Raw genomic sequence first — 72089 nt, 5'->3', positions numbered from 1 at the left:
TTCTTATTTCTGGAGTGTCATCAGATGACTCGTGCGATGTTGGTGTAACATTGACACTAACATGGCTCTCTCTCCTTGGAGATGGAAAGGGACCAGTACCATCACCGAACCCAAATGTGAGAAAAGAGCGCTGTTTGTGTTGTAGTTGAGGAGGGGCCTTTCCAACAGCTTGCCTATACTGTTACATAAAAGAATAAAGTTATTCAATTAGAAAAATAAAACTAAGAGGTAAACAGACAATAAAGCAATATAAAAAGCAAGCATCAAGAAACTATAAATATTAATTCATGCTGTATTATTTAAAATTAGCACAACAAACAAAGCCAATACTTATTTTAAAAAAAGTGGTGATTTTATTTTAACATTTAGTGCAATTGCAATAACATATAAAAAAAAATTTTAACACTTACTTCCTGATATATCTGCAATAAAAATTAAGATACTTTTATTATACTGATTTCTTTAGAATATTTAAAGCAAAAGTCAAATTTATACATAAGTAATATTACTTTTCATTTCAGTTAAAATAAAAACTAAATATTTTCAGCAAAAGTTATGTAATGAATGTATATGTAGTTACATATGTTATAGTGAATGCTAAAAACTTGGTAATTTCTCTTTCCAATAACATAACTAATTACTATTAAAAAAGATAACCATACACAAAAATTTTAATGAGACTTAAAACTAGAATATTACATTATGTTGTTCCATTTAAAATATGTTATTTATAAATTCTAAAAACAAACAAAAAAAATTATCATAATTCCTACTTAAAAAGCATAACTCTCTCAAATAGAAACACATAAAATTTAAGCGAATATTTTATTTTTTAAAAAAAATCACATATTAATAGCACATGTATATTTTCTGATAATTTCTGAATCTATCTGAATCTGAATCTAATATATTTTCTGATAATTAACTTTAAAAATTATTAATGTTTCAGTCACCAGAATATCTTAGTTAAAATATATATTGAATGAGCCAGTTATACAAGTCACAATAGGAAAAAACGAATTTCTTAATTCTAACTAATATTTTGCAGGGGTGACATTAAAGAAATGGGGAAACAGAAGGAAAAAAAAATATTATGCTTTAAAAACAAATAAGAATATTTTAAGTGCAATAAATGTATCAAGTAACAAAACATAACTAGATGTTTCCAGGGGTCTGTTCAGACATTTTGTGAAAGGTCCGTTTTTGTAAAATTGTGAAAAAATTAATCGTAATTTGTGAATAAAAAATAAATGTTAAGTCACATTCTTTCAACCAGGGTCCTGCTTTTGTGAATTTGTGCAAATAGGGTCCTGTTATTGCAAAAATCCTTTACAATGAGTTTTTAAATTGTAAATGGATACAAGATTATGCTCAACACTGTAAAATAATAATAAAAACAAATTAAATTTTCAAAAATAAACACCTATTGCTGCCACTAAATTAGAAATGCAACACACAAATATTTGGTTAGTCTATACTTAGTTCCTTTGCATTTGTCTTTCCCCCCCCCCCCCGCTTCCTGGGAAAGGTTCATTCGATTAGCTAAACAATAGTGAATATAAACAAATCTGTGAAGGGTCCACTTTTAAGTTAAAATAGTTTGTTAAGGGTTTGTTAATGGACCCAAATTTCTTCTAAATAGACCTTAATTTTTTAAACCAATGCCATACAGTATGCTTATTCACAGCACTACCCCCTGACACTTGACATATTCGGAGTTCTCATGCAGCTAGTGATAAGCAGTGTATGGTGTACCTGCTTTTATAACAACTAATATTCCTACTCTGAACTGACAGGATTTTTGTCCACTTTACACACTAATTTACTTTTCACTCAATAGCAAAGCAAAGACAGCAAGAATTTTATTAGTTACCATATATATATTATATTAAATATTAACTCATGCATGCATTTTAAAGTTTAAAATATATACACATTTAAATATAGTAATATAGTTAACAATTATGTTTAAATTGAGATTATAGTTCAAAATTAACTCTTACTTTAATTTAAAAAATCTGTGTTAAAATATAAATTTTGGTCAGTAATTTTATAAAAAGAGTTTTCAGAAGAACTTTTGTTTATTATACTATGGTCAATACTTAAAGTTTATTTATATACACTGGTTATTTTAGATAATAGTGCATAATAATGGTGAAAATTTTGTTTTATATAATTTGAATTCTTAACTGTAACAAAAGAGGAATTTTTCAATACACTTTTTCTCATAAGTTTAGCTACTTAAAATATCAATATTAATGTTATACCAATACATAAAAGCAATTCTTAAGGTTTTTGATAGCTTTCACTGTGATGGTTTCACACACAGTTATCTTAAAAAAGCTAAAAGTGCAAAAAAAAAAAAAAAAAAACTCGTTCACAATAATTAAGTCTTACTACAATTTTAGTAACTAACAGTTATAAAAATCACAAGTAATACCTCATCTGATATTGTTGAGTCTTGAAGCCCATGCTGTGGTGAAGACTGATGATCAGATGTGTTCGAAGCATGTTGCTGCAAGAGGTTAGGTACAACACCCATAGAACGTGCTAGCGGTCATCCCTATATTACCAGGAGAGCTTCGAGTCCAGGACCTCGATCACAGCCACCGCTTGATGAACTCCGATCCGTTCGCTCCCTATCACTGCAACTAACAAAAGAGCTTTAGTTTTCAGAACTAAACACAATTAAAAAGGAGAGAAAATTTAAAATCTCTGGAATTTAAAGTATAGCAGATATGCTTCTAGTCAGCTACACATTTATGCAGATTTTATTGCTATTACAAGAGTAATACTGTTTTACTACAGTGTGTTCCATAATTCAAGCAGGAAATAATTTTGATTGAAAACACAAGTTTTAAACCAAAAATTGTGATTTAAAAAAAAAAACCAACAAAAAAACAACTTAGAATTGCATGTGTGATAGCGCGTTTGAAATTTTAATAGTCTAAACCCAGAACTTCCAGAAATCCACAACACTGGCATTTTATTTTCAATATCCACATTTTATTAATCAAATGACATAAAACTCAAAGATTGGGTGACTTTTAGAACACTCTTTATTGCAAACAAATAGCATTTTTTCAGCTAGGAATACAAGTAATATTATGTAATTTTTTTAAAATTGTTAATACATGAATTAGAGTAACAAACCATGCCACAAAAATTTGACATCCAACAACTGACAATAACAAAAATGACTACTAAAACTGTTCCCTAAGAGCTATCTGCTACTCTATTTAAGTGCTACTCTATTAAACAAGATTTGTCTTACTTATAGTTCTGAGGATAATATTATTTTTAATTTTCACAAATAAACTTGAAACTTATATATCAGTTTCAAAATGAATACTTTAAATAACTATAAATACATGAAACAATACTGCATTAAAATGATAAACAATTCATAAAATTAATGTTAAATAAAGTGATACATTATTGCATTAAAAAAGAAATGTAAAAAGGTTAGCAATGTGTAATAAAGTAGACATTATATTAAATCATTTAAGTTTGTGTATTTTGAAGAAAAAAAATTTTTTTTTTAAATGCAATGCAAAGGTAGAAAATTTTAAAAATAGAAAGGTAGTTAAAATAATAACTAACCATCAAATCAGATAATCTGTTTTGTTTTTGACTACCAGTGATACCACCATCAATTTTTTTATATTTGTAATCTCAACCTCCAAAAAGATGTTCAATATTTTTGTCATCTGGAAAGAAAAAATATTTTAAATTAAGTGCATAAATAGGCACAGTTACCAACATGAAAATAACAATCCGAGGATTTTATAAAAATGTAAATTTCATACCAATTCTCAAGTCATTTATATAACATTCTAGAAAAAGGAAATTTTAGAGATTTTATAATCATTTAGAAGAAACTGGTATTTCAAATTTGCTGCACTGCTTTTAGTTAGCAGTTGTCTTTAAATTAATTTGAATACTACTTGTATTTATTATTTTAGAAATAATGACTGGAGACAAAAGAACTGTTGCTGTCATGTGGACTCCAGACGGAAAACAAACTAGAGTAGTTTTGAGGTCTAGAACAGGGTTTCTTAACCTGTGGTTCATGGACCCCCTAGGGGTCCATGAGTCATATTTTGGGGGTACGCCGACTACTTTTAAGACGATGGGATTAATAATATTTAAATAACATTGATCTTTTTTTTTCTAAAAGATGAAAATACATACATATTTGAAACTAGGTGATTGAGATACCCCAAATTCAGTGCGGACCCTCTAATATCCTTGTCATATTTTTAACATTCTGCACCAACCGGCTTCCCGTTTGAACCATCCGGGGCAATCCCCTGTTTACATCCGATTTGCTATTTTTATAATCCTCTATCGACCCCTCATTTTTTATGAGCTGTCCCTTTGCTCTTTTCTCTTAGATATGCCAGATATCCTCCACAATATGAGGAGTCACATTCGCAAACCATATAAAAGTTTAACATTTTTAAAAACACAAAATAGCCTTCGAATTTTATTTCAATTGAAAATAAAAAACTAACTAACTCAGTGGCGCGACAGCCCATTAAGAGGGCCAAGGCCGACTGTGCCCATCTCAGTTTTCTTGACCTTGGGCTCTGGGGTGCAGGAGCATATGTTCCGGTCAGGTGGTCAGCTGAACGCGGAACCCCCAGTGTTAGTTCCCAAGCATGCTTGGTACTCATTTTATCGACCCACTGAAGGGATGAAAGGCTGAGTCGGCCTTGCCCGGCCCAAGGATCGAACCAAGGACCTGTGGCACGACAGCGCGAAGCGCTACCGCTCAGCCACCGGGCGTCTATTGAAAATAAAGTAAAGTAAAAATAATTGATGGTTTTTGCAATAATTTTTTTTACAGGGGGTGGTCTGTGACTTCTTAAAAAATTTCAAAAAGGGTCCATTATACCAAAAAGGTTAAGAAACATTGGTCTAGAATGAACATTGCAAACTTAATATCTTAGCATAAAAGTTACAAAACAAAGAATTAAAGATAAAATTTCTATTAAAAATAGCAATCGGAATTCTGAGAAATGACAATGCTCAGAACATTTCAGATTAACAAAATTTAAGTATTACACAATAAACGCAAATTTATTAAGAAAATAAATAAACAAAAGATCAAGGTCCTTGTTCAATTTTTATCTCTTATATTAATAATTTCTACCTTAGTAAATTTCTTGTTTACTTTGTTACAGAATAACAAATTACTTATTTATCATTTCAAAAGAAAGGAGAACATTTATAATAAATTTGAAACTAAAACTAGCTCAAAAATAACAAGTGCAGAATCCACCTAAAAAAAAAATAATAAATAAATAAGTTTTTCAATCTGATGATATCCATATACAATTTTTGTACACATACCTTTTACTACAGACTCCTCCTTAAAAGTAATCAAACAGTAAGTATGACATTTTAAATTAAAACGGCTACTCGAAATAATAATATATTAAATTTAATAATAAATTGAAAACGCTTAAAACTAATTTCGTTGGATTTAATTGACGTGTTTACATAATTGCATAAACAAGCAAATAAATTCATTGGGGTAATAATAATTCAACTTCAACAATTCATCTACAAGGAACATCGAGCAGAACAGGCACAAGGGCTTTCACACCAGTTACGATTCATTCAAAAGGCACATTCAACAGAACAAACAACAGAACTTCCACACAAATTAACATTAACAGGACAATTACAATTCAGTTAAATGTATTCATTCACAAGGCACATTCAACAGATCAAGCAAAAGAGGCAGCCAAATAATATGCAAATATGTAACTAAGTCAACTCATGTGAAGAATTTAGTGCCAAAAACAATATTATTTATATAAAAATTACAATAAATGTCGTCAACATGCCTAAATACTCGAGTATGCGACCTTTCATTAGTCAACCAACAATACAAGTAGCCGTGAATTTAAAAAAGATTGTGCACCCTGAAATAGGTAGATACTATTTTTAAAAAAAATGCATTTCTATTTTAATTGAATTCTTTAATTTAAAAATCCAAACTGAAAGCACATTTATATGGTAAAAATAAATTATTGGTTTAAAATCAATTTCCAAAGATTGTGCGAAAATATTTTTACACTTTTAGCTTACTTGTCTTCTATGATCGTTTTAGTTTTCTTTGGAATTCAAATTTTATAAGAGGTAAGATAAAAGCGCTCAACAAACTGTTAAGTAAACACCTTAAAAGGGAGCAGAAATAAGAATAAATAACTTTAGTGTAGAGGCTGCTGGTCGAATCCTTTTACTCTGAATTTTATTCCAAATATTCCTATTTCCTGGTATATATAAGTCCCGCAGTGGACTGATCATTAAGACACGGTTCCCAGGCAGATCACTGAAGTCAAATGTTCGAATATAACACCAGTTTTCCTAAACAACTCGTAAACAATTTTGACTGAAATAAAATTATCGCCGATTCCCAGAAAAATATTAGTTGCTAAAAAATTACCTTCGATTATCTTCCTGGATCAAGTATTGAGAGAAATTTGCTTTCGTAGAGAACTCTTTGGTGCAACTATCCCACATTTGCGTAACATGGAGAGGAAAACCACGAAAACTTATTTCGGTTAGCCTGACGGCAAGGGGACTTTAACCCATGATCCGTCTACCGCTGAGGATATTTTACATCAGCACTGTGGACGGTGAGAGCCGGGTGCGGAATTCGTATCGACCAGCCATTGTATCCTACCAGGTTTACCTGATCGGGAGGCGAGCTCTCTATCCCCTGAGCCACCACGGCTCAATACTATCATTTTTATTTTATGATCGTCGTTGAACAGCTGACCTAATTCTGGGTTTCGATTACCAATGTTCAATTCTGTATCCTTGTAATTTTGATCACAATCCAGAAAACAAGGGAGCTCCTGGATCAGTACCCCCAGAGTTTTTGATTTGTTATGGGAACATGGAGGACTTTGTGACCTGACAGATTTAACGGGCATCAGTCACTATTTACTACATGGGGAGTCATCGGCCGGTGATCTCTTCGACATGGGCCCAGTATGCTACGAACTAGGCTATCCTAGCCCTCTCTTGTAATTTTATTTTATATCCGATTTTGGGTCCTCTCTTATAGTTAAAATTGGGGATTCAAGGTCACAGTCACTTCCTTCGTCGCTATGGTAACAATGTGACTGCCAACAATGCCACTATTTTTATTCAAGTCGCAATTAATGAATATCTATAACTCATAACTGTATATTATTATAATTGCGGGGGTGGGGGAAAGTGAGATATGCGGATACTGTGGTGAAGTGTACAATCACCGCATTATGTGGTTCGGGCAGAATATCGAAAATACGATATTTCATTTATGAAAACCAATGTTATCATTTGGGATGTGAGCAAAAACTCTTATCTGGATTAACTGCATAACTGTCACTACATTAAAAAAAATGAAATAATTAAAGTTTGTACAGACGAACCTCGCTATAGTGAGCGTTCAAAGGACAGAAATTTCGGTTCACTATAACCGAGACATCTCTATAACCATTCCGCAAACGATTTTAACTATTTGTTCCAAACTCCCCCCCCCTTTTATTACGCATTATTTAAATTATTGACCCATAGAACGAAATACAAAATGACTGAAAAATAATTCGTAGTAACAAAAATATGTTCACTTTTATTTTTTATTACTCTTCGTCTAGCGTACAAAAATTTTTTTAGTTATCTTTAGTTGATGAGCAATTCTCAACATCGCGAATATTGAAACACTTCCCGACTCTCCGATAATTTTTCTAGAATTTATGTTATTCCGCTTTTTATTAAACCTGTCTAATCAGCCATTCGAGCACTTAAAAGTAATCTCACCCAATCGCTTAGCAAATTCATCGGCTTTGACTTGAATCACTTGTGGCCAGACCAGGGGAAGGTGGGCGCACGATGCGCCCACTTAAAGCCTGGGGGGGGGGATTTTTACACTAAATAAAACGAATAGTTTGGGGGGAATTTAGAATTTGCCCAAGAGCTTGGGGGGGATGGGGGCCACTGGGCCAGACATTGGAAGAGGGCGGCTTCTTTGAATGCTGAACATATTCAATAATGAAGCACACAAGAAAAAATGCTTATTGCTACATTCCATGCTATAGATGGTTTTTAAAAATCGGTATATGTATTTGTTTTGAAGTAGACATTTCAAAATTATTGCAAAAAAATGAAGAAAATAAGATGAAAAAAAGTGCATACTATCCAAATTCTCTTCTTTCTTTGGTTCACTATATCCACAAAAAATAACATTATACGGGTGCAGCAAGGCAGGGGAGCGAACATTTCGTTCACTTTATCCGGGAATTCACTATACACCGTGTTCACTATAGCGAGGTTTGACTGTATTCTCAACTTGGTGGTCCATGATATTAATGAATTCACGAACGCTGATTTAGATAATAGCAATTCTTCATTTTTTCTTTTTAAATATAATCTCCAGCTTGCATGATTGCTTCTCATTATGTTTTTATTTAAATAGTGTTTTTTGAAAAAAAATGAAATAAATTTTTTTTTTGAAAAATAAAACTTATACTTAAGAACTATCGCATTTTGTGAATTTACATTTATAATTGTTGATAAAAATTTATTAATAATTTTAGCGTAGAAAAATAAACGTGTAACACTAATTCGTGTCTCTGAAGCAATAAATTTGTGAATCAATTCTGGACACAATGAATGAGCAAATTTATGAAACAGAGAATTAATAAAGTCGTCAATCAATGATTATCAGCGATTCAATAAATTAGCAAATATTTGACTTAATGAATTGATAAATAAGAGAATGCATGTATCAACAATCGATTCATCAGAGACTTAATCATCGAATGCGTGATTTAACAGGTGAGTGATTTATTGAATCGATAAATATGTAAACGAAAATGAAAAAGAATCAACACATTACGGAATCAATAAAATAGTGCGACTAAGAGTTCAATCGACTAAAAGTTCAAAGAATCACTGATTACTGATTCGCTTCTCATTGATTCATTTTTTCTTTAATACTCTAATTCAGTAATTCGCTGTTTCATTTTCCTACTAATAATTTAATTCATCTTTTCTTGCTTTCATCCCCTGACTGATAATCAGATGCATTCAATTTTTGTTTATTTCACTTGATCCGTTTTTTAATATGGTAATTTATTTTTGATATATCGATTCACTGTTTTTTTTTCTTCAATTTAATGATTCATTATCCACTGACTCGTTCATTTATTAATTTGCTCATTTCATGGATTTGAAGATTCTTAGCCTTATTCTATACTTATTTGGACATTTTAATATACTTATTTCATTTTTTACTGTTATGTGTGCACTAAATGCGAAATTACGGATAACTATTACAATCTAATAAGTAACTACGAGTATATAAATAAATTTCAGTTGTTTATGGTAAAAATAAATAATCAAATTAAAAAAAAAAAAAAAAAAAGAAGAAACTCTGGTTTGTAAGCTTGTTTAACTGAAATTCTGTAGTTTCATATTACATTCAGAAAATATTTCTGACTCTTACTAAAATAAGTAAACCGTTTCTAAGTTTGATTTCTCTTCGTTTCTAATAAGTACAGAAGTAAATCAATGAAAGAAAAAATAACAACTAATTTAAGCCAATCCAACACTAAAATTCCACAATATAATTGTATTTTCCACCATATATGAGAGTCGTTCAAATGAAACCTGGTCAATGCGTCTAACTATGCATTAGACGTAATGGGGCGCCACGTAACTGCGTGTATGGCTGCACCATCTATTGGTAGAGAGACTGACGTATGAGCAATGTTTGAGGTTGCATAGCGACAGTGTGGTTGCACTTCGAAGAGAAGGTGGTCATGCAAGTTATCTTCCACTACGGAACATGCAGGCGAGTAAGCAGGAGCAACGAGTTTCGGTGGGAAACGCTGGAACATCCACCGTACTGTCCAGACCTTTCACCGTGCGTCTTTCATGTTTTTGGACCTCTAAAACAAGCTATTCAAGTATATATTTTCAAAATGGACGACGAGGTGTGTGACTGGGTCCAGGCCTGGATCCGACAGCAGCCTACTAGCTTCTTCAAAGATGTAATAGACCAGCTAGTGTCGCAATGGGATGAATGTGTGCTAACAGTTTTAGCGACTAATTTTGAGTATGCGTACTGTGTATAAGTGCATTTGTGAGTTAATAAAATCGTTACTTTACACTAGTGATCGGGTTTCATTTGAATGTCCCTTATATACATAACATAACCAAATGCCGGGATAGCCTGGTCGGTAGGGCGCTGGGCCCATATCCAAGAGGTCGTGGGTTCGATCCTCGCCGGACGAAGATTCCCCATGTAGTAAATGGTGGCTGATGCACGTTAAATCTGTCGAGTCTCAAAGTCCTCCATGTTCCCACAACAAATCAATACCTCTGGGGGTACTGATCCAGGAGTTTCCTTGTCTTCTGGATTGGTTCAAAATTACAAGGCTACGGAGTTGAACGTTAGTAGTCGTAAACCCATGAAATTGGGTCGGCTGTTCAACGACGGTTATAAAATAAAATAACATAACCAAGAACATAAACCAACATTGAAAGGAAAATGATTTAAAAAAATATTCAGTAAAACGTCATCACATTAAAAAAAATAATTTTAATACATTTTTACAACTCTTTTTACAAGAACTTTGACTTTATCCTCATCGTGATGCCGCAAATGGCCTCATCTTTAAATACTCTTCATATTATTTTATGTATTACACACAGAAAGAATTGTCCTTTGTTATCATCTATGAAAAATATATATTCTTATCTGAAAAATAATATACTAGCTTCTTAAATGCTTTATAAAGGTTTGTAGAAATTAAATTTCTTCCCTTCTAAATCCTCCTTCGTAGAGTTACTTTCTTTTACTGCATTCCATTTGTATGAATACATTTATTGAAGAATTTAATGAACAATAAATAAATAAATTTATAATCGAACATTTACCTGATTCCTGACAGACAGGAAGCAGCCATCTTCTTCATGAAATTCATTTCTACAAATATTATAGATAATGCATTATAATAACTATAAATACAACTTTATTATGATTAAATAAACTAAAACGGAAAGATATTTGATTAAAAAAACTTCATTCTCTTCAGAAAATATACAGACTGAAAATAACAGTCGACATGTTTCAGAAATAGGCTTCTATTTTCAAGGCTTGTTACTTAACCCTACGAAGTTTGTTACTTTACAGAATTTACTTCGCCGTTTTTTTTACAGTTTGTTATAAAATTGCTTCGATCCTCTCCAGTTTTGGTTCATTTTGAGGTCTCTAAAACATTCCATCAGTTTTGATAATAGTTGAAGGCACATTCCTTGCCGTACAAACGCTTTAAAACTTGATTGAAAGTACTCGACAGACATTATCAGGAATATGAGAAATCATCAATTGCTGCCTCATGGACCCGATGCGTCGTCGCTTTCCAATGAAGTAAAACGAGTTCGAATCCAAGCGATATCGGAATTCTTCACCCAGCTGGCACCCACCACAGTGCTAACTTAGAGTATCTTCATTGAAAGACGGTTCGTGGGTTAGAGTCCCTTTGCCATCGGGTTAACCGTGGTAGTTTAAATTTGGACTGCTCGTTAGACTGCTCGTTAAGACACGGTTCCCAGCAGATCACCGAAGTCAAGCATCACTGGCTACGGTCAGTGTGCGGGTGGGTGACCACTTGGATCAGTCTGCATAGGGACCGAGGGTGTACGGTATTGGTCCTCGTTAAACTGTGCTACCGTAAAGTGCTCGACTTCGCGCGCAGGTCTATCTTACCTTTATAAAATTTGGGGTCGTCGGGCTACCGAAGCGGGGGTGCCATTCCCTCCGCAGAGGATCAAAATTGTGATGGCATGTCTTCGGATCATCCTCCGGGATGTTTCCCAGACCGTCGCCAATAGCCCATTGTGCAGCTCTAGTGCGACGTAAATTAACAGCAACAACAATATAACTATTTAAATTGATTATTTTCTAAAATTTTCGAAACTTTAAATTATTTTTTAAAGTGAGTAAGTACATTTAACATTTTACTAGAGCTGAATTTTTTTTAATCCAATATGCATTAAATCTTAAATGAAATGCTCTGTTAGCAAATGCTTTTTCTGTTCAAATGATAACTTTATTTGATCGTTATTTTGATCTTTTTTGAAGTTTATAGTTTAAAATTTTTGTGAAAATTGTAGTTAAAATTTGTAGTTATCGTTAAGAACTAAGCAGAAATTTGAGTTCAAAAATTGATCTTTCATGTAATTTCCGGCAAGTTAATAGTTAGTTAAATTTTAACAAGTTAAATTTTAATAAAAGCCTTAAATGAGATTGCATTTAAATCGTGAATTTTCACTTTAATTGTGAAATTCCAGGATTGAAAACAGATGAAATAATAGGAAGGCTTAAAAGAGACTCCAATGAATACGTTTCTCAAAGGAGTGGAAAAATGGAATTGCGGAAAAGCAAACTTTTAAACTGACCTCGCATTTTTATCACTTCTTACAGGAAAAAAGTTTGTAGAATTTTTTTCATCGTAATGTTTGATTTCAGTGGTTTGCTTCAACGCAACCAAATTCATTCCCCTAAGTTAATTTAAAAAAGATAATGAAAATGAATAAAAAGTTTCATTTGTAATAATTTTCTTAATTCCAATATATTCACCAATGAATTCCTCTGAATATTTAGGTATATAATATGTTTAGGTAAACTCATACAAGAAGTTTAAATTTACTCTTTTTCTGCAACGGTTTTTCGTAATTTAAGTAAAATAATGTCTAAAGCACCTTGCTCGGAAATTTCGATTAAAGTATAAAAATCAAATCATGACTATAAATATAATTTCTATAAATTTGATTTTAGTTTTTATTTCTATGAAATCTTCAGATCAATGAAGTGAACAACATGAGACGAGCCTTTTTAAATCCAGTAACCCATAGTCAAGCGCACGTGATTTCAATTTGGAAAGTTTTATTTAAATTTTCATAATGGCTGTTGAAGTTTCGTTTAATGTCTCACAGGCGTTGACATTCAATGTTCTGATTTATTATTATTCTATCCGGGTTACTTAAGCATGAAAATATCTGCACGTTTTTGGCTTTTTTGACAGAATATCGCTGATGAATAACTGAGCTCTGGGGTTTTGTTTATATACTTTGATGGAATGGAAAAGAATGGGATGCTTATTGCTTTTTTGGGGTGTAGATTTGGGATTTGCTAAGTAGTATTTTGAGTTCGAATCCCAGTCGATACGAATTCCGCATCCGGATTGCACCGACCACAGTGCTTACGTAAAATATCCTCAGTGGTAGATGGATCATGGGTTAGAGTCCCCTTTCCGTCAGGCTAACCTTGGGAGGTTCTCATGGTCTTCCTCTCCATGTACCACAAATGCGGGTTAGCTCCACCAAAATCTCCTCTAGGAAGGCATATTTCTCCCAAAACTTGATCCAGGAGTTCCCTTGTCTTCTGGATTGGGTTTAAAAGGACAAGGCTACGGAGTTGCACATCAGTAGTCGTAAACCCATAAAATTGGATCGGCTATTTAACGACAGTTATAAAAGTAGTATTTTGCATGTTTTGGGTCAGTATGGCAGTTTCGTTTTCTTTCTTTTGCGAACATTTTAATACAGTAGATGATTCCAGATGAATTTTTAAATTAAATTAGATTTAACGTTTAAAAAGAAACAAAAACTACATTTGTCAAGTATATTTTTCGCGTTTAGGCAAAGTGCTTCTTCTTTCTCCGTTCGCTAAGGAAAAATAGGAAATAAAGTTTCAATTATTTCACAGAGTTCAATATTCATATCTTTTTGCTTAATTTTTCTATTCTAGAAAAAAAAATTAAAATAACATGTTTTTAATATTTTTTTTTAAAGAAACTTTATTATTTTTCAGAGAAATTTACTTTTTTATGATAATTTTTTCTCTCAAATCGATGCAAATAGTTTTGTTTTAATTTGATCAAACAAAGAGTTCTGGAATTGAGAATTTTATAAATTTCTGAAGATATTTAACCTCTATATAATAAACGTCGTAGAGTTGTACAAAACTAATGCTTTATGGATAATTCATTATAAGTCTAACTGTTTAATATTTATAATCATCACTAATAAATTCCATTGTCAAAGCTATTAGCTAAATAAACTAAATAACGAATAAGTTAATTAAGTTATATCCAGTAACTAAAAAAATACAATAAAAATGCAGTAAATCAAATTCCTATTTAAGTTAGTACTATTTGTAAACTAAAATTGTTTTTACAAAAGAAATTTTAAAAAAAATCGGGTAATTCAAGCAATAAGTAATATTAAAAAATAATGATAAATAGGAATTCATAATATTGTATACAGAAAAAATAATTATTGAATGGATAAACCAGAAAAAAAAAGAGTTATAGTGAAAATCTTCTTGAATTAAACTCAGTGTTTCGATGATAAGTAAGTAATATACCTCTAGGAAGCAGTATCATTAACGATGATTTTACTACTATTCAAATTTATGCCTTCAATTCACAAAATTGCCTTTTATTATTTTAAGGGAAAAACATTCTTAAGGTGTACTTCTAATATATAAGTAGCCTTGTACTTTTGAACCCAATCCAGAAAGAAAGGAAACTCCTGGATCCTTCGTGGGGGACGTTTTGTTGAAATTAACTCACATTTGAGTTACAGAGTGGAAAACCACGAAAACCTCTCACGATTAGCCTGACTGCTAGGGGACTCTAACCCATGATCCGTCTACCACTGAGGGTATTTCACTTCAGCGCTGTGGTTTGTGTGAGCCGGATGCGTATCGACTAGCCCTCGCTGGTATTCGAATCACCTCATTTTGAGTCGAGCACTCTATCCTCTTATGTGCGGCAATTTTGTTTTATAATCATCGTTGAACAGCCGACCCAATTTTGATTTACGACTACTTATTTTCAACTTCATAGAGTTGCAATTTTATACCTAGTCTCGAAGACACGGGAACTGCGAGATAAAGTATTGGGAGGAATTCGCTTTAATGTAGGACTCATCGATAGAACTAATCCCAATTTTACTTTACATGAGGAGAAAAACTACCACGGTTAGCCCGATGGCAAAGGGACTTTAACCCACGAACTGAAGATACTCTAAGTTAGCACTGTGGTCGGTGCCAGCTGGGTGAAAAATTCGTATCGATCCGATATCGCTTGGATTCGAACTCGTTTTACTTCATTGGAAAACGACGACGCATCGGGTCCATGAGGCAGCAATTGATGATTTCTCATATTCCTGATAATGTCTGTCGAGTACTTTCAATCAAGTCTTAAAGCGTTTGTACAGTAAGGAATGTGCCTTCAACTATTATCAAAACTGATGGAATGTTTTAGAGACCTATCAAACCTCAAAATGAACCAAAACTGGAGAGGATCGAAGCAATTTTATAACAAACTGTAAAAAAACGGCGAAGTAAATTCTGTAAAGTAACAAACTTCGTAGGGTTAAGTAACAAGCCTTGAAAATAGAAGCCTATTTTTGAAACATGTCGACGGTTATTTTCAGTCTGTATATTTTCTAAAGAGAATAAAGTTTTTTTATTCATATATATTTCTGTTTTAGTTTATTTAATCATAATAAAGTTGTATTTATAGTTATTGTAGTTTTCTATAATATTTGTAGAAGGACAATTCCATATGTGACGGAATGACATTTTGACTTGCATGATGACAATTAATTGAAGTTTCTATGCATCTAATTTCAAATAAACATGATTTTTTCTCATGCATATCATTATTATTGGTATAATGTGATTCATAAACTAAAAAAAAAGAATTTTGTATTTTTTTTATTTTTAATTTTATGAACTTTTTACTTGTGTGACGGAATGACATTTTGGCAACCAAGCTTTCGGCATGCCGCTTAGAACTGGTAGTTTTTGTGAATTTTGTAACTATTATTTTCCTGAACTATTTTTTACTTTTAGTATAATGTGTGTAGCAATGTAAAATGTGAATTTGGAAAATTAATCTCAGGTTGGCTAGCAGTTATTAACATCTATTTGCTGTGACGGAATGACCGTGACGGAATGACAAAAAGTTTAGTGGAAGAAAGTCTTCATTTATAATTTTTTTTATTAATATGTAAATGATAAACAGAATGTAACAGATAAACAGAATTAATATTTACGTAAGAATCAGTTAAAATTTCAACAATTTGAAAATTGGGTTGCTTTAGAAGAGGTTTTATATCTAACTTGCCAATGTCACATCTTATCTTCGTTCTCAGGAAATTTATGCATAAATCAATTTTTGTCCCATGTTCTTTAAATACTTTAACATCTAAATCGTCTTTGTTTATCAAAGTAATTTGCGCTGCATATAAATGTGCCTTCTTTTTTTTCGCAGTATGGGACAATGATTAAAGAGCCGACCGCATACTCCTCAATCATATTTTCCATTTCCTCTTCAAAACAGTGGCTTTTCAAATCATACACTTGGTTTTGGTTAAAATTAGAAAGCATTCCAATTTTGATGATTCGCTTCTCAACTACATGAGCATCTAGTGCAGGTCTCTTGTTCCTGGCAATACTAATGTAGCAAGTGTCTAGCTGAAGTCATTCTCTTTTGCCCTCTCTTACATAGAATAGCTGGACAAAAACAAAACTTCAACGATTTGTTGCTTCGACTTTATGAAATCATAAAATTCTTTTACATATTATGTGCCGTTTTACAGCAGCCAACATCTTGTTTGGCCTTTTAGAGCAACATCACAATTACATGTTATTTATAGGTGCATGTGCTGTGAGGTATTAATGAAATACACTTAACAAAAATGAGAATAAGAACGAAAATGAGATAAGACACACAATCATGCTTCACGATCAATATATGCTTCTTTATGAAAAGCCTCTTTTAAGGCCATAAGTATATATTGCATCTGCACTCTTCGTTACTCTGTCAGAGTTTGTATTATGAATGAATCCTTCATACTTGGGGGCTTGTAACTAACATCATCTTGACAGTAAAATTTTTTTAACCAAATTAAACAGCTCATCAACATTACTTTTCGCACTTAGTTTCTTTTGAGTTCGATGTTAAATACTTCTCACATAAAGGCTGAATTAATTTTTTTACCTCTATTGGTGATTTTGGAAGTGAGTGTACAATTTTTTTTATGGTGAGTGTACAATTTTTTTTTTTATGGCTTTACCAAGACTCTGCAGGAATTTGTATAGGGAATTTAAATTATTTGTATGTGAAGAGATTGGTAGAATTTGATTTTTTCTTTGTTTACACAATCTCTGCACAACAGCGTTTGCACTTCTGAGTATTTTAAGTCCAACTTTTGTCGTGGAAGCTTTCTTCTCTGCCTTTCTTTCTCTGTTTTTTTTTCTTCATCATATCATGGGGATCTTGGTCTTTTTCAACATTTTATCTGTCTTTCAACAGCTGTTTTAGCCATTAGGTTAATTGAAAAAAAAATAATTCCCTAGTTTTTGACTAAGCTTCTCAAGGACTTGTTTTGTCATTCCATCGCCGAAGATGTGTCATTCCGTCACGCTAATTATTGGAAGTTAATAATCAAATGCATAGAATTTTACAATTCCTCATTGATTCTTATGCCACATCTGCTTTATATTCCAAAATATACACATTTTCATTCAAAAACGCAGTTGCTATTTAAAAAAATATACTAAAACATGTGTCGGAATGACACAAAAAAAAGTTACTTTTATTTAATATATTAAACTTAAAATGACTTAAAGGCTATGTTTTAAATGTTTAAATTTTGTACTATATGCATATTTTTATCAAAATATAGCAAAAGAAAGATACATTTCTTTTATTTTATAAGTATTTTTCAAGAAAACAATTTGAGCACAAATGTGAAGAATTCACTTGTCAGCCATGTGATTACTTTAGAATGCTGCCAGATTCAAAAAACTTAAAATTATCAAAAATTAAACAGTAATATGTAGACTTTGGCTATTTTTGAACATATTTTTAAAATTAAAATTAAAATTCATAAAAAACAAATTTCACTTAAAAGTTAACACTTTCGTGGAATTGCCCAGAAATGAATTTCATGAAGAAGATAGCTGCTTCCTGTCTGACAGGATTCAGGTAAATGTTCGATTATAAATTCATTTATTTATTGTTCGTTCAATTCTTCAATAAATGTATTCATACAAATGGAATGCAGTAAAAGAAAGTAGCTCTACGAAGGAGAATTTAGAAGGGAAGAAATTTAATTTCTACAAACCTTTATAAAGTATTAAGAAGCTAGTAAATTATTTTTCAGATAAGAATATATATTTTTCATAGATGATAACAAAGGACAATTCTTTCTGCGTGTTATACATAAAATAATATGAAAGAGAGTATTTAAAGATGAGGCAATTTTCGGCATCACGATAAGGATAAAGTAAAATTTCTTGTAAAAAGAGTTGTAAAAATGTATTGAAATTAATTTTTTTAATGTGATGACGTTTTGCTGAATAATTTTTAAAATCATTTTCCTTTCAATGTCGGTTTATATTCTTGGTTATGTTATGTATATAAGGGGCATTCAAATGAAACCTGGTGACTAGTGTAAAGTAACGATTTTATTAACTTACAAGTGTAGTTATGCACAGTACACATACTCAAAAATAGTCGCCAAAACTGTTGGCACACATTTATCCCATTGCGACACTAGCTGGTCTATTCCATCTTTGAAGAAGCTAGTAGGCTGCTGTCGGATCCAGGCCTGGACCCAGTCACACACTTCGTCGTCCGTTGTGAATTGATATCCTTGAATAGCTTGTTTTAGAGGTCCGAAAACGTGAAGGGTGAAAGGTCTGGCCAGTACGGTGGATGTTCCAGCGTTTCCCACCGAAACTCGTTGTTCCTGCTTACTCGCCTGCATGTTCCGTAGCGCACGATAACTTGTTATAATATTGATTTTAGATAAATAATAAGCAGCCATTGTGTAAGCATCTAATAACTTGTTTCTAACAATTAAAGTTTTTGAGTAAAAGCTGAACACACTTAAAAACAATATTGAGTCTTCCCGATGAAATCATGAATCATATGAAAAGCTATGAAAGTAAAATTGGTTATTTAAATTCAATAAATAAAAAAAACTATAGAATATAAACTATTGATTTCATTTTATTTCTGGAGTATTTTTTTAATGGAGACAGTTGTGTAGATGTTTTAATGCTAGATATTTTGTTATCTGAGCAATTTTAAAATATTGCTTATTTTTGCTATTTCAAATTTGTATCAAAACAGTGAAAAACTCGCTGCGTATTTTTAAATTCCAGTTTTTATCCTATTATCTCATTTGATTTGTGATCTAAAAATCTTCTTTCTAAATAATAAGGAAAAGAGGAAGAAAAATTCTTTCGAAAATGTCATTTAAAGCATTTCAAAAAGTTGAAGTATTTTAAAAAGTTATATATATTAAAAAGAGGATCTGGAATTACAAACATCTCGATAAATTACGACTGCTTTTTTTACGATATTTCTTCAATGATTCATTTATTGTACAATTTCACAACTGTCTTCCCCTTTAGTAATAAATTTCTTGAAACTGGTAACTTAGTGTAATATTATATTATTCCATTGTAAAAGGTAAAGCTAGGAGAGGAAGAATATTAATACTATTCCAGTAGTTTTACAACAGAACTCTTTCATTTAATGAGCAAATTGATTGTTCAGATATAAAGCTATTTTAATTTATTTTACTAAAATCTCTGACAGATCTACGAACTACTTTTAAATGAAACTATTTCTGAGAAGCTTCGCCAACAAACCTACGCTTTTTTTTTTTCTCTCTAAAAGCGATTAGTGTTTAAACAAAAAGACTACATAATCACAAAATAGGAGATAGTCGTCTGTTACTTAGAAGACTATTTAATTTTAAGAGTTAACTTTTTCTGCTTTTTTGACTTTTTGTTGGAAAAATTTTTTTACTCAAATCTTACACTTCTATAATGTTTTAATTGCAATCAAAATTAAATCCTTTTCCAGTTTTATGCTGCCGAAATCCTTTTATAGCTTGCTCATAGCTTTACCTTACTCTTGAATTTAATTAGTTTTATACCTAAAGTTCATGACAAACTGGATCATAAATAATTGTTATTCATTTAAATTTAAGTTTTGAATCCTGGGCTATTTTTAATTTCTTTTTATTTAGAAAATAAACTTTTTTTGTTCAGCTGTTTTTGTACACGATTGTATGATAAATTCTTACTGCTGATTGCACATGCTGGTGATTGTATGAACTGGTGATTGTATACAAGTGATATACTCAGAAGTGTCAAACATTTCGAGTTTTCCATGATTATTATTGTTTTATATTGAAAATTAAGTAACAAAAATTGCAGTTTTTGACAATTTCGTAACAATCTCTTTCTGTATGACAGCACATAATGTTTTGCTAACTTACTATTATTTTTAATTAAATAATACTTTAATGATTTATAAAACCTTCAAAAGGATGATTTCATTCACTGATGTTGTAAATTGTTTCGTAATTTGGTATCTTTACATAAGTGTTACTTATTTTATTCAATAGTAAATTAATGCATAATTTAATTTATTTTATATATTTATATCGAATTAAAGAATAAATACACTTTAAATGTGAGTAAATTTAAATTTCATAAAGGCTGACATATATATATTTCTGTTACGGTTTTTCTGATAAATGATAGCGAGATTGGAAAGTTCATAAGTCTGTATACTGATGGTAACTGATTTTATAATGGAATTTAGATTATAAACTGTATTTTTGACTTGTAAATAACAAAAAAACTTTAATTTTCACTTTAGGATAGAGTAGACTCCCAATTGAAAATTATTCTTAGTTGATTTTGACTCATTTTAAATAAATATTAAATAAATATAAAATTAATGATTTAAAATAGTTTAATTAATATATCCGTAAATACACCCATAGAATTCTTTATATATAAATAATTTATTGCACAAATAAATTTCTTGATAAAACTTTAAAAAACAATGCATTTAAAAAAAAAATTGTACAAATTGAAAATTTTAATTACAGAAACATTTATTAAGATATTTTAAGAGAAATGCTGACAACCTATTATGATTTTGTTCAAATGCTTCAATTTTTATATTCAGTTCATAGTTAAAGATAATTATTTTGGATTGCCTGCTGTAACCTGAATTTGTATGTTTTTCTAATATGTTTTTATACTTTAAAATTTGAAAATATCGAATTATTTTAATTTGTGTCAAAAGTTTTGTCATTGTCCATTTAATAAAATGATAATGTTTGATTAAAAAATGATTCCTTCTTGTTTGTTATATAGTGCGGTGTCTTTATTTTCGAAGCTCAGTGGATTCATACTCAGAAACTATAGTAGACACTAGCCCGATTCAGAAATTAATGTAATGCCTAATTTAAATAACGACGTAAAATAACAATTGAGGAAACTTTAAGAAAATAACCGGAATATGCGTTACACGCAAAGGGAAACCGCTAAGACGATGTGCTCTATGACTTTCAACTTTTGCTGGATGAAATACTCAATTAGACTCAATTTTTGAAATAAGGTAAAAAAAAATACTTTTTTAATGGCTACACGAATAATTAAAAGTAGAAGAATAACAAAAAGAGTCAAATAATGGGACAACCTAGAACTTTATGAAACCAATTATGAGTTATCTACGTTAACCAAAGTCTTTTTAAACAATGGACTGTTCCGTCATATCAGTTTTAGAATGTTTGTAAAAAATGATAAGAATAAAAGATACAATCAATGTGAAAAATCTTTTGTGCCGAATCATTATCGAGAATTAAAGCAAAGGTGCCTTGAAATCAATAAAAAGCAATCGGGATGCAGCTGAAATACAATTACTCACACTGGGCATCGTTTTCCTCATTTTGTATGTAAGTTCTAATAAATATATCCGGAACGCGTGCGATTTCCCAAAAAATAAATTTTAGAAATTTCATTTTAAATCAATGTAAAAGCAAAGTATTTTCTTGATATAGCATTGTGAAAGATATTAAGGACAAACTAATATCTCATTTATAAATACATCAGCGTTACAATTGATAATAAATAAGTTGTTTTATGTAATACTAATTCTCACAGAACAGAATTACATCCCTAGTGACGATTTCCCCCCTGCTCCATGAAACCCAACTGCAGTTGGGTTAAATACTGGCTTAACTTGTGATCCTACGAAAACATGCAATATTGGTCCAAGAATGGCCTATATAGAACCTATATTGTCTGTTGTTGCCTTTAATTCAAGGGGTGTGATTGTTCTTGTTTTCCATTTGACCCATTTATGGCCAAGAATTCGACTTCTGCAACACCCATACGTCACACCCATTTATAAGGTGGAACCATTCTTCCATCCATCCAATCATTCATCGACTGATCGTAATTTTGACCTGAATCAGAGAACGATCAATCCCCAATTCAGTATCACCAGAGATATAATTTGTTATGGTAGAATGAAGGATTTTGTAAAACGAAAGATTTAATGTGCACCAGTTACCATTTATTACACAGGGAGTCTTCGGCCGGTAGGATTCGAATTCCCGTTCCCACGAACGGAAGTCCAGCGCTCTGCTCGGCTTGATGCCTATATTAGCTAAATAATGCATGCAAAATATTAGGTGAATCTGACAATTCTATGTAGGCCGATATTCGTGAGAAAAAAAATCGAGTCAATCGGAGCCAAGATAATGTTGGTCTAATAATTTCCAAGTTATTTTGCTACTAGGGATGGTCCAGTTAAAGTGTACCATTTTTATTTTGATAAGGAGTATTTTAGCACTGGTAGATAATTTTTAAAAATCTGCTACATGAACATTTAAAATATGCTTATGTAAGAATAAGACAATAATTACAATTACAGTAATCTCCCTAAAAATAAAAAAGGGTAGTGTGACAAAAAAAGAGCACCTTCAAAGGGCATTAATCTTGCAAATTATCATTTCAATCATATTTAGCTAGCAATAACAATTATATTTATCTAATTGTATTTAGATCGGTTGTACTTAGTTAGACTAGAGCCTCTCAAAACAGAATCAAATATGAGAAATAATATTTTATGCATTTTAACTTCTAGTCTGAAAATAATTTGCAGTAAGTTATTGTATTCTGAAGCTACTTCAATCTCTTTTCTTATAATATAAGATTCCTGGCCAAACTATTGGACGCACTCTAAGATTCTATGTAAAATATTAATCATCAGATGATACTAAACAATTTTATTGTTTTTACGGGACTAAAACCCGTTTGCACTTGTTTACGTCAGTGTATCCATTGGTTAAATTAGGCGATATATAGCTCAAATTGAACGATTGGATAAATTAGACGATATATTAGATAAATATAGAATATTTATTACATCAGGTATTATATAAGCATATTATAATAATTATACGAAATTATGTAGTATAAGTACTATAATAAATATAAGTATAAGTATATTATAATAAATATACGCACTGTAATTTTTTAATAATTACATATTTTCCACGAGTTTATAGGCAATATTTTTGTATTTAAACATTCATGTAATGGATTTTTATTCAGGAGATTTTCTATGAACTTCCTATTTATATATATTTTTTAACGTATTACAACATTAACCAATTGATACACGAACATAAACAAATGCAAATCGGCTTTAGTCACATAAAAACAATAAAGCTGTATAGTATCACTTGATAATTAAGATTTTACATAGAACCTTATAGTGAGTTTAATAATTTGTGAGACAAATCACATAAAAGTATCAATGTGACTTTAGTAACACAACGATGTGAAAGGGATCCCATGTGACTTTAAAGGTAACAAATTTGCGACAACGTTTCTCATTGACTTTAGTCCTAGTTATGTATGGTTGTGACTGCAAAGTATCAGTAATTAAATAGCCACTGAGGTCTCTTATGAGATGTCGCAAAATAAAGTAACACCAAAGTCACATTAAGACCTATTAGGAGTAGTATAAAGCGGTTATTTAGTGTGACTTTGACTACTGTAACAGTTTTTGACTTTATTGTGACGTCACTCTGACAGTCTGTGCTATCTGGGCGCACTCACATAAGCATATATATATATATATATATATATATATATATATATATATATATATATATATATATATATATATATATATATATATATATATATATATATATATATATATATATATATATATATATATATATATATATATATAATATTTTAGTATCATAATTTGGAATTAAAATGCGGCTTGGACGAACAAGAATAGTTATGTTTAAAATTACCAGTGACGGGATATACTTTATTCCTTCAATAACTTACGTAAGCCAGCATTTATCACTCTTTACTTCTGTACTTAAACAATAAGGGCAGAGAGCTTTAAGAATTTTTAATTTCTTCGTGTGGTTTTGCGTAGATCATCTTAAATACCTCATAAAAGTGATGACCCTATGATAGCACACGTTTTAATCAATAACAATGGTTTTCATAAATGAAATATCGTATTTTCGATATTCTGCCCGAACCACATAACGCAGAAATGCGGTGATTGTACACTGTGTCACCACAGTATCCGCATGTCTTACTTTCCCCTACCCCCGTAATTATAATAATATACAGTTATGAGTTATAGATACTCCTTAATTGCGGCTTGAATAAAAATAGTGGACTTGTTGCTAGTCACATTTTTACCATAGCGACGAAGGAAGTAAATGTGACCTTGAATCCCCAATTTTAACTACAAGAGAGGACCCAAAATCGGATATAAAATAAAATTACAAGAGAGGGCTAGGATAGCCTAGTTCGTAGAGCTGACTCCTGTTGTAGTAAATAGTGACTGATGAACGATAAATCTGTCAGATCACAAAGTCCTCCATGTTCCCATAACAAATCAATACCTCTGGGGGTACTGATCCAGGAGCTCTCTTGTCTTCTGGATTGTGATCAAAATTACAAGGATAAAGAATTGAACATTGGTAATCGAAACCCAGAATTAGGTCGGCTGTTCAACGACGATCATAAAATAAAAATGATAGTATTGAGCAGTGGTGGGTCAGGGGATAGAGAGCTCGCCTCCCGATCAGCTAAACCTGGTAGGATACAATGGCTGGTCGATACGAATTCCGCACCCGGCTCTCGCCGACCACAGTGCTGATATCCTCAGTAAAATATCCTCAGTGGTAGACGGATCATGGGTTAAAGTCCCATTGCCGTCAGACTAACCGAGATAGGTTTTTCGTCGTTTTCCTCTCCAATGTTACGCAAATGTGGGATAGCTGCACCAAAGAGTTCTGTACGAAAGCACATTTCTCTCAAAACCTGATCCAGGAAGTTTCCTTGTTTTCTAGATTATGTCCAAAACCCCTAATTTGGATTAACCCTAAATTGGATCGGCTGTTCAAGTGAAGGTTATAAAGGGAATTTACAAGGATTATAGATGAGAGATAATTATGCACTCTTATTAGTAGAATACTTAGAGCAGATAACTAAAAAAGGGGCTTTTAGTATTAGATTAGCAATTTTTATTATCAGATGAATGCTGATAACGTTTCAAAGACGATAATCAAAGGTGATATCTTAGCAACTAATATTTTTCTGGGAATCGGCGAAAATTTTATTTCAGTCAAAATTGTTTACGAGTTGCTTAGGAAAATTGGAGTTATATTCGAACATTTGAACTATCAACTCCACTGCAATTTAGGCATTAAAAGATTTCTGTACAGTGATCTGTAGCCGAATAATTGCCAAGTCTTGGCAACTTCTGGGCAGAGGGCAGCGAGAAACCAAAAGAAATGTCCCAGAAATAAACCTACTCGAAATTTAAATCTTGCAGCCAATTCCGGGAAAACATCTACACGTTTTTAAAAAAAAAAATTTTATTTTTCCTGTTGAAAATCAATTTGGTGCCACTGCGATTGTAGTTGGCGTGTCAGATCACATTACGGTAGTATCCCTTTTAACAGAGAAGGACGCCACTTAATAATATCCAGGGTTTTCGCGTTCACTGTATAATAAAAAATATATACCAGGTTGTTGTAGTAGTTCATTTTACGTCGCACAATGGGCTATTGGCGACTGTCTGGGAAACATCCCTGAGGATGATCCGAAGACATGCCATCACAATTTCGATCCTCTGCAGAGGGGATGGCACCCCCGCTTCGGTAGCCCGATGACCTGCACTCAAAGTCGAACACTTTACGGTGGAACAGTTTAACGACAGGACCAATACCGCACACCCTCGGTCCCTACGCAGACTGATCCAAGTGGTCACCCACCCGCGCACTGACCGCAACCAGTGATGCCTGACTTCGGTTATCTGCTGGGAACCGTGTCTTTACGATCCGTTCATTGCGGGACTTATATATACCAGGAAATAGGAATATTTGGAATAAAATCCGGTAAAAGTGGGATTCGACAAGCTACCTCTTCGCTTAGAATGGAATAAAGCGATTTATTCTTATTTCTGCTTCCTTTCAAGATGTTTACTTAATAGTTTGCTGCGCGGTTTTATCTTACCCCTTATAAAATTTGAATTCCAAGGAAAACTAAAAACGTCATAGAAAACAAGTAAGCTAAAAGCGTAAAAATATTTTCTCACATTCTTTGGAAATTGGTTTTAAACCAATACTTTATCTTTACCATTTAAATTTGCTATTAGTTTGGATTTTTAAATTAAAGAATTCAATTAAAATAGAAATGTATTTTTTTAATAGTATCCCCTACCTATTTCAGGGTGCACAATCTTTTTTTAAATTCACGGCTACTTGTATTTCTGGTTAACTAATGAAAGTTCGCATGTTCGAGTATTTAGGCATGTTGATGACATTTATTGTAATTTTTATATAAATAATATTGTTTTTGGCACTAAATTCTTCACATGAGTTGACTTAGTTACATATTTGCATATTATTTGGCTGCCTCTTTTGCTTGATCTATTGAATGTGCCTTGTGAATGAATAAATTTAACTGAATTGTAATTGCCCTGTTAATGTTAATTTGTGTGGAAGTTCTGCTGTTTGTTCTGTTGAATGTGCCTTTTGAATGAATCGTAACTGGTGTGAAAGCCCTTGTGCCTGTTCTGCTCGATGTTCCTTGTAGATGAATTGTTGAAGTTGAATTATTATTACACCAATGAATTTATTTGCTTGTTTATGCAATTATGTAAACACGTCAATTAAATCCAACGAAATTAGTTATAAGCGTTTTCAATTTATTATTAAATTTGATATATTATTTCGAGTAGCCGTTTTAATTTAAATCGTCATACTAACTGTTTGATTACTTTTAAGGAGGAGTCTGTAGTAAAAGGTATGTGTACAAAAATTGTATATTGATATCATCAGATCGAAAAACTTATGGATTTGTGTTTTTTTTAGGTGGATTCTGCACTTGTTATTTTTGAGCTAGTTTTAGTTTCAAATTTATTATAAATGTCCATCCAAATTTATTATAAATGTCTCATGGACCCTTAAGGGGTCCATGAACCACAGGTTAAGAAACCCTGTTCTAGACCTCAAAACTACTCTAGTTTATTTTCCGTCTGGGGTCCTCATGATAGCAACAGTTCTTTTGTCTCCAGTCATTATTTCTAAAATAATAAATACAAGTAGTATTCAAATTCATTATTCATTTAAAGACGACTGCTAACTAAAAGCAGTGCAGCAAATTTGTAATACCAGTTTCTTCTAAATGATTATAAAATCTCTAAAATTTACTTTTTCTAGAATGTTATATAAATGACTTGAGAATTGGTATGAAATTTACACTTTTATAAAATCCTCGGATTGTTATTTTCATGTTGGTAACTGTGCCTATTTATGCACTTAATTTAAAATGTTTTTTCTTTCCAGATGACAAAAATATTGAACATCTTTTTGGAGGCTGAGATTACAAATATAAAAAAATTGATGGTGGTATCACTGGTAGTCAAAAACAAATCAGATTAGCTGATTTGATGGTTAGTTATTATTTAAACTACCTTTCTATTTTTAAAATTTTCTATCTTTGCATTGCATTTAAAAAAAAATAAATTTTCTTCACTTCCAAAATTACTTTGCTATTACACATTGCTAACCTTTTTACATTTCTTTTTTAGTGCAATAATGTATCATTTTATTTAACATTAATTTTATGCATTGTTTATCATTTTAATGCAGTATTGTTATATGTACTAAGTATTTATAGTTATTTAAAGTATTTATTCAGAAAATGATATATAAGTTTCAAGTTTATTTGTGAAAATTAAAAATAATATTATCCTCAAAACTATAAGTAAGACAAATCTTGTTTAATAGAGTAGCACTTAAATAGAGTAGCAGATAGCTCTTAGGGAACAGTTTTAGTAGTCATTTTTGTTACTGCCAGTTGTTTTAAGGATGTCAAATTTTTGTGGCATGGTTTGTTACTCTAATTCATGTATTAACAATTTAAAAAAAATTACATAATATTACTTGTATTCCTAGCTGAAAAAATGCTATTTGTTTGGAATAAAGAGTGTTCCAAAAGTCACCCAATGTTTGAGCTTTATGTCATTTGATTAATAAAATGCGGATATTGAAATTAAAATGCCAGTGTTGTGGGAAGTTCTGGGTTTAGACTGTTAAAATTTCACACGCGCTATCACACATGCAATTCTAGGTTGTTTTTTTGTTGGTTTAAATCACAATTTTTGGTTTAAAACTTGTGTTTTCAATCAAAGTTATTTCCTGCTTGAATTATGGAACACACTGTAGTAAAACAGTATTACTCTTGTAATAGCAATAAAATCTGCATAAACGTGTAACTCGATAACAAAGCATTTAAAAAACTCTTAGAACTGTGAATGATTAGTTTTCTTACCTGTTCAAGGGGAACTGAATTTTTTGTTCACATTTAAAGTACATTTTTATCCAAGGGCAATGAAATTCAAGTACACCTTAAAAGATGTTTCATGTTAAAAATACTTTAAAGTATTATGTGCGTATTCAATTGTGCAGAGAATAAAAAATTAGTTCATGTTAAACAGGGTGCGTAGCATTTTTAAAAAGTGCTTAAAGTTGCTTAGTTTTTTGTTTGCGTTTTTTAAACGCCCTTAAAGGTGGTTTTTTTTTTACTTCGGGTTTGTAAAAAGTGCTTAATTTTCTATATTTTAAAATTAGATTTTTCTTTTCTTTGCCTTGTCGATTCTTGTTCTAAATTACAAAAAAAGACACGATTTTTAAATTTTTTAAATTGAATTTTTTAAATTAATTTTGATTCTTTTGAATTTTATTATGTTTATAAAGTAAGAACTTTAAACAATAGAAAAACATATTTTTATTACTGCAAAGATCCTAATTAGAGTGCTTAAAAAGTATATAAAAGGTACTTATTTTTTGTTGAAAAATCTGGCTAAACACCCTGTTAAAAAAATTATGTTAAGCATGTTCATGTTAACCAGGTACCACTGTGTATTTATAAGTGTGTTTTTTCTTTAAAAAAAACAGCTTGCAGTGTTTATATTTAGATTATTCATTTTAATGACTCAAACAGTGATGAATTCTTGTAAAGTATCTACTTTTGACAAAAGTATGATTTCTTTGTTTAGTGATGTTAATATTTAAAATTTCATTTTGAATTTTATATTTACATCAATTCTAATATGTATAACCTTAAACGTAAATCCATTTCAAAGCATAACAAATATTATTTATAAACCTGTTTGTAGGTTTTTCATTAGACTACTTATCACAGCATTGTAATGATGATTAATTCTAATTAAGAGTTCTTACCAGAATTTGATTTCTTTATTTTATAATTTTAAGAACTTTATGAGTAATATATCACTACTATACCAAAGAGTGACTGTTTTTATAATTTTTTCCCAGTCGAATTTGAAAGAATAAAGCTCCTTTTGATCGCCTTGAAAGAAAGCATAGAAATTTATTAATGGGCACCAATACCGTATCACAAATTCATGGCCTTCAAGTCTTTTGCAGACTTAGCTCACTGGCCTGCTCTAATAGATATGATGATTGAAGAGGGTGTTTGGCTCAAAGTAGTGTACTGTTCTACTGAAGGTTTTCATGCTCTAGATTTGGATTCTGGTGCAGTCTACAATATTTATATACCCGCTCATGTGAGTAAATTATTTTGATATCCTTCTGAGTTTTAATGAATTTTTTTGTAACTGATGTTTGAGTTTTCTGTGGATCTCTAAACTATGATCTGGTGATAGATCTTCATATCTGACTCGCTACCGTTTAATATGATTCTATGGTATTTATTTGAATTGAAGCTGTACTCCAAGAACACAGATTTGTGAAAAATAAAAAGTAGCGTAAAAAGGTTTATTGATAACAAATATTTCTGAAATTAATAATAGGAAGTAATAATAAGTGAATGATTGATTAAATTAATTGTTCACTTCTTAAATTTTCACAATAAAAAGCTTTTAAATAGATTAAATACACACATGAAACTATAATTGTTCTAACTGTATCATGCTCCGAAAATGATTGGTCACTCCCACTGTTGCAACTGACTTTGGAATTGGTGCTGGTGTTGCTGTTTTCCTACAAAGAGTTGTCTATTATGAAATCCTATGCATTTGTTATGCAGGCAATCATGTTCAGGGTGGATTGAACACTAAAGATATACCTATGGAACGTGACTAGTGCAGTGACCAGAATGGATCGTGACATTTTTCCATTTGAAAGGGGTAACTAAATTTCTCCCATTCAACAAATTTTTACACCTTCGACTCTAAGCTGCATTCGATTTTCAGTATGATTGAAAAGGAAAGGGTGGCTTATATTGCTATAAATATGGTATTTTAAAAATTGCAACTTTAGTAAACTTAAGAAAATAATAATCCAAAGAAACACAATGACTAATATGTTGGTTAAATAAAAAGAAGTTTTTTTTTCTGAGTTAATAACATATAATAGATTTAAAAGTAACAAAAGTTTTCTCTTTGCTTTATTTAGGACTTGTTTTATTGATGTTAAATTTAGTTCTCAAGCATGTAGTTATCAAGACATCATTGAATTGTGTGTTGTTTGTCTTTGCTTTCTTAGTAGTTTACCTTATTCTTTTTCTGATGTAACTAGAGTAAAAGTATAGTTAAGTGAGTAAAGTTTGTACTCTTTTTGTTAGAGTACTAGACTACATGCTATTTTTACTAGACTTATAGTTTTAATATAATATTTAGCCACAGGAATCTGTTTCTGTGTTCTTGAAGATCACTTTAGTTCATATCTTGACATTTTGTGGCTGATTGTCATGATGTACATAATAATGTGGAAGATATTTATTATAAATTATACGAAATTAGTCTTAAAAACTTACAATAAGTGGCATACTGCAACGCAAATATCCCTCACTCCATGGTTTGTTTGAAAATTTGTGCATAGTTTAAAATTACAGAGTTATAAGAGATAAGCTGACACACATGCTCTACAACTTTAATGCTTAGCAAAATATCAGTACCAGACTTTCAAATGAGTTTGAAAACTTTATTGCCTGTAATATAATAACAAATTTTCAAAGTGAAGACCTTTGCATTTAATGCAGAGTTGTATGCAGGTCACTGAATTTTATATGTATGCATGGCACAGTTGACCTAATATTTTGTCCCATTCCTTATGCAAGGATCTTTTTAGACATGCCAAAATTTTGAGGTGTCACACAAATTCTTATCACCAAGATAAATCATAGGAAAAATTCATTGGAGTTAATTTCGTGGGATTTGATGACAATTTTCAATCTGTAAGAGATTCAAGGAAATGTAAATTTTATGCATAAAGTTTTGTATTTTATTTTTGCTGATAGTTTGCACTTCAATAACTAAATTTTTATTTTGCATAAAATTAAATTTTTTTAAATCTTTTATTTAGTTTACTTCAAAGCTCTTTTCTTTAAATTAAATGATAGTTTTACATTTTAAAGGCCTTATAATCACTGTTAAACATTTTCTGCATCTATTTCGACTTCATTAGGCACCTTGATGATTTCTTAATTGAAGAATAATATTTTCGTTGATCTTTTTCTTGCGCTCCTTTTGGATAGTTTCGCAATTGGGTATGTTTTAAATATGAATACATTATTTAGCTTTTAGTAGGCTTCATGCGCTCTAATCCTAATTTTTGATACAGATAAAAATATCATTGCTGCTTGCTTTTAATATATTTCTTCTCACGTTCATGAACTGGCCACCGCATTCTCCACATTTGACATGCTTGTATTTCTTCATGTGGGGTCAAATATAAAACAAGTAACCTGTACAATCAATAGTCTTGAAGCATCTAAAGATCTGGTTGCCACTGAAAATGTGCTGACTGTTTTTGCTCATGTACACCAATTCATGCGCCACTTCTTTGAATCTTGTTGATACTCGCTCTATCAAGTAATTCTATAATTTGATTCTAAACTGGTTGCAAGCTATTAGGAACTGTTAATAAATCTGTTAATATTAGGAACTGTTAATAAATCTTTTATCTAACTTGTTTTTCAATTACTTAGGAGTAATACTGCATTACATGCTAGCACTTTTAACACTGCATTTGAGCATATATTGTACATTCCTATACAAAATCAGTTTATTTAGGTCACCTTTAGCTGCCTTCACATTTTTGACTTCATAGTTTTGAACCACCCTGTAATCTTATGACTTCCCCTAAATAAACTGATAATTTTCTGATCAAATACTAGTTTTCTTACCAAAAAGTTATTCTTGATAGAGAACTTTGTGAATTAGCTAAAAATAAGCTTTAGTTCTTATATTTAAAGAGCTGACTCAGTTATTCAATAATTTAAGCAACTTGGGGTGTAAATATGTATCCTTTGACTAAAAAGTAATGAAATGATGGTTTTGAAGCAGAATAAGAATGGAAACTTCATTAAGTGTTGCAATTTATTTTGCCACATTTTTCTACTACGACCCTAATCTATACAATTGTGAAGCTATTTGTTGTAAAACTCTTTAAGTATAAACCTCTAATATAGATAGTTCAGCTTTAACCTTTTTCTGGGGGAAGGGGTGGCTGTGGGATGTGTTTTATTGTTTCATGCAACACTTTCTCATAAGGGTAGAAAATGTTTTCTACATTTCCCACCTACTTTCAAATATCAATTATAAGTTTGGGTATACATCTACTGTTTTTTTTCCTGCTTTTTCTGTAGTTAATTTAAATTTTGTAAATTTTTTTGTTTAAAAAAATATTTTAAAGTTATTTTTCAAAGATAATTTCTTTATTGCTATTTTAATTTAACGAATAGCAATTTTGATTATACATAAAAATATCAAGTCATCATAACCGTCAAAGTAAATTATCTCAAATTGAAATAAATATCGAAGTAAAATATTTCAAATAAACTCAAATAAATAATATTTTTTGGGTTTCTATTCTATTTTTGGTATAAATATGGTGCTAATTGGATTTTTAAAATTTTGATTATAATTGTTGCAGACAAGAAGTAATTATTTTTCTATGAATTTTAATAAAGATATTTATTTTGTAGGAAAAATTCATGTATATATTTACAGTTTTTAGCTATAACTTCATTCATGATTTTGGCTATATAAGGATCTCAAAGATTGCAGATTTTGAAATTGTAATTTATAATACTGTATTTTTTATGCTTTTTTTGTAATGAAATCATAAATAGTATTTTTTTCTTTTGTGACAATTTTCATGTTCCTCCCCTCTCATTATGCTAGATACAGTTTAATTTTAAGTTAGTTTTTATAAAGTCTAATAATATCTCGTTGGTTAATCTTCATAAGATCGAACTGAATTTTTGAGAACGTTAAAATTTCATAAATCTATTACCTGAATTTAAAAAAATATATAATTTCTATTATAGTTTCTACATAGTTTCAGTAAGATGCATTCTTTTATGAAATTTGGTACAAAAGGAAAATGACATGATGTTTTGAATATGAATATTTTATATGAATTATTTGCAACTGAAGCACAATAATTGAAATATTTGTGTATTACTTGTTGGGGAACTATTTTAAAAGAAAATTCTTTGGAAACCAAAGCACATATTTGATTCGAACTAAGAGATTAGAGGAATAAAGTTCTGAGTGATATGTTGTTATAAATAAATTTAGAAACTGGCTAAAGCATTTTTTTTAGAGTTAGTGATTTAAATTACAATATATGCTATTTAGAAAATTAAATTAAATTAAAAATGTTGTATTAATTTTTGTCAATGATTAACCAAGTTATTGTAATAATAGTTTTTTTTATGTATTACACAATTTATTTGATTAAATAATTTTCAATAGTAATGATCATTCTTACTGAGAAGAACAGATCAATTAAATTAGCCAGGAATTATAGTAGAATTATCTTCATTTCCCCCTCTTGTTTTTATTGTTATTATCATTAATAGTGAAAACATAAAACCGGCAAATAAAGTGGTAAAAACTATTTATCATTGATTGAAGTGACGTATTTTCATAAATTGAAAAGATTTAACAATTCTAAAGATAAAAAATACATTCAAATAGTTATATTCGTAGTTAAATTACATCTCTTTTAGTGCATCAGAAATGATTTAAATTTCTTCTATTTTTACTTAGACTTATTGTAGAACAGTGACAAATTGTTTAAAGTTTGTTTTAATATAAATATGTTAAAAAATAGCTTGTAAAAGTTTTTTGATAGAAATTAAATGTGAAATGCTTAATAAACCTACTAAAATTACAAATATTAATTGTAATGTATTAAATAGTTATTATTATTATAGGTACTGATAATTATAGCTATTAAAACTTTTGTATGTTATTGTAAACTAAGACTTGATTCTTTAAATTTTGCTTTTGCAAAAATTGTTGTGAATGAGGGATTGATATAATAGCAAAAAAGAAAAAGCTGATTCTATTATTTTTTCCATTCATTAATTTTTTAAACATAAATGTACCTATAGACATTGAAATATTATTTATTGAGATTCTGCATTAATAATGTTCAAAACAAAAAGATTGACAAAGTGTTACATGGTGCTAATGAATGCTTGAAGGTGCATAAGTTATAATAACATAGGACAGGCTGATAATTTATTATAGAAAACAGTATGTGAAATGCTATTTGTTCAATTTTTATGCTGAATCTAATAAAACCACTGAAAAAAGTTTTCTGCACTTTTAAAGTTATACAAAAGCACAAGAGTCCGTCTCTGGTGGTCCTTGTACTATCCCTAAATATGATAGTCAAAAAAGTAGTAAACGGTGTTTAAGAAAAACAGTGGGAGTATTCTTTCATTCCCGTCACCATTTTTTTACGAACAGAGGCTACCTCTTACAATTTCCTCCCCCAGTGCCAGAAAGATACACCAACAGACCTAGATGTCTTGTCAATCCCTCTCTCTTCTTCCTCTCTTCCATATCCCCAAAGTTAGCAGGGCTAAACAATGTCCATGAAATTCATGACCCGGAGGAAGTCGACCACCAAAAGTGGTTTATTCAGAATGTCCCCTTAGTCCAGACAAACTAAGCGGTAGGATATCCAGCTAAGGATATCCAGCTAGGATCCTAAAGCGGTAGGATATCCAGCTCGCGCTTAAAAAACGGAAGCAGCTCTTTTTCACCCTCCCAAACAACTTTGTACCTAGCTACAGAACTCCGCCTAACGGCCAGAGTAAAAGTTCTGTCAGAAGCAAGTTCTGGGTGGGGGGGGGGGGAGAAGAGTCTCCGTCTCTCTCCTCATCACGAGATGATAAATAATTTTAAGTACTGTAAAAACGTTTAAAGAAATAGTCCGTTTCATTTAAATAATAGATAATCTGTTGTTTTTCTTTTTTGACGTAATTGATTCTATTGATTTTTCAGTGATTTCAAAAAATTTACGTAAGATAAAGCAGGCTAATATATTTTTTAAGATACATTTTTTGATGATTATTTTATTGAAATTTTTCGAAACGAACCTATAAAATTATCTGCCAATTTCATTTTTATTATTTCAGACAAGTCAAAATTATTATTAAATATTGCTTGGTTCTTATTTTTGAGACTTTGTTTTATAGTGATGTTGTAGTATTTTCTCAGGGCTAAACATACATAATGCAAAAACAAACATTTATTAATTTAGTTTTTTGGTAAAAGAGAAGTTATCTTTCAGACATTATTGCCTTTTTTTACATTTTTCTAAAATAAATTCACAAAGTTAAATGCTATTTTAGTAGTTCAAAAATTAATCAAACGTAAAATAAAAATTTTCAAATTCAATTGGATAGCTATTGATTTCAATTAATTGAATGTTAAACTTTGAAAGAACTGTATTAAAACTGTTTTTCTCTTAATACTTTTTAAATAAAAATTATGCTTTTATTGTCCTTTTTGATGCAATTTTTTAGTAAACTCTGCCTCTGTTCAAATAGTTAAATTTAGAAACTTTAACAACTGTTAATAAACTACATTGTCAAAAAAATAATAATAAATTTCTGTATAAAAAAAGGCAAGCATAAAAAGTTTAGGAAAACATGACTGAAACAAATAAATACTTTTAACATTAAAAAAAAAAAAAAAGAAAAAAGAAATATCAATCTTTAAATTTGGACTAATATGCTGGATAACTACAAATTAATAGAAAAAAAATGTCATACCATGGCAATTATCATCGGAAGAACACTCTTGCTTCTGCTTCATTAACTCTTGGCCAAATATGACTGACCCCAAAGAGCTGCATAGTTTTACTAACATCAGCTTCAATGGAGTCAATTATTTAGCAATGCATTTTTTGACGACTTAAAGGATGATACTTCACACACTATTCATAAGGAAAAAACGCTCTAGGATCCAAAACGTTTAAAGTAATTTCAAATAAACTTAATTATGTATTTTAAACTAAGTCAAAGAGCAAGCTTTGGGTTATATAATTATACCTCACAGTTATATAAGTACAATTTACAAATTCTAGCCCAAGAAAGAATTAATTAATTCACCACACTATAATTTCTTCATCTTTAGAGATCACTAGCTATAAAAATAATTAATACTTCAAACATGAAATCTATGAATGGCAAAAAATAGAAAATATTAAAGTTCCAGGGCAATGTCAGAAAAATCTAAAGAAGCAAAGAAAACTGCAGGTTAATATATCCTATTACAATTTATTCTTCACCTTTAGGAAGCACTGGCTATAAAAATAAACAATTATATTTATTTAATTTAAGAAATATAAGTTAATCACTAAAATATATCTTTAGAGAATTAATTAATAAGTCAAACATGACATGTAAGAAAATAAGAAAAAAAAAAAGATCCTGATAAAAGCCGAAAAAGAAATCACCTGTAAAGACCCCCAGGTGCAAACGAAAATTGATTAATACTTGAAACATAAAATTCATAAAAGGCAAAAAATAATAATAATAAATAAATTACTTATGCCAGAAAAAAATTTATACACCCTATTACAATCTCAACTTTATCTTAAGAGTAGATATAAATTAAAACCAGTAAATATGTTAAACAAGAAATTTATGAAGTTCAAAATAATCATGAAATGTAAAATGTCCAGGCAAATGCCAGGAATTTTTTTTAACAGATTACATTACAATTTCTTTTTCATGTTTAGAAACCATTAGCTATAAATTAAGATTAATAAACACCCAAAAAGATGAAATAACACATTGTTTCTATTATCACAGAAGCAGAATACATGAATTGACATGAAACATTCATATTATATCCTAACGATTGACATATCATTACATAGCCCAAAATAAAACTAACATGAAACTTACCCAGCCAGGTAATGAAACTTGATAATGAGCCTCAATTTAATCTTCACCAAAATGCAAAGCACAAACACGATCAGTGAGCTTAAGCATCCTATCGGCACGAGGAATTGCTTTTTGCCACTTTTTTGTTTTAAGAAAATAAATATCCTTAAAAAAACTAATACAAATAAAGTGAGGTATTTATATCTACACAACTCAGAAAATATGTATTATGAAATCTCTTTCGATAGGTCATACAATGGCAAACAAATACTTTGTCATTCAAACAAGTAAAATTATATCTGATATGAGTTAATAATAATATTACTTTGAAGAAAGAATGATAATGTCAAGTAAATATTGCTACACAGATATTTAATTAAATTATATAGAACATCAACTATATCTTTAATTACTAAAAATCTTAATAATCAGTAATAATCTCTGCTATAACAGAAACTCTAAAAGTAATACACAATAGATGAAAAAGATATAGTTCTTATAACAAACATACAATGTAGTATTCTTTAATGAATAACATTATCACATATTATTGAACAATTATTCTTTTAACTTTTATTCACTATATCTGATCTTATTCATTATATCTGATTCATCATCGTAAATTAGAATCTTTAATTCTTAAATAAAACAGAATTAATTAAAATCAATGTCATTTACTTAAATAATACAAAAAAAAACTTGTTTAAAAAAATTATGATCAAATTATTCTAAATAGTGATATCACACTTTAATTTTGTATCAAAACTTATGTGAACACTTTCTTAAAATATTAATCAGAGTCATCTGAATTATTGCATTTAATTATAAAGCAGATAAGAACATAAATTTCAAAATAGAAATTATCAAAAACAATTTGATTTTTGATTAATTTTGATCAAAAATAATCTGATTTGAACTGACTGATTTTTTCTGTTTAAAAAATAAAAACAATCAAACATTCAAAAGGGCGATGAATTCTATCACAATTGAGTTGATTAAATATAGTAACCTCACTCAATAAAATATAAATTATTAAACATTCAGCACAATAAATTCTTTCCAGATGATCTCATGTACCTAACTTTTTGGTGTATAAACAATATACATGAAGTGTGTTGATATTTACAAATATTTTTTAATAAAATAGATGAAATGTTAAGAGATAGTACAATTAGATTCTATAGTACAATTAGAAACTATAACAATAAATTTTACCATAACATAAGGAGAATCCAAAACCTATTACCATAATTAATACTATCACAGTATGTTTGTCTGATTCAGTTCATTTATTATTAAGTGAAAGCCATACAAATTAAAATAAATGAATGTTCCTTACAGTTCAAATTAATGTGTAAAATTATTCTATTTTAAGCAATGTGTTTCATAAATTTCAATCTGTTAACTAGATGTTCTAATAAAAATCTGCAAGCATTTAGAATTCCTTTTTATAATCTCTAATTGTTTGGAAATTACCAATCACTTTAACGATTAAGTAATAAGTTTATTAAAACAATTGATAAACAAATTAAATAGACAAGAAGGAAAGAATGCACTTGTGGATCAAATTGGAAGATTTAAAACAAAATTTATTTACATTGATGTTTAAAAAACAATTCTAGAAGAGAATATCCTTACGATGTTATTGAGAGCATAAAATAAGTAAAAGTTTCATAGCAAAATAGTCAAACAAACGAAATCATAAATAAAAACTTACATTTAGAGCTTTAAACAAGCTGATACTAGGAAGCTGCTAAAAAACAATATTAATATTAGCGATTAAACAATAAATTTATAATTAACACGTGCAGTAATAACATGCACGTGTATTAATAACAAGTGAAAAATTCCAACGTCTACTGATAGAGATGCCATCTAGCGGCAGTTTTGCATCCATTATCCATTAAAGTCTGACGAATCACATTGTGGGGGAAATTTTACATTAAGCTGGGTCTCCATAAGATACTCTAGACTCCAGGGTCCAGACCAAGACAGTCCAGAATATGTTGGGGAGAAGTCTGCATGTTGTGGCATGTCGATCCCTCTTGAAAAGGTTAATAAATAAGTATGATATGATAAGGAGTTAATGTTGTAGTAAACAATGCACAAAAATCATAAGGACGTTTGGAATTGAAGTAGCTCCCTGATTAAGTGTTTTCATGATTTGTATTTCATTGCAATTTTGTTAAATAATCTGAAATGTTTGCTAGTGTGCATGTGTGCATAGAGAATAATAAATGTCAGTTAATATATACTTTTTAAAATTCTGGTTTTAATATACGAAGTTCCTATGTTTAATCCCTGTATTCTTGGGTTATTTAAGGTTATATCAAACTTTGTAAAATATAATTAAAATCTGTTTTATAATAAAAAATTGCATTCATAATTTTTTAAATTTTTTTTTAATTGTCTTTAAAAGACTTAAAATACTAACATTAAACACTAAATTTTAAGGCAATCTGCTGCAGTGGTAACAAAAAACTTTTTTTATCAGGAAATTGAAACTAATTTGGAATACATGTGATTTTTCACTTGAAATATATATTAAAATGAACTAATTTTGGTTTTTTAAATATGTGTGACAATTAAAAAGAATTGTTAGTATCATTGAAACATTTATTGGGCCCTAAATTAGAAAAGCATTTATGCAAGTATTTTTTTTTTTATTATTATTATTATTTAATTTTCTTTATACTTGCTGCATCTTACACATTTGTATTGTATTATTATTTTATTTTATATTATTTATTTATTTTTTGCCAATGGGCCTTTTTTTACACAATATTTTTTCTGCTAGATTATGCAGAATCTTTTTTTTTTTATGTGTATGATTTTTTATAGATATAATTAGTTTTTTTTTTGTAATTTTATGTCAGCATTTCTTTTTTTTAAGTACCCTTTATATATATATATATATATCTGCTCCTTTGTTTAGTTCATTTTAATCATTGTCCAAAACATTTCAAAAGTTTTTAATATTCATGTTTATATTTCTTTTAGTCTCAGGACTCCATTACACCTCACACTATAGTCACTCTTCCTAATTCCAATGGCTTGCAACTCCTTCTTTGTTATGATAGTGAGTATAATTTCAATGCTTAAAATTTATAACTGAACATAAATTGTTTTACATTTGATTCCAGTTATTTACTGCTCATTTTAAGAATTTATCAAATTGAAAAGTATTTTCTAACTATATAAACTGTAATTTATTGTTAGAGATTTAAAATTACTGATTATAGTTTTATTGTAATTATTGCTAATCATATGTTGCATTATCAGTTTAAAAATGTACCCAAACAACTAGTTCTCCATTATTAAGAAGACTTTCTGTTTTCTATAATATTTGTGTAGGTTAATTTGGTTAAAAATGATAGCTTTCTTAATTTTAATAATTTTTCACACAATGCGACAAAATGTGCTATGTCGAGCAGATACTAAAAAGTAACTGAATATTTAATATATGATTGAGTTTAATCTGTGCATTATACATCAAACATATAAGAATTTAGTATTTCTTTCAAATATTTCAGTGTACATTAAATTGTTCTGTGGAATCTTCATTATTATAAAATCAGAACTTTTTGATTGTTTTAATTGTATTGTATTATCTGCAGAACAGTTTTAGCAGTGGGAAGTTAATGGCTATTTTATAAAGGTAAAAACATTGTAATAAAACTTGAACTGTTCTTGAGTTTTATATTAATGTTTTAGGCAATTGTAAACAAATAATCTATTTAAATAATTTGATTTCTGCACAAATGCCAAAGTTATTAAGAAAAACATATTAATGATTTATGAAGAGGAGGATTAAATGAATTCTTAATCAATTGAAGGAAATATTTTTGCATGATAATACAGACGAAAAAGGAATGAAGCTATTATAATCAAAGATATGCTTGCTTTTTATTTAGATTATGCTTTTACAGTGTTCTTAACTACCAAACAAGAGTAGTAGCTACAGTTTCTGAGTGTAAAGTTTAAAAAATTGCTTTTTATTAGATTATGCTTAAAATACGCAGCTCCTCAGAGCTTCAAATAAATTTAGTAGAAAAGTTTGCAGATCAAGTCAATTGAGCATCTGTAGTCTTTTTTTATCGTTAATGAGATCCTTACTGGATGATTTTATTTATTTTTTTAAATTTTTTTACTATTCATATTAAGTATGGTCATTTACATAAAAGTTAGTTAAATGAACACAACATGACATCTCTTTTACTAATAGTTTTTGCATTTAGCATTATGGAATAATACACATATATTATGAAGATTTTGAAGCATTTTTTTAAAAAATTGGCATCTTTAACTGAGTTAAAGCTAAATATTTGAAGGAATTTATTTACAATAAATAAACCTTTAAAATAAGTAGTGCAGTGGCTTATTACATTTATTCTTTCTTTTTTTTTATTTATGCAAATTTATTTTTTAATGCTTGTATACTTTTTTTAAAAATTTTTACTGTTATAAACCGATAAATTTGAAGCTGTTTTTATTTTTAAGAAACTTAGATAAAGCTTAAATTTGATTATTTTTTTAATTTTTAGGATTTGGCCATTAGTTAAGTTAAAGATGGTTGGAAGATATTGAGGAGGATGTTAAAAAATTAAAAACTGGAAGTTTTAAAATCCAGAGCCGTTATTAATGATTAACCATCGTGAGGCAGGCTCAGACTTTCAAGGGTCTAAGTTAAACTAATGAGTATAATACTAGAGTAATCGACCACCTTTAATTTTAAGCCCTGATTACAGAATAAAGTCAAAATAAAATAATATATAATGAACTGATAAAATAAATATGAAGGTACAATAGTACTAAGTCGTTCATTAAAACGATTTTCTATACATGTTTAATCAATGTCGTGTGAGCCGTGATGGCTCAGGGGTTAGTGTTTGCCTTCCAGCAGCAGCTGGTCAATACAAATTCCGCATATGGCTTGCACTGACCACAGTACCAACGTAAAATATCCTCTGTGGTAGACAGCAAAGGGTTGAGTGTCCACTTTCCCTCAGGCTAACGGTTGGTGGTTTTTCTCTCCATGAAAGCAAATGCTGGTGAGTTCCACCAAAAAGCTCTCCACAAAGAAGACAAATTTCTCCCAAAACTTGATCCAGGAGTTCCCTTGTCTTCTGGATTGCGTTCAAAATTACAAGGCTTCGGAGTTGAACATTAGTAGTCATAAACCCCAAAAATTGGGTCAGCTGTTCAGCGCCGGGTTATAAATCACTGTAGTGCACCTTATTCCTTGCATAAATAGATCTTATTTCTTGACATATTAATGGAAGTACCTATGCTGAATGATAATTTATAATGATATTTAAATTTTAAAAAGTGTTAAATTCATATTATTTATTCTTCTAGAATTTATTTATTTTTTTTTATCTTTAGGCAATAAGTGTGGTCTGGAATGGTTTATTCCAACCTGTAAAGTTAACCTTTGTGGGCATGCAACTCTTCAGCCTTTTTATTCTTTGCTTTAAGTATGTCAATTTCATTTTTTGTTTTTTTTTGCATAAAAGTTTAAATATTTTTTTCCTTCTAATTAGCAATAAATATATTTTTTTAAATAATATTTATTTATTATTTGTTTAATTATTTCTTTTTTTATATATAGTGTGCTAGTTTAACTTCATTATAACCTGATATCAGTTACTAATCATGAGCTGTGGATTGCTAAATGTATTTATGTTGGTCAAATTTGAAGACAATTTATTAAATTGTCCGTGCGTAAATTTATATATAATTTATGTAATTGCAAATTTATGTGTGTGTGTTTTAAATGCACTCTTTCTTATAGAAATATCAGAGTTTGTACGTACTGGGAATATCGGGAAAACGCGATTTGAAAAACGGAATGTTGTCAAATGGATGTCTGAGTTAGGGAACTTAAAATTTCTGTCTTAGAAGTATTTTTTTAAATCCACTTTTGTTTCTGAATTTCCTTTATTCATGGTGACAAACTATTATAATTTTGTATAATACATTATTACGAACAAAAAGTTTTTTAGCGTCTTCATTGCTTATTCATATCTGTCAAGTCTCCTGTTTTTTAACGAAAACTTCTTTAGAAAAGCATTTAAAATTACTATAATTTTTCAACAAATTGGAATTTTGAAGAAAAGAAACTACTCAAAACTCGACTCATGAAAAAAACTCAAGTTCATAAATAAATTGCCTCTTTCAGCATGTCAAAATTCAATTCTTTAGTTGCATACCTGAGGGTTGCAAAGAAACTTGAAGGGTATCTTTTTACTCAAATATAGCAATAACTGATTTTCAAACTAAGCATCAAATGTAAAATTCCTTGTTAACCTTGTACATTTTTTACACACCTCTGCAAATTCAATTTTCTAAATCTTATAGATTTTGTACAAGAAAACAAAATATAAGTTGAACACCTAAATCAGCTGAAACTGGGTCTCTTGTAATTTTTTAATTGAAAGAATATCTTTTTATTTTGTAATATTGACTGCTGTAAATCGTAAATTTATTTTACTCAAAATAGACTAAATTTTTAAATTAAAAACCGTGTTTCAGACACTGAAATAATGTTAATTTAAATGCAAAGTTTTACTTACATTTTCTGTTAGACAAATAAAATCTTTGAGTCTTGAAGGCAATTAATGAAATGCTAAAAATCGGAAATTTTGTTTTTAGCACCATGCTAAGTCGTGAGAATCAATCCTTAGAGCCAGGCATGTGATTCTATTGCTAATTCACGGAATTCTGTGAATCCATAATTTATATTCTGGCAAAATGGTAGTTCTGCTAATCTAAAATTTACATTTCGTTTCTTGCGCATACATGCCAAGTCAGTTTTTTAGCAAAGGGTCTTGTATTTTACAACTACCTCCTGTTTACTTGTATATTCTCAAAATTTTTCCTTATTTGTTGAAGAAATTAAAAAATAAAATTTTGGTGATAAAACATCCGCTGATGGTAAAAATACTTTTCTTATTCCTGAACAAATAGTGCTATTGCCTGTTCTGCAGTATGTTGAGTATTTATAGTTTTAGTTATTATTAATGGTTTTAAAAAATTTTTTCTTTAGATTAAGATTTATATACATATTTTTTACTTAGATAAATGTAAGTGCTTATATTATTTCCAATTTTGAATTTCTCTTTTTGACTTACATGATTATGCATGATGTATCAAAACTTTACTCTTAGCCTAAAAAATGTCACTAGTAAAATCTCTGTTATTTTATTTCTCCAATATTGACAGGTATGCTTTAAGTAAAATTATTCTGTTTTTATCAGTATCCTCTTTTGTTTTTCTTTAAAAGAACACGAGTGTGATAAAAAAATTCCATAATAACTTAGTCTCAAATTGGTGAGCTAGTGAGGCAAGCATTGAAATATAAAATTGATATTCAAAAAAGTAATTCCAAAATAGCAAACATTCAAAAGTCCTTTCTCATTGTTTTTAAAACTTCTATTTTAACGAGTACCAGTTATGTTGTGAATTCCGATTTGTAACAGAAGAATTGATCTATTCAATGGGATTTATTCGCCTACAATCAGATTGAATAAATTTTTAATATGATCACGCAACATGGAAATTTCCAATTGACATTCAATGCGAGCGATCCCCCAATAAATCTGTGTTTCGATCTTCTTTTTTTTCCCCTTCTTTTGCAATTCATGAAAGTTATTTCCTCATAGTTTTTTAAACTCCAATATTGTTATGACACGCAAAATTTAAATCACGCATTCAAGTAATAACTTTTTGATATGTTTGATTTATGTGAATACTATCATAAGCACTGTGATACTATAACATCCATGTGGTACTTCGATCATTTTATCGGCTATTAATGCTGCAAATTTTCTCAATGCTTTTTTTTAAAATCCCTTTATTGTTTATACATTGTTATGATATGCGAAGTTCTATTGGTGCATTTATTATTCCTTTATACAATTTATTTTACTGACTTTGTCATAGTTATTTCTACAGATTTCTTGTGTTTTTTTTTAAATTCATATTAGGAAATTTACATGCAATACCATATAATTTTACATGCAATATTATTTAGAATGCACATTTGAGTAATTACTTTCAAATGCATTGGATCATCACTAAATCCAAGCAACCTTTTAATATCTTTTTTTTAAATCAATGCTGTAGATTTTCAAGTTTTTTTTAAGATCACTACATTATTGTGGTATGCGAAATTTAAATCGCACATTTAAGTGTTTTCTATTTATAATTATATAATTTTTCAACCAGTTATTTGGCATTTATCACTATTTATTTTTCTTATATTTTGTTAAAATTTCAGTATTTTTAATATGTTTTTAAATATATCAAAAATATCGAGATAATGTCTAAATCTCAAAACATAAATTTAATTAACCCCTTTTTCTCGTTCTCTATTCGTTATAAATACACTCTGGTTAATCATTCTTTTTTCAGTTATTCCTGTAAATTTAAAGTTTTTTTTTCATGCGTTGACGATTTGCAAAATGCGAGAATGGAGTATTATGGGATTTTTCTCAATACATATATTTTTTTATGTATCAATAAAAATGATTTTCCTTTATTTATCCTTGTAAAAAGAATTTAAATACAAAAAAAATATACATGGTGAATGAAAAATTTAAGATAATTTCTTCTAGCAATCATATGTCTGTTAAACTTGTTACTTGATCACCTAAGTTTAAAATATAACATAATCTAAGAATAGTAACTGAAATATTTAGGAAAATATTTTATTTCATTTATTTATTACATTTATTTTTTATTATTTTATTTATTATATTTATTCTAACTTCTTTTCCAGGTAAGCCTGCTAGATTTCATTAATAATTATTTTAATGCCTTTGGTTAAATTTTTAAAAATAATTTTCAATTATTTTGTTAATTTTGATACTTGTTTAATTAAATAAGAAAAAAATTCAACATTTTCAAAAAATTACTGTGTAGTAATTTTGGAAAATATTGCATTACTGTGTAAATTTTACTTTGGTTGGAATGCGAAATGCATGGAAACGTTTCCTCTGGCTACAAAAAAAAGCACTACAGTAAATTGTACCTCAAATCTAACTATTCAATTCTAATCTCTATTCGATATATTCCATATTTACTATGATTTCTACTAAAACTGCAGGATATTTTGTTATAGTTTTAAACTTTTTATATGTATGTTAATATCACTTTTTTTAGTTTTAATTAAAATATGGGATATAAAATTAATAATTAAATTAATTTATTAATAATTATTTAAAATTAATAAAAAAAGGGAAGTAAAATTAAAAAGGAATATAAAATTGCATACATTCCAAGTCTCCTGTTTTTTAACAAAGACTCCTATATTTTACGACTGTCTTCTGTTTACATGTATATTCTCAAATTTCTTCTTATTTGTTGAAGAAATTTTTTAAAAAATTGGCATTGAATTATCCGCTGACATACTCAATAATATAATAAATTGATCATCCTCATGATAAGTGAGCTGCAATAATTTTTTGAAATATTCTGTTTAACAGACTGTGTTAATTAGACAAAAAATAAGTTCTGTCTTGAAATTTTTTAGAGTGGCACCCATGAATATTATTTATTACAATACTTGAATCACACTGCATACATTTAATTAACCCCTTCTTAAAGGGAATCGGTTCATGTGATTTTGTAGTAAATACAAATGAATGGCTATATCATCAATCTCAGTTACTTCTTTAAATTTCACGATTTTTAAAATCCTCTTCTTTTTTTTTTATCTTTCTTTTAATGCTTGAAGACTCATAAGTATGAAAAAGGAGTAATTATATAATTTTTTCAATATCTATATTCTTTTCTGTGTTGATAAGAAAAAAAATTGTATAAAAAATTTTATATCTCTTTAAATTTTGTAAATGTTACTTTTGTGCATTAAAATTACCATCTTTTAAATATCTTCTATGTACAGTGCGCAAAAAAAAGATATCACGCTAAATAACTTTTGTTCTAATGATCAAATTTTCTTTGTTTTAAGTGTCAATCTAAATGGTTTCTGGGCGTAACCTCAAATATTTTTATTATTAAGTGCTAACCATTAATTAAGTTACGAAATCAAACACAAAAATGTATTTTCTCTGCATTAACATAATTGTTTTTTTGCATCTTTGGATTCTTAACCTTCCAAATATGGGAGGTAACCGCAATCTGGCAGGGTTGCCACTCCACAGGAAAAACAGGGAAAACCTGGAAAATACAGGAAATTTAAAAATCACCAAAATAACAGGGAATTTTTATTTTTTCTTTATAAACTGGGAAAATACAGGGAATTTTGTTTCTTATTTTTATCTTTTAAAAAATGGTGACTACTCAAAGCGTAATGAATGGGATATTTAACCATGATATTTCAGCTGTACTAAACTATTTCATTTACTATAGCATTATTTAAGTATGCTCAGCTGTTTTGCCAGCAATTAAAACTAATAAATATAGTTTGCCTAATATAGCTCACATAAGAGTGCAGTAGTTCTTGTTTCCTCTTAATATATTGCTTATATGTAGAGGGGAAAACACATGAAAGTTTTTTTTCCTTCCAGATTTGAGTGGCAACCCTGTTTGGAAAATAGGGTCCCCATAGTTTGACCAGGAGAGCGTTCCAAAGTTTGGACCCCTTAATGTTAATTTCACTTTTTGTGTTTTTAATCAATTTTCTAAAACTACTAAGGAAATTTTAGAAAAAAAATTACACCCTCTCATAAAACCTGTTTACTCAAACATAATTTCACGCAAAAAAAATTTGTAATAGTTAATTGTTTTTCTTATTTAATTGTAGATGAAATTTTTTTTAATTATGTGGTATGAATTTTTTTATACCATATTAATCTATTTTTTTTCAAGAAAAATAAAATAGAGATCAAATTATTAAAGTAAAAATTTTGGTATCAATATTTTTAAATAGTAGTTCTATTTAAGCAATTTTGGTAGAGTCTTAAGAACAATTACAATTTACTAATGTTCTAAATTCAGAAGAAACATTCTGAAAATACTTATTTTGATATTCTCTGTAAGTTTTTATGATTCTGTTACAAATTAATGTTGTACTTAAATTTTCAGGCAAGAGTTAGAATCATTCAAAAACAATGAAAGTGAATTATTATCTGCATCTTCAGAGGTAGTTGGTGTGATAGTGACTAGCAAGAGACAAAATCGATTGAAAAGATGATACTGGAAATCAGTATGACTTAATATCCCGTTACTTTGCACCGTGGTTGGGAGTAGCTGAGGACCCAGTTACTGGTATTTATCTTATCTTAATTATTTGATGTTAAATTTACAATTATGCAAAATGAAGTAAAAAGTTGAGATTTTGAAATTTTTGCTTTTTTGATGGTATATAGCCATACCTCAGTTGATCTATTTTTCTTTTAAAATAAATAATCTCAAGAAACAGAAGCTGGAAAATATATTTCATAATGAAAAACAAAAAATTTTATTACCTTTAAATATGAAGTAAGAAAAGTTGAAATTATTTTAGTACTCTTGTTATCAGCCTTTAGATAAATCAGATAATGTCCCATATCTATCTGTTTTGTCTCTTGTCGACAGTAAATTTTTTTTTTCTTTCACTTTAATTTCTTTTTTGGACATTTATTCCTTTAAAAAAATTTTTTTGGTTTCCTCATTTATTCTGGTGGTTCCTGAGAATGGGTGGCTATGTTTTGAGTGCTCAAAACATTTCACTTTTAATACTTTAACAATTTTTATTTGTGTTATGAGTTAGTGACAGCACACTGAATTAAATGTTTGAGAAAGTAAGAGAGTAGATGAGAGGCCGACATATAAGGTTGGTTTTTTCTGTAATAGTGTAAATTATTCAATTTTTCGCTAATTTTGGCTGCTGAGGGCCATTGTTTTCATTTCCGGTCATTGTTCAGGGTGGCCACCCACCTGGAAAACCTGGAATTATCAGGGAATTTTTTTTATACTGGAAAAAACCTGGAAAAATCAGGGAAATATGGATAAAAACCTGGAAATTTTAAAGAAAAGCTGGAAATTTTTTCTTATATATTTTTTAAATTTCACTAATTTAAATTATTTGCTAATTTTCTTAATTTAAATTGTTTCATCCATTATACCCACATTTTTTAGACGGAAATGTATCACCAAACAGTTAAAATATCATCAACTTACTTTGCTTTCATCAAAATTTGCTCCATTATAACCCTGTTAAACTAGAATACAACATAAAATTCTCCCATGCAAATGTAGAAACCTTTGATCTCTATGCAGACTGTGCAATTTAGGAAAGGCAAAGATTATGGTGGATGTGAAAGACGGGGTTAGGATTCGGTTTTTAAATTCTGTCCGTGTTCACACAATGATTCAAGTTTGTTCGCAATTGAGAGTGGTAATTTTTTTCTATTTTGACAAAATGTTTTTGTATTTTTAACTTTATTAAATGCTCTAAAAATTAGTTGGTTATAATAATAGATTTTATATTGCACTCTTTTTCTGAAAGCTTTTGAACTCCCATTCAAAGAAATCTGTAAATTATTTTTTCTCAGCAAACCAACCAATCACGCATTTCCCCCCATCACTAACTGCAATGTTTTTCGACAAATTGTTACAATTCTTGCATTAATGCTAATTTTTTCTATTTCATTTTGACCTTTTATATTATATTTTTATTTTGAAAAAAGTTTTTTTTTGGAACTAACTATAGATTAATATCGAATTTTATGGTTTTGTTGGTAAATATTAGTTTTTTGATTCAAAATTCGAATTGTATAGTTATCACAATATCGAAAGTTTGAAAATGTTGCTTGCATTCCAGAGATGATATTTCAAAACTATTCCTCTTTTTACCTAAAAAAGCTGACAATGACTAAGGAATGTATAGGAAACATATTAAATGATGTATATGCATAAAATATAATTTTTTTTATTCATATGTGTTTAGTCAGGAGAAGGAAAACGAAACTTAGTTCTACACTGTACAAGATTCCAGTTCAAACAAAAACAATTAACTATGCTAAACTAAAGAACTGTGTATTTAGATTGGAATTCTTTAAATGTTTTAGTTTCAAATAAGAAAAAAATCAAAAAAAGTATAAATTTTAAGGAATTTTATCTATTTTTTTTCTTCTATAGAGTATAGAACTACAAATTAGACAATTTTACATTTCTGACATTTATTTTTTTATACTGAATCTCTTAAAATAAAAATGCTGTTTCAAAATACCATTATTTAAAAATTTGACTAGAGATATTGGTTTAAGGAAAATATGATCAGTGAATTTTATAAAAAGCACTGGTAAGATGAAATACAGTACAATGTAGTATACAGTACAGCTTTATATTGAAATGTAATTACAGTGATTCACAAAAGTGTTGATACACTTATGGCTTTCAATGAAATAAGACTATCCATTAATTAAAATGAGTGTTTGAGAATGTATATTTAATGATAAAAAATGTGTTCTAATCTTTACAAAACTGAAATATTTCAAATGACAATATGAAATATTTTAAAAACAAAGGAAAAGTTTATTTTTAAGGAATCAATCATTAAAAAGTGACAGAAACTTTATCCCACAAAAGTCATCATACACTTTTAAAGAAAAAACACAAAAATTAGATTTACTAATAGACATTATAGTAAATCTAATTTTTTGTTTAATTACCATTTAGTGGAGTTTCCTTTAGCATCAACAATAGCTTTTAAAGGTTGAAAATACGGGTAACTAGTTTTTTTTTTTGTCCGGTGAAATTCGTGCAGAATATTTTTTTAAAAAATTTTTACGGAAACTTTTACAACACTCATTTACAAATTTATGAATTTTTCCACAAAATATATAATTTTAGTCTCTGATATGAAGTCCTTCTTTTAAGCATTTTATCACATATTGCACAGTTTAATTGAATACAGTAAACTAATTTAACATATTCATTACTGATTTACCTCTTATGAAGACAAATAATCAAATTTGGTCAATTTTATTACGACCACAAGTCATTTTTAAATGATAAAATAAAATATTACAGAGTTAGCAAGCAAAAATTAAAATATAATTTTGCTATTATAGGTTTGATACTAAATTGCTAATAAAGATATAAAAAATTAAATGAAAAATAATTAAATAAAAAAAGCAATTGACGATAATTTTAATTCTGAGATCCAAAACATTTAAATGTACGATGACTTTCTTGGGGTAACATTTTTGTTTCTATTTGGTTAAAAAATTCACTTTTGCTTTGTTTTTAAAATATTCTGTGCAGTTTTGCTAAGAATAGATTATACATCTTATTATCAAATACCCATTGTGAAATATTGATTTGAATTATTGAATTTTTATTTCCTATTTCAATATAAGTTATAAGTGAGTGAGCACTTTTGGGAGCCACTGTAATTATTAAAAATTATTGATATATAATCACCTGAAACGGTTTTCTTTTCCTTAATGAAAATATATTAAACAATACTTATCCAAGGTTTAATTGGTTATTCTGATTTTGTCATTTTGTCGGTACACTTTGAGCAAATACTATTTAAAGTAACACATTAAATTCAATTAAAACAGTTAAAATTATTCAATAAAAACAATATGTTCTTCAAGCTAAACATATTATTTTCTCCACGTCTTAATTTTTTAAAAATTAATGTTGTACCAGAACATTAAAAAATAATAAAAAAAATATCTTGTAAAAAAAAGTAATTTTTTTTCAAGATATGTTTAAAAGAATGACATTTTGAATAAGATATTTTATAATACAGACACTTTTCTTGTACACATCCTACACTTTATAAGAAAAAAGGAAAAAAACACAAACCTGGAAATTTTAAGAATTTTACCTGGAAAACCTGGAAAAATCAGGGAAATTTGAAATCTGTTTTGAGTGGCCACCCTGTTATTGTTATTTTTAGTCGTATAGCATATATTATTGCTTCTATTATGACTTGGATTTATTATAAAATGAGTGGTCACTGACAGGGTTTGTTGATTTAAATCAGCTTGATTTTATGAAAACTGTTATTCCTGTTAAAGAAAAAAAAATTTGTGGAGTAAAATTTCTTTACATGTAACATAACTTTTATAAGGGTAAGCTAAGTAAGCAAGATCCAAGCTAGAATACATCATGAATGTGCAAAAATAGTGTTTTATCCCTGTTAGGATGTTTGTATGTTATTTATAAAAGTTTAACCCTGTTCATAATTGATAAATTTGATTGCTTAATTTGATAAATTTCAGAAATGCTTCCAACAAATTTAAAGGGAAATCCTCATGCAGGACTTTTAGCTTTCTACTTTACATTGTAGCATTTGATCAATGTAAGAAAAAATACATGTTAATATTATTTTCTCAGTTTTTGAAATTACTTACTACTAATTATTTTATGCCATTCTAAAGTCGCTTAAGGAAAATACTGCATATATATATATATACATATATTTACATACTGATATAAATATATACATATCACCTGACACCCCATAAAAAGTAAAAAGTGCATCCACCACCCTCCAGCAGTCCATCCCTGCTTTCATAATTCTATAAACAAACATTGATGGAAAACTTATCTTTAAAGACTCATTAAATTTTTAATATTGTCCATTACAATGTGTATTTTTATTACAAATCACAAAAGAGTTTAATTTAAAAAATATTTAATTAAAACTTAATGTTGTAAATTTAATTAAAAACTCAGAGCAATGTTAATAATCAATATTTCAGATAAAACAGGAAACAAAATACAAGATCTTAATAAATTTGACTCAATCAATTTTGATTATTTTTAAGCAATAGCTACCTCTTGTTTAATTGACTAAGTTATCTTGTATTCTTAAGGTTCAGTAGTGTTTTGCTCATAATTAACAAAATAATTCATTAATACTGAAATTAAGTTATATAATTCACTATTATTTGAGAAAATGAAATTTTAAAATTATACTAAAATATCGATGACTTTAAAAAAAATCATTTTTATTGTTTCTAATAAGATGCAAAAAGAAAAAATACTTAAACAAATTGTAGAAGAATTTTAAACTTACATTTATGAAAAACTCATGTATTTTAAATAAAATAGTAATTTTTTTTTAAAAAAAATACATATGAAATCTAGTTTTAGTTTTATCACTTATATAAAATGTATAGAATTAATAGACCCTCCCTATGAATAAAAAGGGCACTCATTCAACACCATAAAAATTTATCAAAATGTGTAATAACGGAATTTGATTCTCAACAATTTTTAAATTATTCTCTATTTTATGTGTATATTTCAGAAAATAATTCTCTCTCATTATCAGAATAAGAGAAAAATTTATAGTTTATAAAAATAATTAAAGGCAAGCTAGACAATCTGTAAGCTTATATTTTTTTTAAAAAAAGTTATTAATTGATAACAACTTGAAAGTAGTTAGAATACAAAAGGGAAAACAAAATATATTGATCTAACTTCCAATAAAAATTATGAAAACAAATGTACATTTAAGCTTTAAAAAATATTGTTTTTTTTATTTTTTTTTTAGTTTTTATAGTTTTTTTAAAGCAAAATTATCTGTTTGACGCAAAACAAATTAACAGTAATAAATTTGTTCTTTCATTTTAAAATTTTGTTCTCTTATATTTACCGACTATGTTCATATTGTTAAACAATAGCATTCTTATTCCAAAATTGTTTGAAATCTGACAAAATAGAAACAACATATGTAATTACATTATGAAAATTAAAAGTTCACATAAACTGTTCAAGCAGAATGAGCAAAAAAAAAAAAGAAATTTTCTAATTGGTTAAGCATTACCCATTGTTTTAAATTTAACTTTTGATAATTCAATTTTTCAAATATTTTAAAGCTGACTTCGGTAGTGATATTTGTTAGCCTATAGGTTTAATAGTTAAAAAAAAAAAGAAAATTAATTGCTCTCTCGCTAGTACATTAATATTTAATTATTTTTTAATTGATTTGTCAGATAAATTCAATGAACAATAATGGTAGCATTTTATTTATTTTTTATTTTACAACTTGATAACTATTCCAATTTTATTGTTTCGTGATATTAGTTAAGTTTCTTTTTTTAAGGTAGAAAAAACACTATACATTTGAATACAAATAGTTTGAATAACAGAGGGAGAATTAAACTCTCGGGGATGTTTAACACTCATCACTTGACTTGTTCTAGGGATTAGCGGTTCCCTTTCTTGAATTCATCCCCCAGTCTCAAAAAGAGCCCACCAGAGTTCTTGATTTCGTATTTTTGCGCCCACGTGAAAAGGTTAAGTGAAACTTTTCTATGTTTCCATTCTCATTCAATGTTTTTGCTCACAAAGTCTAATTTTTGACGTAGCAAAAATAAAAAAAATAAGTTTTCTGATAAAAAATCGCATGGTATAAATAAAATATGAGATGAATTTCCATTTAAATTTATCTAATATACCTGGAAAAGTCAGGGAATTTTTTATGAAATTCAGTGGGAACTAGGATGTCCTAACAGTTGTTGCAAACTCACAGCAGTTATAAAAATAGCTTGTTTTTCAGAAAAAAAGAGCTTTATTTCATTTGACAACAGAGTCTTTTAAAAATACCCTAAAACTTAATCAGGGCTGATTGTGCTCCGGAAAAAATCCGGATTTCCGGATATTTCTCTAATCATGATTCGGAAGTTTCCGGAGATCGAAGGTTTAGATGTTTCAAAAAATCATTGATCACAAAAGTTTTCGGAAATCAAATTTTCAACGGTGGAACTTCAAAACACAGTTTACTTTTATTTGTTTGTAAGGAGAGCTACTTTATAAGCTTATATTCAAGATTAATATTCATTTTTTATCAGTAAATAGTTATTATAATCATAAACTCAAGAAAGAAAGACATATTTGTAAATTTCAATTACTTCTCTAAGTCATCATAGGTATGTGTAAAATTTTAAATATATTTTATGTAAACTAAATTAAGTATAACTTAAGTAAACTAAGTACAAAAACACCTTGATTAAATTTTTTTCTAATGTTTCGATTTAAACTTTTTTTTTTTTTTACTCGAGAAATTTTCCGGAATTTTGACTTGGGCTCACAATTACCCCTGTGGTCAATGACTTTTTAAGATGAATACAAAAATTATTTATCCCTGATGGTTACAAATTATTGTAGTGATTTTAAAAAATAAAATGATACAAAATGCAAAGGTATTAAAAATACTTAAGTACATTTTTAATGAATTTCCATTTAACATTAAATAAATTATAATTCATAACATTAAAATTCAAAATTATTACACAAAAAACGGCCAAAATTTTAGCATCTAAAATTGCATATACAATTCAATATACTAAATTTAAATTAAGATTGTAAAATAAATAAAAATTACATTGTATTATTCTATTCTCATTTCTGTCATTAGGAATCACAAGCTGTCATTACAATTCTTATACAAATTTTAAGATGTATGCACTTAAGATGTATTTTCATATGTTTACAAATTTTAAGATGAATGGTAATAGTATAGTTTAAGATGTATGAACATTTTTTTTATTTTACCCTGCAGCATAGCTGCCAACTCTACTGGATCTACCAGCAGACTACTGGATTTTGCCATTTTCTTCTGGCTTTTCTCCTGATTTTTGTACATTTTAGATCTATAATTTAGTTTTCTAAAAATCGCCCATTAAAATAGAGATTTTACTCAATTTATTGCTGGGTTGAATATTTTAAAAAGTGTTACTAATACATAATGAAATGGACCTCGCAGGAATCAGTTTAAGGCTTTTCTTTTTCTTTGCTCTAAAAATTTGTTTCTTTTTTTCAGAACTCCCTTTTTAAATTAAATCTTTTAACTATCAATAATTATTTACTTGTCTACTACTATTTAAAATTATGAGTTAACATAAAAAAATTTTGAATTCATTTAATGCCAATCATAAAGAAAAAATATTGCAGACCATTTATAGACATTATGGTAATAAAGTTTTTGTATTTTGATGGCAATAAAAATCCCTAAAATTCTCTATATGTAAAATATTTAGTATATTATGCAGCAGTTAACGTGAAATTTATAATATTTCTTATCCATCTTGATTGCTGTTCTGCAGGAAACAAAATATTGTTACTGTTGTAAAAACTTGTATATATTTTGTACAAAGACTTATCTAATATAAACTAATCAAGAACAAAAATTTTCAATAATGTTAAAATCAACTCATAAGGGGTCAGGATGGTAATGACAGCAATAAAAATAGTTCAACTTACTTTATTCAATATACCTAAGCAGGATTGCTAAATATTTCCATACAAATATTCGTTTTTCGTTCTAAATCAGCTGCTACTGAGAATAAGTGTTATATGAGTTACTAGTGGCCATGAAACTGTTGAAAAGGCTAGGAAGTCAAATTCAGTGCAAAAATATTTTTAAAATGTAGTGAAACATAAGGAAGAGACTTAAAATTTTTAATATTTGTGGTAATCATAGTTTTTTTTTTCCTTCATGATCAATTTTAATTTTTATTTAAAAAATGGATAGAGCATGAAAGACCTTTTAGTATTTATATTTAACCTGATTAAAGGAAGGTAGCATGTAGCTCTGTAAAGTGCATGCAAATGACGAATAAATACAAACAGAAATTAGATGAAAATGCTTCCTTCTGTGTCTTCTGTTAACAGGACATTAAATAGTCGGAAAAAGAAAAGTCGTTCCCAATTTTTATTTTGGCTATGAAGCCCTAAATGATTAAATAGTCCGGTAATAATTAGGGTAAAAAACTTTATTTTTATTTTAAACTTTTAATATTTAAAAGGAGAAATAAATTTTTTTCATCCTTTTATATTTAATAATCTTAATTTAGGTTTTACTCGTATGTTTAACAGTTGAATATACACTGTCTTAGAGATAAATCTAGTCTAATTGAAGATTTGTTTGTATATTGCTATTAAAAACTGTTTTTAAATGTTGAAAATAGTTGTTAGGGAAACATATTTCTTTATTAAAAAAAATTCTGTTATTTTATTTTGATTTGAAAAGCGCAATGTTAAATACTATTTCAAATTCTTATAAATGCATGTTTTTTTTCATACTTTTATAAAATTTTTGTTAGAAAAATTATATATTCTTTTTTTAAATTTTCATTTCCCATTTTTTGGCATATTACTTTAAATATAATTACAGATTTCAAAAACTGTTCAAAAAGTCTCAACTGTCAGAACTCTCACGGAACCCCTAACATCATTTGGAAACCGTTGTTCTAGAGTGTGATCCATATATATATATTTGAATTTGCAAACTATTTTTAATGTATTTTAAGATATTTTAATTAAACTCCAGCCAATTGAATCCATGAGTTTTATCATTAAGACTGAGCCATAATTACGTTATTAAATAATATTAATTAATTAAAATAACTTTCATCTTGAATCGAAGCAAAGATATCTCACTTGTACAATAGCCATCCTTGTACATGAAAATATTCATTTTTATTTTATTTATTTCAAATGATTGACTGTGAACAATTTTGGTTATGGATAACTTGAGCTGAGATCCTAAAGTATTTGTACTCAGTTAAAACTTTTCATAGTACTGCCCTGATATCTTGTGTCCGGTCATTCTAGACTAGCTCTCTGTCAATTTACATAAAGGAAAGTCTAGCATTTACATATTGAACAAAATTAGTCATGAAATGTCATGATTTTAACTATTTAAAAGAAAAAAATCATGGAAAGTTCATAGATTTAGGTGGCCAAAAAATCGTATTTTTTAAAACGGAATCCCCTTTCCCCAATTTCACAGATTTCATATGCTCCAAATATCTGAATTAGTAACAAAATCCCCACTCACAGTCAGATTTCAATAAGATATAAAAAAATTTTTCCTTTCCTGTTCTTTATTAAATTATAGTGTTCTTTCAAAAAATGAAAGAAAGAACAACATTTCTAGAAGGAATTATCTTTTAAACTCCAGTGATTCAAAAGGGCTTAAGGATTTTGAACTATAATTTCTTTTCAATAAGAAATAATTAGGAAAAAATAAAATTATTACTTGAGAGTGGTTATAAATGAAATATTTTTCAACTCTTGCGCAGTGATACTGAGATTTTTTGGTTTTGGTATTGTTACAGAAATCTACCTATGAAATTTTAGACCTATTAAAAATTTTTTAAATGATTTAAGTCTTAAAGAAATATTCAATGCTAATAGTTTTAAATTTCGTGTTTTCAATGTAAAGTTTAACTTTTTCTCTCTTATAATTTTAGCTTTGTCTGGGCTGCTGGATAATGCAAATGGAAAATGACAATCTGGTAGAATACGAGGGCCTGTAAGTTCAATCCTGACAGAAAACAAAACAACTGATGTGTATATGCTGTTAGATTTTCTTTAAATCTGCCGGAGCTGAAAGTCCTCTTGTTGTTGTGCAGAAGTTTGAAGAAAGGCGTATCTCTGTGTGATTCATCCCTGCTGTGTGTTTGTGTGGTTGCTGACAATTTTATAAAATCTTTCAATAAAGCAGATTCATCAGTTTATTGCTCTGATATATAGTTGCATATAAACAAAAAATTGCAATTGAAGGAAAAAAGAACTGCATGAAATAAATTACTGTAAAGTTTTGGAATTCTTTTTATTAGAAAATAATAATAAAAATGATAACACATAGTCCAACTGTTGCTTTTTGCAATAAAAATTATTTTATTTAGTAACAAATATTTGTTCTTAAGGATTATATGTTTATATTAAACAATGACGGTAAGGATATATTGCTTTTATAGTTGAGTGAAGTTTATATTGTGTTTTGTTTTTAAATAAAATAATTAAATTGTGAAATAATGTTTGTCATGATTTGGTGTGATTAATTTTTTTTATTCTTAACTACTGCATTGGGTAATTTATACAGCAACTTTATAATAAATCTTCAAAATTTTAGAAAATGGGGTAGGCAGATATGTGTTCATTAATAAAACTTAATAAGATATAATGTTGGAAATTTTTTTATAGTCATGATAGTAATGTTTAAGTATTTTGAAATTAGATGAAGTTAAAATTCGGTTTCTTTAAAATTTGCAGCATATCGGAAGCAATTTAATTTTAACATCATTGTTAAACATTAACTCCAGCTTATGAGCATTTATACTACTAGCATTGTATTTTTCACTTAATTTTGAATTTTTTAGTTCTAAGTTAAGATAAGAAGTGAATATTTTTATGATGTTTAAAATAATGATAATAGTAAAAATTTCTTTGGCTTAATATTTAAAATTTAGCTGAACATTTATTTACATTATTGTTAAAGCAAAAAATTTAAACCAGCGTAGAGTAGAATCTTGTTTGTTTAAGTTTTCATCAGTAATGTTCTTTGCAAAGCAAGTTTTTAAATGCATAATATAGTTTTTTTATGGCTAATTGATCAATAGCAGAAAATTGACTCTAGCATCTGCTTAATTTTTTAAAATTTATTTTCTGAAAAGCTCTGTTTAAAATGTTTACATATTACACCTGCTTTTTTCTAAACCTATTTATGTCATAACGCATAATCTATAATCGGCGAAATAAAAGCAATGGAATTGTTTCAAACAAAAATCTGAATTTTTTTTAATTTGAATTTTCAAACAAAAATCTGAATTTTTTTATCGCAATGTTCTCAAAAGAGTAATGGATTGTAGTCAAATTTTGATCATTGAAGCTGAAAGCAACTTTTAAAAAATAATGTAGAAAATGTTATTATATTTTCGTCTCATTCTTGTATGCAAGTATATGTTAGTGCAAATTTAATTTAGATAAAACATAATATTTACTGACAGTTTTGAAATTAAATTGTTATGTAAGTTTTTTGCAAAAATTGTTGGTTTCGTACATAATACCTTTAAATAATTATCAAATTGATGAAAATTTCTGAAGTGAACATAAAAGTTATTTTTACATTATAAAAAAAATAATTCCAATTTTCATAGTATTAGTTGCTTTCCTTGTTTCTCTCCGAGGAAAAATTTCTAGATTGCGTTTGGGTTTTGTTTCAGGTGTTTTGTTAAATAAAATTTCAGATACTGAAAGAATAAAGCTATGTAAGTATTTCTACATTTAATTTCTGTAAAAGAAGAAGGGGCAGAAAATGTGTAAATTTGTTGAGGTAAGTAATTTGAATATTTTTAAATTTTGTTCTTTATTGTGTCAATTATTACAAGAAATGACCACTTAAAAATTGAACAATTTTATTTTAATATTATAAGAAGAAAAAAATTTTAAGTTTAAATTTCCACTCAGTTCAAATGTAAATATATAACTTTATAATTATGTAGTGTGGTTTTTATTACATAATTTCAGAATATAAATAATAAATGTTAATTGTGAGATTAAAAATGGCTTAAGTTACAGCTTTTATAAACAAGTTTTACAAACTAACAAATTCAATTAAAATTTTGATAAGAATCTAAAAAAATCATTTCATGATCATTTCCAAAAAAAAAATTAAGAATGCATTTTTAAATTAACGATTTTAAAATTATTAATGATACAAAATTCATCATTGTATGAAGAAAAGGAAAAAAATAGCAATAAAAGTTGCAATATAATATTTCTTAATTAAATTTGAAATATTTAAAAAAATCAGCTGAACATATATACTTTGGAGTAAGAAGGAGAAAAATGGATGGTTAGCAGAATTCGCTACAATTATTTTATTTATTATTTCTGTATCGCTAAGAAAATAATTCATGGAATGACATTATAAAACTATTGTTCTATGCTTCACAGCAATACAGAAAATTAAGTAAAATTATATCTCCCAATTATTCTACTACCCAAGGGCGGGGTGCAATTGTGCTCTTGCACCCCCTAGCTTTTTTTTTTTTTAAATACTTAAAGAGATACAGAAAAACAATTTTGTTATAAAAATGTTTTATTAAAAATATTTTTATTGAAAAGCAAATAATTAAGTAATTATTGATACGTAACAGTTAAAAAAATTTTTAATCAAGCAAGAATTGAAATCGTCTTGTTTGCTGTCCAAGCCTGTTTATAACTTTTTCAATGAATTCTGAGTCATCTTTGATTCTTTTCTTATGCACACTGAACATGCACAAACTTGGCAGATATCTAAGCTATAATTTTAAATTTCATTTAATGAAGTATAAATAATGTTATATTTTCTATTAGTTATTTAGTGTAACAAAGGTGTATAACACAAACTGACTTATCACAACTGTAAAACTTCATCAGCACAATAAATACCAATGTTAAGCGTGCACAAACAAACACGTTAGTATACGAAACTACTGTTTGTAGTTATTTGTGTTTCAAACTCAGTAGCTATGCCAGCGCAATCAATACAGTTTTTCGCGGCAAAATTTGCAAGTACAAGAAATTCGTACTTTTATTTTAAATATCTTGTTAACAATGAAGAAATTTATCTTGAAAAAAATTAACAGATTAAAGTATATGTAATAACAAAACAAAATGTAATAACAGAGTATTTTAAATTTTTTTTTGGGGGGGGGATAGTTTGTTAGAGGGTTGCATCCCCTTTTATATTATTCTGCCGGATCCCTTGCTACTACCTCTTACTTACTCCAAAAAATAAAAAGCGACGCAAGATAATATCAGAAAATATATATTCTAATATTATATAGCATCAAAACTAATGAAAAATAATATTATGGCGAACGCTAGATAATATTAGTTCGCGTAGAATCTAACATTATAAGGCAGAGTTAACAGCGACCTCTTGTATCTTTCTAATATTAGAAGTTGTACAAGATAACGTTAGATTTTACCGATTTTTCTGATATTATCTAATATTAGGTGCTACTTGGGTTGTGATGTCAAAATGATCGATGGCTTCAATTCAAAATTATTTTTCATATCTGGACATAAAACGTCACTAACTTGGAGCATACATTGTTTAACAAACTCCCCATCACCTAGAGATTTATTATTTTTAGCAACATTGTATGTTACAATACAACTTACATGCGTAACTACTTCTTGGACAGAGTTTATCTTCGAAAAAATTTTGTCCGCCTGATAATTCTCTAAGTAGACTTTCCGTATTTTGTCGTCATTCACATTCAGATATTGCTTCGTAATTGGCATTCTTCTGCTTGACTGTAATATGCCGGTCAATGTTGTATTCGTTAAAAACAGCTACATCTTCATTGCAGACAAGAGATACTGGTTTATCTTTTGCAACTGTAGAAAAATATTTCCAAGTTCCATCATTGAACTCACAGCACTCTGAATCAACCTTGCGTTTTTTCACAGCCATTTTGGAGTTAAAAATGTTTGCAAATAACTCAAACAAGCACTATTGTTTATATATTTAATAATTTCACCATAATTAACAATAACGTTATATGTGTTCAATCCTTCCACATGTAGTAGTTAATGTAGTAATGTTGTAGTTAATTTACGTCGCACTAGAGCTGTACGATGGGCTTTTGGCGACGGTCTGGGAAGCACCCCTGAGGATAATGCGAAGACATGCCATCACAAATTGGATCCTCTGCAGAGGGGATGGCACCCCCACTTCGGTAGCTCGACGACCTGCACACGAAGTCGAGCACTATACGGTAGAACAGTTTAACGAGTTAACATACCACACACCGTCGGTCCCTACGCAGACTGATCCAAAGGGGCATTAACTGCGTAGTCTGCCACATCTGAAGTGCGATTCACATATATTAGATACCGTATGTTTTCTCTTCGATAAAAACAAAAAAAAAATTCAAAAAATTTTCATATTTTTTTTAGTTTATTTTAAATTATATTATTTTTTAATGTGTTTTTCGATATTCAGGAGGGTCCTGAATATTCCCCGAAGAGAGTTTTTAAAGGCCAATAAGGGGGGGGGGGTCACAGTGGGCCCCTAAAGGTATATTGCGAAGATGAGAGGAGAGAGCTTGTGACGAGAAACTGTAGAAGGCTTCACGTATCACCGTGGACTGGAAGGTAGGCCACCGGACCAGCAAGTTCGCTGCTGGAGGGAGGGGTACTGGGTGCGAATCCCAAGGTAGGACAATTTTTCTATAAATTTTCTTTCTTTCTTTTAAATTATATTATTACACTTTATTCGCTTTAAAATATTGAAAAGAAGTTAAAATATAATATAAATTGAAATAAATTTTTCCGTTTATTAGCAATTATTCGCTATTTCCCACAGAAAATTTTTTTTTTTTATATACAGAACACTTGATTCACGATGAACTATAAAAAAAATATATTTAAAAAAAATAATACATAAAAAAAAGAAAAAATTTGAATGTCGACCGCCGCAGGGTTTCGAACCCATAGCTCCCGGGACACCAAATCTGACTTGCCACACAGCTTTACCAACTGCGCCATGATTCACATGCCTGAACGCGAATATTTAGCTTAAAACGCCTCCTCCTCGTCAGTAAACAACATTTGTTTTGGCAGATTGTGGGCCCACAAATTGGTATATAAAAAAATCCTTCGGTACATATGCTCTATACATTAAATTCTAATTTTAGGCGAAGTTTGCAATTTATAGGTTAATATTATAGGGAGTTACGGGGTGTGATGTGTGCGTGCCTCCTGATATGACTTTTGTTCCTTTTTCAGCCATTATTCGCTCTTTAACAAAGAAAAATATTTCTTTCCTCATATAGAACACTTTATTCGCTTTAAAATATTGAAAAAAAGTTAAATAAACAATTTAAATTAAAATAAATAAATGAATAAAATTTATCAGAAATTTATCCGATTATTAGCTATTATTCGCTATTTAACAAAGAAAAAATAGTTTTTTTTAATACACAGAACACTTGATTCACATTAAAATATAGAAAAATTTATAAAAAAAAAATAATATAAAAAAAAGAAAAAATTAGAATGTCGACCGTCGCAGGGTTTCGAACCCATAGTTCCCGGGACACCAAATCTAACTTGCCACACAGCTTTACCAACTGCGCCATGATTCACATGCCTGCCCGCAAATATTTAGCTAAGAACGCCTCCTCCCGGTCAGTAAACAAAACTTATTTTGGCAGATTGTGGGCCCACTAATTGGTATATAAAAAAATCCTTCGGTACATATGTTCCATACATTAAATTCTAATTTTAGGCGGAGTTTGAAATTTATAGGTTAATATTATAGGGAGTTACGGGGTGTTATGTGTGCGTGCCTCGTGATATGACTTTTGTCCCTTTTTCAGCCATTATTCGCTCTTTAACAAAGAAAAATATTTCTTTTGTCATATAGAACACTTTATTCGCTTTAAAATATTAAAAAGAAGCTAAAAAAATAATATAAATTAAAATAAATAAATAAATAAAAACTATCCGAAATGTATCCGTTTATTAGCTATTATTCGCTATTTCCCAAAGAAAAAATAGTTATTTTTTATATACAGAACACTTGATTCAGGTTAAAATATAAGAAAATATATTAAAAAAAATAATATAAAGAAAAGAAAAAATTTCAATGTCGGCCCTCGCAGGGCTACGAACCCATAGCCCCCGGGACACCAAACCTGACTTGCCACACAGCTTTACCAACTGCGCCATGATTCACATGCCTGCCCGCGAATATTTAGCTTAAAACGCTTTCTCCCGGTCAGTAAACAAAACTTATTTTGGCAGATTGTGGGCTCACTAATTGGTATATAAAAAAATCCTTCGGTACATATGTTCTATACAATAAATTCTAATTTTAGGCGGAGTTTGAAATTTATATGTTAATATTATAGGGAGTTACGGGGTGTTATGTGTGCGTGCCTCCTGATATGACTTTTGTCTCTTTTTCTGCCATTATTCGCTCTTTAACAAAGAAAAATATTTCTTTTGTCATATAGAACACTTTATTCGCTTTAAAATATTGAAAAGAAGCTAAAAAAAATAATATAAATTAAAATAAATAAATAAATAAAAACTATCCGAAATGTATCCGTTTATTAGCTATTATTCGCTATTTCCCAAAGAAAAAATAGTTATTTTTTATATACAGAACACTTGATTCACATTAAAATATAAAAAAATTTATAAAAAAAAATAATATATAAAAAAAGAAAAGATTTGAATGTCGACCGTCGCAGGGTTTCGAACCCATAGCCCCTTGGACACAAAAATCTGACTTGCCACGCAGCTTGACCAACTGCGCCATGATTCACATGCCTGCCCGCGAATATTTAGCTTAAAACGCCTCCTCCCGGTTAGTAAACAAAACTTATTTTGGCATATTGTGGGCCCACTAATTGGTATATAAAAAAATCTTTCGGTAGATATGTTCCATACATTAAATTCTAATTTTAGGCGGAGTTTGAAATTTATAGGTAAATATTATAGGGAGTTACGGGGTGTGATGTGTGCAAGCCTCCTGATATGACTTTTGTCCCTTTTATAGCCATTATTCGCTCTTTAACAAAGAAAAATATTTCTTTTCTCATATAGAACACTTTATTCGCTTTAAAATATTGAAAAGAAGCTAAAAAAATTATATAAATTAAAATAAATAAACAAATAAAATCTATCAGAAATTTATCCGATTATTAGTTACTATTCGCTATTTAACAAAGAAAAAATAGTTTTTTTTTATACACAGAACACTTGATTCACATTAAATTATTAAAAAATTTATAAAAAGAAATAATATAAAAGAAAGAAAAGATTTAAATGTCGACCATCGCAGGGTTTCGAACCCATAGCCCCTGGGACACCAAATCTGACTTGCCACACAGCCTTACCAATTGCGCCATGATTCACATGCCTGCCCGCAAATATTTAGCTAAAAACGCCTCCTCCCGGTCAGTAAACAAAATTTATTTTGGCAGATTGTGGGCCCACTTATTGGTATATAAAAAAATCCTTCGGTACATATGTTCTATACATTAAATTCTAATTTTAGGCGGAGTTTGAAATTTATAGGTTAATATTATAGGGAGTTACGGGGTGTGATGTGTGCGTGCCTCCTGATATGACTTTTGTTCCTTTTTCAGCCATTATTCGCTCTTTTACAAAGAAAAATATTTCTTTCCTCATATAGAACACTTTATTCGCTTTAAAATATTGAAAAAAAGTTAAATAAACAATATAAATTAAAATAAATAAATGAGTAAAATTTATCAGAAATTTATCCGATTATTAGCTACTATTCGCTATTTAACAACGAAAAAATAGTTTTTTTTATACACAGAACACTTGATTCACATTAAATTATTAAAAAATTTATAAAAAGAAATAATATAAAAGAAAGAAAAGATTTGAGTGTCGACCGTCGCGGGGATTCGAACCCATCGCCCCTGGGACACGAAATCTGAATTGCCACACAGCTTTACCAACTGCGCCATGATTCACATGCCTGCCCGCGAATATTTAGCTTAAAACGCCTCCTCCCGGTCAGTAAACAAAACTTATTTTGGCAGATTGTGGGCCCACTAATTGGTATATAAAAAAATCCTTCGGTACATATGTTCCATACATTAAATTCTAATTTTAGGCGGAGTTTGAAATTTATAGGTTAATATTATAGGGAGTTACGGGGTGTGATGTGTGCAAGCCCCCTGATATGACTTTTGTCCCTTTTATAGCCATTATTCACTCTTTAACAAAGAAATTTCTTTTCTCATATAGAACACTTTATTCGCTTTAAAATATTGAAAAGAAGCTAAAAAAATTATATAAATTAAAATAAATAAATAAATAAAAACTATCAGAAATTTATCCGATTATTAGCTATTATTCGCTATTTCCCAAAGAAAAAATAGTTATTTTTTATATACAGAACACTTGATTCAGGTTAAAATATAAGAAAATATATTTAAAAAAATAATATAAAGAAAAGAAAAAATTTGAATGTAGGCCCTCGCAGGGCTACGAACCCATAGCCCCCGGGACACCAAACCTGACTTGCCACACAGCTTTACCAACTGCGCCATGATTCACATGCCTGCCCGCGAATATTTAGCTTAAAACGCCTCCTCCCGGTCAGTAAACAAAACTTATTTTGGCATATTGTGGGCCCACTAATTGGTATATAAAAAAATCTTTCGGTACATATGTTCCATACATTAAATTCTAATTTTAGGCGGAGTCTGAAATTTATAGGTTAATATTATAGGGAGTTACGGGGTGTGATGTGTGCAAGCCTCCTGATATGACTTTTGTCCCTTTTATAGCCATTATTCGCTCTTTAACAAAGAAAAATATTTCTTTTCTCATATAGAACACTTTATTCGCTTTAAAATATTGAAAAGAAGCTAAAAAAATTATATAAATTAAAATAAATAAATAAATAAAAACTATCAGAAATTTATCCGATTATTAGCTATTATTCGCTATTTCTCAAAGAAAAAATAGTTTTTTTTTTATATAAACTTGATTCACATTAAAATATCAAAAAATATATTTAAAAAAAAAAAATTAGAATGTCGACCGTCGCAGGGTTTCGAACCCATAGCTCCCGGGACTCCAAATCAAACTTGCCACACAGCTTTACCATTTGCGCCATGATTCTCATGCCTGAACGCGAATATTTAGCTTAAAACGCCTCCGCCTCATCAGTAAACAACATTTGTTTTGGCAGATTGTGGGCCCACAAATTGGTATATAAAAAAATCCTTCGGTACATATGTTCCATACATTAAATTCTAATTTTAGGCGGAGTTTGAAATTTATAGGTTAATATTATAGGGAGTTACGGGGTGTGATGTGTGCGTGCCTCCTGATATGACTTTTGTTCCTTTTTCAGTCATTATTCGCTCTTTAACAAAGAAAAATATTTCTTTTGTCATATAGAACACTTTATTCGCTTCAAAATAATGAAAAGAAGTAAAAAAATAAATATAAATTAAAATAAATAAATAAGTAAAAATTATCCGAAATGTATCCGTTTATTAGCTATTATTCGCTATTTCCCAAAGAAAAAATAGTTTTTTTTATATAAAGAACACTTGATTCAGGTTAAAATATAAGAAAATATATTAAAAAAAATAATATAAAGAAAAGAAAAAATTTGAATGTCGGCCCTCGCAGGGCTACGAACCCATAGCCCCCCGGACACCAAACCTAACTTGCCACACAGCTTTACCAACTGCGCCATGATTCACATGCCTGCCCGCGAATATTTAGCTTAAAACGCCTCCTCCCGGTCAGTAAACAAAACTTATTTTGGCAGATTGTGGGCCCACTTATTGGTATATAAAAAAAATCCTTCGGTACATATGTTCTATACATTAAATTCTAATTTTAGGTGGAGTTTGAAATTTATAGGTTAATATTATAGGGAGTTACAGGGTGTTATGTGTGCGTACCTCCTGATATGACTTTTGTCCCTTTTTCAGCCATTATACGCTCTTTATCAAAGAAAAATATTTCTTTCCTCATATAGAACACTTTATTCGCTTTAAAATATTGAAAAAAAGTTAAATAAACAATATAAATTAAAATAAATAAATGAATAAAATTTATCAGAATTTTATCCGATTATTAGCTATTATTCGCTCTTTCCCAAAGAAAAATAGTTTTTTTTATATACAGAACACTTGATTCACTGTAAAATATAAAAAAATTTATTAAAAAAAAATAATATATAAAAAAAGAAAAGATTTGAATGTCGACCGTCGCAGGGTTTCGAACCCATAGCCCCTTGGACACAGAAATCTGACTTGCCACACAGCTTCACCAACTGCGCCATGATTCACATGCCTGCCCGCGAATATTTAGCTTAAAACGCCTCCTCCCGGTCAGTAAACAAAACTTACTTTGGCAGATTGTGGGCCCACTAATTGGTATATAAAAAAATCCTTCGGTACGTATGTTCCATACATTAAATTCTAATTTTAGGCGGAGTTTGAAATTTATAGGTTAATATTATAGGGAGTTACGGGGTGTGATGTGTGCCTGCCTCCTGATATGACTTTTGTCCCTTTTTCAGCCATTATTCGCTCTTTAACAAAGAAAAATATTTCTTTTCTCATATAGAACACTTTATTGGCTTTAAAATATTGAAAAGAAGCTAAAAAAATAATATAAATTAAAATAAATAAATAAATAAAAACTATCCGAAATGTATCCGTTTATTAGCTATCATTCGCTATTTCCAAAAGAAACAAAAGTTTTTTATAAATACAGAACACTTGATTCACATTAAAATATAAAATAATTTATAAAAAAAAATAATATAAAAAAAGAAAAGATTTGAATGTCGACCGTCGCAGGGTTTCGAACCCATAGCCCTGACACAGAAATCTGACTTGCCACACAGCTTTACCAATTGCGCCATGATTCACATGCCTGCCCGCAAATATTTAGCGAAAAACGCATCCTCCCGGTCAGTAAACAAAACTTACTTTGGCAGATTGTGGGCCCACCAATTGGTATATAAAAAAATCCTTCGGTACATATGTTCCATTCATTAAATTCTAATTTTAGGCAAAGTTTGAAATTTATAGGTTAATATTATAGGGAGTTACGGGGTGTGATGTGTGCGTGCCTCCTGATATGACTTTTGTCCCTTTTTCAGCCATTATTTGCTCTTTAACAAAGAAAAATATTTCTTTTCTCATATAGAACTCTTTATTGGCTTTAAAATATTGAAAAGAAGCTAAAAAAATAATATAAATTAAAATAAATAAATAAATAAAAACTATCCGAAATGTATCCGTTTATTAGCTATCATTCGCTATTTCCAAAAGAAACAAAAGTTTTTTATAAATACAGAACACTTGATTCACATTAAAATATAAAATAATTTATAAAAAAAAATAATATAAAAAAAGAAAAGATTTGAATGTCGACCGTCGCAGGGTTTCGAACCCATAGCCCGGACACAGAAATCTGACTTGCCACACAGCTTTACCAATTGCGCCATGATTCACATGCCTGCCCGCAAATATTTAGCGAAAAACGCATCCTCCCGGTCAGTAAACAAAACTTACTTTGGCAGATTGTGGGCCCACCAATTGGTATATAAAAAAATCCTTCGGTACATATGTTCCATTCATTAAATTCTAATTTTAGGCAAAGTTTGAAATTTATAGGTTAATATTATAGGGAGTTACGGGATGTGATGTGTGCGTGCCTCCTGATATGAATTTTTTCCGTTTTTCAGCCATTATTCGGTCTTTAACAAAGAAAAATATTTCTTTTCTCATATAGAACACTTTATTCGCTTTAAAATATTGAAAAAAAGTTAAATTAGCAATATAAATTAAAATAAATAAATGAATAAAAATTATCAGAAATTTTTCCGATTATTAGCTATTATTCGCTATTTCCCAAAGAAAAAATAGTTTTTTTTTATATACAGAACACTTGATTCACATTAAAATATAAAAAAATTTATATAAAAAAAGAAAAGATTTGACTGTCGACCGTCGCAGGGTTTCGAACCCATAGCCCCCGGGACACCAAATCTGACTTGCCACACAGCTTTACCAACTGCGCCATGATTCACATGCCTGCGCCACGAATATTTAGCTTAAAACACCTTCTCCCGATATGTAAACAAAATTTATTTTGGCAGATTGCGGGCCCACTAATTGGTATATAAAAAAATCCTTCGGTACATATGTTCCATACATTAAATTCTAATTTTGGGCAGAGTTTTAAATTTATAGGTTAATATTATAGGGAGTTACGGGGTGTGATGTGTGCGTGCCTCCTGATATGACTTTTGTCCCGTTTTCAGCCATTATTCGCTCTTTAAAACGCATCCTCCCGATCAGTAAACAAAACTTACTTTGGCAGATTGTGGGCCCACCAATTGGTATATAAAAAAATCCTTCGGTACATATGTTCCATTCATTAAATTCTAATTTTAGGCCGAGTTTGAAATTTATAGGTTAATATTATAGGGAGATACGGGGTGTGATGTGTGCGTGCCTCCTGATATGACTTTTGTCCCTTTTATAGCCATTATTCGCTCTTTAACAAAGAAAAATATTTCTTTTCTCATATAGAACACTTTATTCGCTTTAAAATATTGAAAAGAAGCTAAAAAAATAATATAAATTAAAATAAATAAATAAATAAAAACTATCCGAAATATCTCCGTTTATTAGCTATCATTCGCTATTTCCAAAAGAAACAAAAGTTTTTTATAAATACAGAACACTTGATTCACATTAAAATATAAAAAAATTTTAAAAAAAAATATATATAAAAAAAGAAAAGATTTGAATGTCGACCGTCGCAGGGTTTCGAACCCATAGCCCCTTGGACACAAAAATCTGACTTGCCACACAGCTTTACCAACTGCGCCATGATTCACATGCCTGCCCGCGAATATTTAGCTTAAAACGCCTCCTCCCGGTCAGTAAACAAAACTTATTTTGGCATATTGTGGGCCCACTAATTGGTAGATACAAAAATCTTTCGGTACATATGTTCCATTTATTAAATTCTAATTTTAGGCGGAGTTTGAAATTTATAGGTAAATATTATAGGGAGTTACGGGGTGTGATGTGTGCTAGCCTCCTGATATGACTTTTGTCCCTTTTATAGCCATTATTCGCTCTTTAACAAAGAAAAATATTTCTTTTCTCATATAGAACACTTTATTCGCTTTAAAATATTGAAA

At 29.2% G+C, this 72089-nt stretch overlaps 2 protein-coding genes across 5 annotated transcripts in view; one reads left to right on the top strand and one right to left on the bottom strand.

Annotated features, from left to right (window-relative positions):
- Window positions 1-6076, bottom strand: part of LOC147806722 (serine/threonine-protein kinase mig-15-like) — a 145482-nt gene extending 139406 nt beyond the window's left edge. The window contains exons 1-5 of one of the 2 annotated variants that reach the window (XM_087167103.1): window positions 5359-6076; window positions 3604-3710; window positions 2441-2645; window positions 411-422; window positions 1-178 (exon numbers count right to left, since the gene is read on the bottom strand). The exon at window positions 1-178 is cut by the window's left edge and continues 1 nt beyond it. In XM_087167103.1, coding sequence (XP_087023229.1) covers window positions 1-178; window positions 411-422; window positions 2441-2542 — 292 coding nt within the window. In that variant the 5' untranslated portion in view covers window positions 2543-2645; window positions 3604-3710; window positions 5359-6076. The remainder of the gene's footprint in view (window positions 179-410; window positions 423-2440; window positions 2646-3603; window positions 3711-5358) is intronic. The other variant, XM_087167105.1, reaches the window with a different exon arrangement.
- A 20296-nt stretch (window positions 6077-26372) lies between these two features.
- Window positions 26373-59401, top strand: LOC147806721 (serine/threonine-protein kinase mig-15-like). 3 transcript variants are annotated; one of them, XM_087167077.1, is made up of 7 exons: window positions 26373-26527; window positions 27811-27917; window positions 29806-30056; window positions 40652-40730; window positions 43037-43128; window positions 48701-48883; window positions 58822-59401. In XM_087167077.1, exons 3-5 carry the CDS (start codon window positions 29895-29897, stop codon window positions 43126-43128), a joined length of 333 nt encoding a protein of 110 aa, XP_087023203.1. In that variant the 5' UTR covers window positions 26373-26527; window positions 27811-27917; window positions 29806-29894; the 3' UTR covers window positions 48701-48883; window positions 58822-59401. The 3 variants fall into 3 exon arrangements, with proteins under 3 accessions (XP_087023203.1, XP_087023201.1, XP_087023202.1); XM_087167075.1 differs by lacking the exon at window positions 26373-26527 and adding an exon at window positions 26559-26771; XM_087167076.1 differs by lacking the exon at window positions 26373-26527 and adding an exon at window positions 26559-27268.
- Window positions 59402-72089: the final 12688 nt, after the last annotated feature.

The sequence above is a fragment of the Parasteatoda tepidariorum genome, chromosome 7 (assembly GCF_982258835.1).
Source record: "Parasteatoda tepidariorum strain Cologne lab strain chromosome 7, Ptep-v5.0, whole genome shotgun sequence".
NCBI classification, from domain to species: domain Eukaryota; kingdom Metazoa; phylum Arthropoda; class Arachnida; order Araneae; family Theridiidae; genus Parasteatoda; species Parasteatoda tepidariorum.
This window is presented reverse-complemented; position numbering and strand designations above follow the sequence as displayed.

Coding starts and splice junctions, on each gene's coding strand:
- LOC147806721 (XM_087167077.1), top strand. CDS start 29,895: ATGGCCTTCAAGTCTTTTGCAGACTTAGCTCACTGGCCTGCTCTAATA. Junction 30,057..40,651: donor ATATTTATATACCCGCTCAT/GTGAGTAAATTA, acceptor TATTTCTTTTAG/TCTCAGGACTCCATTACACC. Junction 40,731..43,036: donor ACTCCTTCTTTGTTATGATA/GTGAGTATAATT, acceptor TTTTATCTTTAG/GCAATAAGTGTGGTCTGGAA.